The 58,420-nt window shown below is 38.3% G+C and overlaps 3 protein-coding genes across 3 annotated transcripts; all 3 read right to left on the bottom strand.

Annotated features, from left to right (window-relative positions):
* Nucleotides 1-15,853: 15,853 nt before the first annotated feature.
* Nucleotides 15,854-16,423, bottom strand: LOC140016174 (uncharacterized). Its single transcript, XM_072069610.1, has one exon. It carries the CDS (start codon nt 16,421-16,423, stop codon nt 15,854-15,856), a length of 570 nt encoding a protein of 189 aa, XP_071925711.1.
* A 3,981-nt stretch (nt 16,424-20,404) lies between these two features.
* LOC140016173 (uncharacterized) lies at nt 20,405-32,995 on the bottom strand. Its single transcript, XM_072069607.1, has 7 exons — nt 32,818-32,995; nt 32,559-32,643; nt 30,385-32,515; nt 29,487-30,299; nt 27,948-29,436; nt 21,138-21,357; nt 20,405-20,576 (listed from the first exon to the last, which is right to left on the bottom strand). Exons 1-7 carry the CDS (start codon nt 32,993-32,995, stop codon nt 20,405-20,407), a joined length of 5,088 nt encoding a protein of 1,695 aa, XP_071925708.1.
* A 5,683-nt stretch (nt 32,996-38,678) lies between these two features.
* Nucleotides 38,679-41,679, bottom strand: LOC140015692 (wall-associated receptor kinase 2-like). The gene is made up of 3 exons (XM_072068457.1): nt 40,761-41,679; nt 40,482-40,649; nt 38,679-40,162 (listed from the first exon to the last, which is right to left on the bottom strand). Exons 1-3 carry the CDS (start codon nt 41,647-41,649, stop codon nt 38,946-38,948), a joined length of 2,274 nt encoding a protein of 757 aa, XP_071924558.1. The 5' UTR covers nt 41,650-41,679; the 3' UTR covers nt 38,679-38,945.
* Nucleotides 41,680-58,420: the final 16,741 nt, after the last annotated feature.

The raw sequence follows: 58,420 nt of genomic DNA, 5'->3' as shown, positions 1-58,420 counted from the left end.
CACACCGAAGACAACTGCTGGAGGAAACAGGGGAAATGCCTGCGGTGTGGAAGTGCGGACCATCAGCTGGCTACATGTCCGGTCCTGAAACAAGACGGAAAGGGGAGCCAACTACCGTCGAGGACCAATACTGGATCGGCCAAGGGAGACGGATCCAAACCAAAAGTTCCGGCTAGGGTATATTCCTTAGAGCCCCACCAGATCCCAGAGTCTTCCGAGGTGGTGGAAGGTACGATCCCTATTTTCCACCGCTTTGCCAAAGTTTTAATTGATCCTGGTGCCACTCATTCGTTTGTTAACCCTGATTTCATGTGTGGCATCGATATAAAACCTGCTAGCTTACCATATGACTTAGAGATTAGTACACCTACGGGGAATCAACGTTTGGTGACTAGTATGGTTTATAGAGATTGCGATGTATGGGTAGGTGAAAGGAGATTTCTAGGAGACCTGATTAGCTTGTCCATTAAGGGGTACGACGTGATTCTGGGCATGGACTGGTTAGCCAAATATAACGCCCAACTGGACTGTAAAACGAAAATAGTTGAATTTCGCATTCCTGGCGAGGCAACCTTAAGGTTAGATATAAGGGGTAGGTTAGCCTCATCTGCTCTCATTTCGGGCATTCGAGCTAGGAAACTGATAAGTAAAGGGGCGCAAGGATTTTTGGCCTTCTTAACTAACACCCCTACGGATAAGTTAAAAGTAGAAGACGTGGCCATAGTGAGGGAATTTCCGGATGTATTTCCTGATGAATTAGTGGCCTTACCTCCGGAAAGGGAGATAGAATTTCGAATAGATCTTTTACCTGGAACCGCACCTATCTCGAAAAACCCTTACCGAATGGCGCCTGCAGAACTTAAAGAGCTTAAGTTGCAATTGCAAGACCTTTTGGAGCGGGGATTCATTCACGAGAGTGAGTCTCCTTGGGGAGCTCCGGTCCTATTTGTGAAGAAAAAGGACGGAACGTTGAGGATGTGTATTGATTATAGGGGGCTGAACAACGTTACGATCAAGAATAAGTATCCACTGCCCCACATTGACGAGTTGTTTGACCAACTGCAAGGAGCAGTGGTCTTCTCGAAGTTGGATCTCCGACAGGGATACTACCAGTTGTTGATTAGAAAGGAGGACATTCCGAAAACTACTTTCAATTCAAGATACGGGCATTACGAGTTCGCCGTTATGCCCTTTGGACTGACCAATGCTCCCGCCGCCTTCATGGACCTAATGCATAGGGTTTTCAAACCCTACCTAGACCGATTTGTCGTTGTGTTCATTGACGACATTTTGGTCTACTCTAAGACACGCGAGGAGCATGAGGAGCATTTGAGAGTGGTGTTGCAGACATTGAGGGAACATCAACTGTACGCCAAGTTTAGCAAATGCGAGTTCTGGTTGGAGAAAATAGCGTTTCTAGGGCACTTGATCTCCCACGAAGGTATTTCGGTGGACCCGGCGAAGGTTGAGGCCGTGATAAATTGGAAGAGACCAGAAACCACCACGGAAATTCGTAGCTTTCTAGGGCTAGTTGGGTACTAACGAAGGTTCATTAAGGATTTTTCCAAACTGGCAGGACCTCTAACTGACTTGACAAATAAGCATGGCCAGTTTATCTGGAACAGCCGATGCGAAACGAATTTTCAGGAATTAAAGAAAAGATTGACCATGGCTCCGGTACTGGTCTTGCCAAATGGAGTGGACGGGTTTGCAGTATATGCAGACGCGTCGCGAGAAGGATTGGGATGCGTTTTGATGCAGAACCGGAATGTGATTGCTTTTGCCTCTAGGAAATTGAAGCTTCACGAGCAGAACTACCCGACTCACGATCTAGAATTAGCTGCAGTTGTGTTTGCACTGAAAAAGTGGAGGCATTACCTATATGGGGTGACCTTCGAAGTGTTTTCGGATCACAAGAGTCTTAGGTACCTCTTCTCCCAGAAGGAACTGAATATGAGACAACGGCGATGGATGGAATTCTTGGAAGATTACGACTGTACGATCAATTACCATCCGGGAAAGGCAAATGTGGTAGCAGATGCCTTGAGTCGTAAAGTGCAAGTGGCAGGGCTAATGATTAAGGAGTGGGATTTACTAGAATCCGTGTGCGAGTGGAAACCCTGTCTTGGGAGTCATAAGGTAATATTTAGCAATGTAAGGGTGACCTCCACTCTACTGGAACGTATAAAAGAGGCGCAAGGCGAGGATTTGATGGTACGGAAGTGGAGAGAGAAAGTGGAAAAGGGAGAAACAACGGACTTCAATTTGAGTCCTGAGGGTATGTTGAAATATCGAGATCGAATAGTGGTACCAAAGGAGGAATCGTTGAAAGCAGAAATTTTGGAGGAAGCTCATAGGTCCAAGTATACAATCCATCCGGGTAGCAGCAAGATGTATCAAGACCTGAAAGGAACCTATTGGTGGGACAATATGAAGAGGGAAATCGCGCAGTACGTGCAGAAATGTCTCATTTGCCAGCAAGTGAAGGCGGAGCATCAAAAGCCATCGGGTTTGTTACAACCCTTGGAGATACCCGAGTGGAAGTGGGAAAACATCACCATGGACTTCGTTTCAGGTTTACCAAGGACGCAAAGAGGACACGATGCCGTTTGGGTGATCGTTGATCGATTAACCAAGTCGGCCCATTTCTTGCCAGTGAACATGAAATATTCAATGGACAAATTGACCCGACTGTACATGGATGAAATTGTAAGGTTACACGGCGTGCCGGTGAGCATTGTCTCTGATCGGGATCCACGGTTCGTATCTCGGTTTTGGCAGAAGTTCCAAGAAACCTTAGGGACGAAACTCAATTTAAGCACTACCTATCACCCTCGGACGGATGGCCAGTCAGAACGGACGATTCAGACTCTTGAGGACATGCTACGAACCTGTATTCTGGACTTTGGAGGCAATTGGGGTCAGCACATGACCTTGGTAGAATTTGCGTACAACAATAGCTTCCATTCGTCAATTCAAATGGCTCCGTATGAAGCTCTCTACGGACGCAAGTGCCGCTCACCGATTTATTGGGATGAGGTTGGCGAAAAGAAAGCACTGGACCCGACAACTATTCCATGGATGGAAGAGGCACACGAGAAGGTCAAGTTGATACGGCAACGAATCCAAACTGCCCAAAGTCGCCAAAAGAGCTACGCGGATAACCGAAGAAAAGACTTGGAGTTTGAAGTTGGAGACTACGTATTTCTTAAGATCACACCCTTACGAAGTCTTACAACTGGTAAAGGAAAGAAGCTTCAACCGCGGTACGTCGGACCCTACAAGATCCTTCAGAGGGTTGGAGTGGTCGCGTATCGATTGGAGCTACCGTCCAGTCTTTCTCGAATCTACGACGTATTTCACGTCTCGATGCTAAAGAAGTACCATTCTGACCCATCTCATGTTTTACAACCGGAGGATATCGAAGTAGATGAATCACTGGCCTATGAAGAGAAACCGGTTCAAGTACTCGATCGAAAAGTCAAAGAGCTCAGAAACAAGAAAATTCCGCTAGTGAAAGTGCTATGGAGAAACCACGGAGTGGAGGAAGCTACCTGGGAGATGGAAGAGGAAATGCGAAAGAAATACCCAAACCTTTTCGGGAATTAAGGTGAGAAATTTCGAGAACGAAATTCTTTTAAGGGGAGGAGAGTGTGAGAACCCGTAAAACCCTAATTATTTTCCTAGGGTTTATTTCCCCTTAATTGCATGTTTTCTGCATTTTCTGGCTTAGAAATATTTTCTTAGTGGATTTTATGAGCAATTATAGTTTTAAAATGATTTTTCTAGCATTGGTGAATTTTTAGAAAATTAAGAATATATATTGGATGTGGGACCCACTAGTGCGAAAAGTTCGGAAAAATTCGGCCAATAAGGTTAAGTTTCGGATACTGTGTAAAATTTATCGGGTGTTAAGAGATAAATAGTGTGTGTGAAATGATTGATGTGAGAGAGGAAAGAAAGATAAGAATGCATTTATGAAGGTGACAAGTGTCACCTTCTTATTGGATGCCTTTTAAGAATTACTATTCACAATTTTGACTTTTTTGACCAAAGGTTAAATATCCAAAAATTGCACAAAATTCACCATTTTTCTCCTCCTTATGGCCGGCCCTCTCTAAGCAAGAAGAAAGACAAAACTCTTCAACATTCTAGCAAACTTCTAGCTCAAATCAACTAAACCACTTGCTTAACTTAGTTTTCACTCCATAAAATTCTTCCTTCTAGTGCTAGTAAGTTGTTTGGTGAACTTTGTTTGAAGGACTAAGGTGCACAACATCTTCCTCTCTCTTGGTTTTTGGTAAGTGAAGCTTGAAACATCCTACTACACCTAATGATGCTTATGTTGTGCTTATTAGTGATGAGAGTGCTGAAATTTCTGATTTTTATCTTGGTTTGAATTGATTTGGTGAAGTTTTCCATTTTATGATGATTTTTCTGGTTTAATTGGATTATGATGGTGTGGTTGTTTGTGATGATTGGCAATGGACTATAATGGCTCTAGTGGATGTGAAATGTGGATAAATGCAATCAATTTTGGATTTGGTTGGAAATTTGAAAAGTTAGGGTTCTTAAAATCCCAATTCTGTCCGGTTTTAGATCACTGGGTTAGAGGCCGAATTAGACTTTTCTCAAAACATGAAAGTTTTAGGTATTGATGTGTTTGAGGTGCCTGTAAAATTTCAGGTCATTTGCATTAATGTAGAATGAGTTATGATGAAATTACTGTAGCTGTTCTGCTTTGGACAGAATGCGAAAACTGCGATAGTAATTGGCTATTTTGACTGGAATTGGTTTGGATTTTGGAGTTGGTGTCTTCTGATGAAATGTAGCTGGATGACTTAGCTAACTTATGCCTTTGGAATTTCGGTATTTGGACTTGTATAGACTAAGTTATAGTAATTATAGTTTTGTGTGATTTGCAAACCTGTTTTGGTAATTCTGGTAGGGTATTTGGCATTTTCGACCTAGTTAAGCTAGGAACTGGATTGAGTGACCTTCTACATTGTTGTAGCCCTGTTTCATAGCTTCGAAACGGTGGGTCTTACACCCCCATCCGATAACCGTAGAGAATTTGACGCCATTACCGCATAATAAGTGTAAAACAGTTTTCTATTTGGGGGCCAAGACTAAGGCCATTTTCTAATTTCTGGTTTGCTATTATGCACATTTATGCATATGAAACCCTATTGGGGTTGTGTTTAGCATTGCTATATGACTCGTTATCGAGTCTCATTGCATTTGTTGTGTGATTCTAGGGAGTGACGGTAGCTCACGACGTCTTGGTGACCACGGTGTATGAAACACCACTTTCTCACTTGGTGAGTATACCACTCACTAAATTGTTACTATGTGGCTTTGTTAAATGTTATGTGATGCCTTGATGGCTTACTTGGATATTGAAATTGATTAAGGTGAGGGTGTACTTGACCGCCCTCACCTCTTTTGATATTGTCACTGAATGGCTACCGTTTTATTGCATTACTGAACTTGATATATTGGTTGGTGAATTCCATTTCATGGAAACTGAATTGATGTCATTTGGACGATGTTCAACGGCCTTACTGCATTATTGAGCTCAACCCCGTTTGGTAGTCAATTGGATCGAGCCGGCGAGGGCTTGGTCGTGAAGATTGAATTGCCACGGGGACTGTACTGGGGAACCTTGTGGTAATGAGACCCTTGGTTTCGGTAAACTCGAGTATTACCAAAACTACTGAAATGGAGTGCGGGCCCGGTTGGGGTATGTTGGGTGGAAGGAAGTGGAAGTAAAGGGTGGTCTACGGTTTGGTTCTTTTAATATTGACGGAGGGTCAATGAGGTTGGATCAAGATTGCAAGCGTGGAAATGGGCTCTTGAGAGCCGACTGTATCCTTTTACCGTTGTACTTCATTGCTTATCATGAACTTTAAGTGATTGGCCATGTTTATGTGACTTTGGTTGCTTATGTAGTGGTATACCACTGGGCTTTAGCTCATTCCGTTTTATTTGTTTTCCTTACAGGAAAATGAACACTTTTGGAAAGGTTATGATAGTTGGATGCAAGTTGAGCTCATGTATATGTATTTTGTATAAGCTCCTTGAGGGTGAAAACCCTAAGTGCTTTGTTTCCACCAATGTTTGGTGTGTAAATGGCTACTTGTATATGTATGAACTAAATGGATACTTTGGTAGGCCGTTTGGCTTGTAAATGTTGGTTTTCAATGTATATATATGTTTGGTTGGTGTTTGGACGGATTTCGGATCACCACGGCTTTCAAACAGAAAAGGAAAAAAATTGGCGAAGATGAACAGTGCCGAATCCGGCCAGGAATCCGGCCAGAAACTGGCCGGATTGCAGGGCGGATTGCTTGGGGAAAAAATGAAATTTTGGAGTTTGCTCTCGGCCTTGTATCCGGCCGAGAATCCGGCCGGAAATCCGGCCAGATTCCGGCCGGATTCTGACGTGTATTTTAATGTTCATTTTGGTTTCGAATTTTCGTTTTTTTTTATTTTGAGATTTTGACTTGTTTGCGCGCATTGTTATGTTCCGGAACGTAATAGACCGACGTAAACAGTACCGTTAGTCCTGGCGAGAGCTGGGCAGGCAGTCCGCTAACCCCTTTGGTTCGCCTTAGGGGAAGGTGGGGCTGTCACAGCTCACGGTACGAGTCTATGACATAATGAAGCTGTTAGGGAAAGACTTCCAAGTCCGCCCTAGTCTTCCCATTTATTCATTTTTTTTTAAAAAATGATTAATCATACTTCATACATAATTTTCACTTGATATGTGTAAAAATTCACAAATGTGTTTTTGGATACAACGTATGTCTTGAAAGTCATTAAGATATATGTTTGTAATGCACATCTTCGAATATTTAATCTGTGGAATCCAATATTTTAGTAATTGTGTGTTAGTGTATTTCTCTCTAAAATTCATTCTCTCTTTCTTCTCTTTAAGGCTCCTCTAACGAAAATGGCCTTCAGATCTAATCTTTCTCCATAGGAGGGAACCGTTTTTTATACCTTTTATTTGCTTTTTTAAAATAAATTCCCTCTAGCGAGGAATTTTCTTTGCTAGCATTTCTTGGTAAGTATTTCTTCTCTCCTAGTTTTTTCTAGTGAAAATTTTATTCTATCCTAGGATTTCCCTTGTAAGAAATTTTTTCCTTTTTTTCTCTTTTTTCTATGAGATTTGAGATTTCATATGGTTTGCTAGATTTGAAAATTTTAACATCTACCATGTTAGCTGAATTTCTCCTTGGGCTTCAATCATTTTTTAACAAATGTTATTTTTAAAAACATGCACAAATCTTTTGAGTTATAGTGATTCACCTGGATGCAGGGAAGATGTTTTGGAGATTTAATGTTTTTCATATTCATTAATATCTATTTGCTCAATAGATAGATTGAGATTTCATATTATTTACTCCCTCCGTCCCATTAGAAGTGTCATGCTTTCCTTTTTAGTCCGTCCCAAAATTAGTGTCACTTACCAATAATGGTAATAAAAACTTTCACCGATTTCCACTGATACCCTTAAATCTTACGACAAGATTCTTATTTTTAGTGGGCCCCAAAGTTCACCTGTGAAATAGAGAATTTTCATGTGATGGTGTGTGAGTGTCACGTTAGAACCAGCAGGATTCGTGCATTGCACTTTCTCCAAAAGGGCTTGAAAATATATCATATGTATGGGTCCCACAATCATATCACTACTCTATCCTACCATCAATGGAGCAACACGTCAGGCTGCATAGCTAATTCAACCGGGGCATTCTTGGAACATAACCCATTACCTTTTGAAATCGGAGCACTGTTGAAAAAATGTGGGATTCCCAAAGCACGACAGATTCATTGGGACAGAGGGAGTACTAGTTTTGGAATTTCTCCCATCTCCTATGAAAGCTAAATTTCTCTTTGAGTTTTAAGCATTTTTATCAGATGATTGTTAGAAAATATGCACAAATCTATTGGACTGCAATGATTTATCCAGATGGAGGATGTTTTGGAGCTTCTACTTTAAAAAGGATGCTAAGGACTAATGGCATTTGCCATTTTGTTACCAAGCTTTTTAGGTATATGACAAAAACCTTCTTGAATTACCAAACTATCTTTAGAAAGAAAAAAAAATACAAAATTAATGATATACTTCATTGGAACTCAATCATTTCATGAAATCCTAATCACCACTTTTTTTCGATTCCACAGTATTCATCTTTTCAGTCATAACCAAACCCTAGATCCTGAGCACTTCTATGGCAAAGAAAAAATGAAGGAAGACAAGTGCACAATTTGATAGGTTGACTAAAGATCAGAAGTGTTCAAAATATTCACCAAAACAAAACGCATATGACATTGTCTCTACGTTCATTATTCTATTTAGAATTTCAAGCAGCAAATTTCCCAATAGTAGTTTAATTTTTTTGAACGACAACTTCATCATTTTGTTGCATCTAGTATCGATAGTAAAAGAGTGGGATTAGCAATAATGGAAATCAGCCAAAGGCTTTGAGATGATAGCTTCTTAATTCTCTTCTAGTACATAAATATTATGATATGATTTTATTGTTTGTTCAATAAATCAATAGGATTTATATCAGGAAAATTAACTTTTATTAGTAGTGATAAAAGTCAAAAAATATGAATTTTTCATGCAATAATTGAAAATGTCAGCACAAAATTCCATCTACAGCTGTTAACTCCATTAAGAACTGTTACATGCTATGTACATGATAATTTTCTGGAACAATTACAGTGAAGATACAACATAGAATTGTATGTGCCTGTCAACCACAGCTGCTGGAGAGTTTTTGTGTGTGACTCTGGCCAATAGCAAGCAAAGAGGGTGAAGAATACTTGTCTACATCTTCTATGAGTACTTCACCCACAAAAACATAGAGTCACCAAAAACTTAAACCATTGAACCTATAAAAAGAGCCAGCACAAATGAGAAAATAGAATACATTAGAGATTTTAGCCCATGGAACACTTTCAAAAGTCTATATACAGTAAATATACATTTTACTGTATATCTTATCAAATATCTTCCCTTCAATGGATGATTAACTTCCACAAATATAGAGTAGCCTCTTACTTGAAAGGTTCTATTTAACGAGTGCTCAATGGGCATTCATTAAAATATATTTCATGTGTTAGATTTTCAAAAAATTAAGATTAATTAGAGAAAGTGTATATATGCAAGAAAAGGTGGTAATTGTTAGAGCGTGTCTATACATGGTAAATTAGGTGAAATGTAAGCATGTTGATGAGTGTCAATTGAGCACCCTTTAGAAAAACTCTACTTGAACAAGTTAAGCAAAAAAGGAAAAAATCATATAAGGCCATTTCTCAATGCACAAGAGAATAAGACTTTATCTCGAAAACATTATTAGGGCCTGCAAAAAATTGTAACTGTAAATTCAAACACAACTAGACTGTGAATTAAAAATAAAAAAATAGGACAACATGATTAGAAGAAAATCTAAAAGCTCATGATAAAGCTTGATTCTACTGTATCCTCTAATGAAGCTTGATTCTTTTTGCTAACACAACAAATGAAAAACTGTTTGTTGGTCTATGATTTCGAGTTTGATTTGCTTATGGTGTTTACTGTAGAAGTTGTCACAGTAGCCTCGGACGTCTTCGAGTGGTTCGTTGGGATTTGGGGCAAGGACAGTCATCAGAAAGACCGTCCCTGAACGGTCCCCTCACAAAACTTAAGAAGTGGTTATTATGCATCCACGTCGACAGGTAGAAAGAAGGCATCAAAACGACACCATCTAATTAGTAAGTTTCAAAAAAAATATTAATTTCAAAAACACCAATATAAACGGCGTTATATTGGAACAGGATTGTTAAAATATGAAATTTGAATTAAAAATTTGAATTCAAAACTAATTTTGAAGACGAACCCGCGAAAACCTTGACAAAAAAGAAGGCTTTCATTTTAGTTCTTTGAAGGTATAGTGGAAAGAGAAGAATGGTGAGAAATAACAATCTATCTCCAGAGAAGAGAGAGCAAAAATAGCAAATGCAGATTTGTGTACCAAATTAGGGTTAGAAAGTCTTGTTGTGGTGGGTTTTAAATGTTGATAATTTGGACCTCCACCCATATCTGGGACGGCAAGGGTACAAGCAAATATAAACACCGAAGCAATCATAGTATTTGCATTGACATCGCTTCCAAGAAGTGATTTAAACTAGAAAAGGGTATTACAGTTGTAGCATACAATAATGGCCAAGACAATAGACATTATAACAGGGTGAGCAAATAGTTACAACAATGCGGCGGAGATTGATGAAGGTAATGATGCTGATTATCATATGAATTGGATAGAAATTGTAGTGGTAGCAATGTTAGCAGAAACTAATATTTAAATGAAAAAGAAGTTATGCTCTGTTTTTTCAGCGTGTCTGTCTGATTGTACACATTGTTACCCAGGAAGAACAGTGCGCTCATTTGTATGTACAAGTGAAAAAATCATTGCTATCATAATAGTTAATATATAAGTGTTGTTAATGGGATTAAATCCTGGATATGTAGATGTAAGATAACAAATAGCAAATATATACATGTGGTGTCTATACGCAACGTTAGAAAATATTCACAATGTGTTTCATGAGTATTACATTGAGTTTTGGTATATGTACAAGTATGTCTTGTTAGAGCACTATTTAGTCATCATGTTGCTATATGATAATTTTAAGAGTAACACACATGGTTAGAATTATTATAATAATGGTTATGTTGTACATACTAGGGTATTCTGTTGTATAATCGGATTGAGAGACACCATAATTTGTACATTATAGTTGCCTCTTCTCTTACTTGTGTTTTCTATGAAAAATTTTTATTTTATTATACAACAGTTCTTTTGTGATTCTATTATCTCGTTGTTCCTATATATGCCACATGTTTGGATATTCTTTGCCAGCTAGTTTATTTTGTAATGCATAACAATCATTTTTAGTTGCCTCTATGCAAGTTTGCTTGTCCTTTGGTAAGATTCTTCCAATTATATATATTTAATATTGTGGGTACAAAATTAAACTCTAATTGTTAGAATTTTCCCCTGCATGATTTGGCATATTAATTAGGCATGAGAAGAGTAGATCTGATCAGAGAGCAATAGTATTTTTTTGCTTATTCTTCTTGATGGCTGAAAGAGGTAGCATACACTAGTAGCTCTAGAGTAAAGCAATTTTTGAGGAATGAATTATAGTCCTCATTTCTTCTGCATCCTATTTTGGTTTATTTGGGCTTATCTCTTTTGATTCTGGTCGGATTTAGATTCTTTGGATGTCCAATTTCTTAATTGATAGTTTTGATTCAGTTGTCATGAGTCCTTAACTGCAATGTACTATAACTTATTTTAGAGTTTTGATTCTACATGGTCTAAGATAGCATGTACAAGATATGCATGCAATTATACACTCTGTTATGGAATGTTTACATAATGTTGATGAATTTATACACTCTAAACAAATGAAATTCATGTAGTGGAATGCTTGAAATGGACAGAAGACGAGCCTTGGCAAATTGGAATGGAGTTTCATATAGAAGACAAAGCGTATAATTTCTACAATAAATATGGATTTACCACGAAATTTAGTGTTCCATAGGGCTACTTAAACAAAGACAAGGATGTAGTTACCACATATTGGAGCTAAAGTTGGAGCGTAACTATGTTTTGCTAAGATGACTCTCAATTGCCGGTACCATCTTGGGAGAAAGAGAACAAAACAAGTTGTATGGAGTTCGGGCGTTAAGTTCAAAATTTTAAAGGCAATGCTCTAGGCATTTGTAATTCTTCGGACAAATGTACTATTTGATTCCAAAATTGAGACCATTTCCTGCATTCTTAGAATTTAGTTGATTTTAGCAACTTTTATATCTGTATTCAAAAATTTCACAAATTATTATAATATATAAAAAAAATTGGATAGTTCCCAATTGGCAGAGGTCAATTATTATTCAGCATGTTTGCTGTAACCATACAAATTACAGAGTAAACTATGTGAATGTTGGGCAATATTGCTATTATTCACTTTCTTGCCCACTGTTTACTTTTCGAATTTTGATTAAATTAGTGAATCGTGTCATGGATAGTATAATGCTATTTCAATAAGTTGTTAGACACAGTGCATGACATGTACAACTAAACAATAACTATGTGATGTTCTATCCAGTGTTGATATGGGTCACAAACATAGTAATTGCATCACTATTATGAGAAATTACAAATAGTTACCTATGTCTTATAACTTATTGGTAAGCCATTACACCTTTGAGGAATGATTGTACTCAATGGCATACAACCTTTGCCAGTAATGATTTTCATAAGATATGTAAGGATAAGAAAGTGCCATGAGACTATGAGTCAATAATAATTGAGATGTACAAGTAATAATTGTATATAACATCTATGTCACTTAAACATACAAGCAGTTGAAATTGAGTTAATACCTATTACAAAACTAGAACACCCTCTAAAGAGATTTGGGGTAGGGATAGTTGTCAAATCAACCGTCCCTGAACGGCATAACTCTCTCTGCACAAATTGTAACTCCTCCTTAACTACTTGTACATCTTTATAACAGAGATGTGATATTTTGTTACTATTCATATGAGTCTCATATGTAATAATTGTGTCTCTGTTGTTAAGTTTTACAAGTAGTTTACATTAAGTTATACCTTGTTCAAAAAATATTATATCGTTTAGAATGGTTGTTACTGACAACTGTTGGTGTCCAAGATCCCCATCAAAGATGGCTACCAGTCCTCATCTTCCAACAAAATTTAAGAAATGCTGAGTCTAACCATATTTACAGTAGTAGAAAATATGCATAATATACAACCATGAGTCAGCATGATGAACTAGAAATTGACTCATCAATAACAATCTGATGAGAATGGAGTTCGGCCACTATGTACATGTTGGCCAAAGTTGTTGTTTGAGGCATCGGTAAATCAACTGTATAGAATTTAGAGAGAATTATAAAATTGTTACAAATTATTAAATATTATTCATATTCATATTGATTGAATTTGCAAATTGTAGAAAGTGGACAAGGAATGAATGTAACATTGTCTGAACTGATTGTAAGATAATGTCAACTATTTGTATCAGTAGATATAGCTACTAAATTTATCACACTTATATTGTGAATTTGGACAAGTAATTAATAAGGAGTTACAACTTGTTTAGGTAATGTTACAATGATTAGAAACAATTTATTTCATTTTAACAAAAAAAATTTTCCACTCAGTTTATGTTCAGTAATTTTTGATGTTGTAGGAATAACATCAAAAATTACTGTTTTCATCTCTTTACTACTACCTTTCATATCTACCATTATAATTTACACAAGAAAGAACTAAAAGTGACTTAATAGGGTCACGTCAAAAGACAAACTGATTAACATAGTCTAAAGCTCTGATACCATGAAAACTAAAAAAAGTGAGAGAAAATACTCTTATTCATATTTTTGGACTACACAATGTACAAATATATATATACACAAGTGTAACTTAATTTAGATCCTAAAATCATGCTAGTCTAAATCAATCTATTATCTAATTAATATTTGATACTATAATAAAACAAATCAAATCTAATCTTTCCTAATATTTACAATATCAAATCTTTCTATAATTACATATCTTCAACACTGTCAAATAATATCCCAAACTCCCATGCAATGAAATCGAAACATTTTTTTAACTCAAGGTACAAAGAGAAAGTCTAAAAAGAAGGTTTTTCGGCTAACAATTAGGGTATCAAACGAAGAAAGAGGGTTAAAGGCTCACCTTGACTCACTAAAGGTAGATAAAATAAAGGTAGGTTTTTAAGCAAGTCAAAAAATGCTTCAATCCTAGGTGTCCTCATCATTTTAATGCATCAAATTCATTAAAATGTGGTCTTGACATGCATAACCAAACAAGTTCTAGAATGACAAACCATGTGCAATAACTACTAAACAAACGAAAAAAATAAGCCCACAAATCTCACAAGTGGTCAAAATTATATCAAGTTCAGCATATTCATCAATTAATTCATCATCAAGAAAAGTAGAAAACCCCATGGCATGAACTTACTAATCATACTCGTATCTCAATTGCATTCATCATTGTTTAAGACAAAGAACTACTAAAGAAAAGAAAATGTAAAATGAACAACTAAAAACATAGCTAACCCTTCCCTACATCGAAACCTTACATTGTCTCCAATGTAAGCAATAAAGAATAAGAATAGAAGTAATGGGGCAACGACACTTCCCTGAACACGGAAGAAGGTAAAAATGGACTAAAGCTCGGGAGGAAAGAGTGGCGAAGAAATAGCAGCGGCAGCGGCAAAGGTGGCGTCGGCGTGTGGATGTGTGGCAATGTTGGGCGGTGCAGCAGGATGGACGTGAGCGGTGGTCGACGTGCGACAACGGCGCACTCGGGATTGCGATGAGGGGCTCGATCGGCATGCGTGTGAAGGCTGACGGCGTACGACGCAGGTGAAGGCAGCAGCAGGGAAAAGGGAGAAAAGAAAGAAGAAGAAAGAAAAAAGAAGGAAGAAGAAAAAGTATGGCAACTTTTTTTTTAAAATAAGAGAGGGCAATTTTGTCCTTTCACCCTTTTTCTTTTTTTTTGAACCCCCGTGTTAGGCATGAGCACGCCTAACTGCTTTCGAATTTTCTGACCAACCGTTCGAAATTAAGATCCTTAAGTGCGACCACCTGGCGTGGGCACACCTAACTACTAGAGAGTCTTCTGACCAATATTTAAAAATTGAGTTCCTTAAGCGTAACCACCCGGCGTGGATACGCCTAACTAATGTAGAGTTTTTGCCCGCAGACGTGAATTGCCCTTCCTTAAATGTGACCACTTAGTGTGGGCACGCCTAACTACTGGGTAGTCTTTTGTCCGTCAAATTAAAACTTTCTTTCTTAGGCGTAACCACTTGGTGTGGGCACGTCTAACTGTCAGCTCCCTACCACAACAATAACAAACCACTAAATGCAACTAACACTTAACAAAAACTCCAGAAATATAAGAAAACTAAAACAAAGAGTCTTGGATTGCCTTCCAAACAGTGCCTTTCTTTAATGTCTTTGGCTAGACGTTAAATACCACTCCTTAATCTGGATATAATTCAAATTTTCTTGCAATTGGTGGTATTCCTCCGGGGTCTAGATAGCCATTGAGTGCAACCATCTTTCTTAATTTTCTACTCATTTTCATCTCATAAGTTGTTTTCATTCCATGATACTTGTTCGCAACAATTTTGAATTTGCTCCTACAATCAAACTCAGAAAATTCTTGCATAGAGAAATTAGTAGCATGAATAGCAAACACAAAATGAGAGTTAACAGAATGTTTCATTGTATCAAAAATATTAAAATGGACTATTTCTCCGTCAATTCCATTGTGAGAGCACCCTTACTAACATCAATCTTAGTTTGGGCAGTACTCAAGAATGGCCTTCCTAATATAATGGGTGATGGATTTGGAGCACTTCTATCATCCATGCAAAGCACATAAAAATCAACAGGAAAAATTAATCCATTTGCTTACACTAAACATCCTCAACTACTCCATTTGGATAACCAAATGTACGATCAGCCAATTGAATTATTGTCCCTGTTTCTTTCTTTTTTTGTCAAATGTCAACTGTATATATATGTAATAAGTTACGGTTATATCTGCACAACAGATTTACAAAAGACTAACAACTGCCAGGAAGTCATTATGGGCCTCTCTATTAAGCCACACAAGGAAGGATTGCTTCCACCTAGTTTCTTGAATCAAGTTAATAGCTAACTTAGCTAAACCATGGCTACACATGTTCATTTCTCTCCTAATGTGAAAGAAAGTGCATTTCTAACAGGACTGACTTAGCTGTCTGATGTCTTTAATTAGCATGTCCATTGAGGTTAGGCCTTGACATCCTGTATTGAGTCTATTCACAACAGCTTTGCAGTCAGAAAGAATCAATAAGGATGCCATGTTTTCCTCTATAGCCTTGCCCAAGGCTGTTCGAATGGCTATAGCCTCCATTTCTGCAGTATCTTTAGCTCCAGGATGTGGGATGGACAATGTTACAAGAATCCTGCCATTGTTAGCTTTAGTAATAATCCCAACTCCTGCTTTAGCTTTGCCTTGGTTCATTCCAGCATCCGTGTACATTATATTGCTATGTTGTTCCATCAGTCCAACTAGCATTCGATGTTTGTTTTCTGGCTGAGAATTCTCTTCATTGGCCATCTTAACATCTCTTATAGCCTCATCATATTCCATCCATTCCTCCACAGCTTTTTTGGATACTTGGTGCCCCTCCTTCAATTCCTGGTTAAAACACCACTCATTCCTTGCCTTCCAGATTTGCCAGAGGAAGTTAGTTGTGATTTCAATGTGTTTAATCCCATCATTCCTTGATCTAGCTTCCTGCATCTGTTCCCACCATTTCCAAAAGTTCCAATTATGATCTCTGATGTCGTCCCATGAAATAGGAAAAGCTGTCCATGCCCGCTCTCTAGCCTTGCACTTAAGCAAGGCTTGTTTAATTGTTTCTTGTTCTTCCCCACAGCACTTGCATAGTAGATCCCCCTTGCCAGTCCTTCTAAAAATTTCCTCGTTAGTTGGGAGGATGCAATGGAGACATTTCCACAAGAAGTGTTTGATTTTATGTTTGATGTTCAGTCCCCACAATTGATTCCATACCTTGGACCTTTCTTTGTTTATGCTGGAGTTTACTTGTGGTCTATTCATCTCTGTCAACTCCTTGATTTTGTCTTTAGCCCTCGCATACCCAGATTTAGTGGAGTAGAACCCATTTGCAGTTTATCTCCATTTGTATCTGTCTTTTTTTTTTTTTAAATAAGTTTTGAGGGAATAACATAATTGCCTCTGCTTCCTCCTTTGAGAACAAAGCTGTGATGAGGTCCTTGTTCCATTGATTCCCCTTGATCAAATTGCAGACCTTGGTCATATGACCTCCAACTGGTTTTGGAAAAGTGACTTTTCCAATCTTTAAGCATTCTACCCATCTATTGTCCTAGATATCCACTGTTGCACCATCCCCCACTTGCTTCCAAACCCCACTTTCTAGCAACTCTAATGAGCTATGCAAGCTTTGCCATATCCAAGAAGCTCCCGCCTTTACTTTGGACTCAAAAATGTTAGATTTAGGAAAATATTTGCTTTTCATTACTTTGCTCACCAACAAGTTGGGACAAATGAGAAGCCTCCATGCTTGTTTGGCTAACAATGCTTCATTAAAGCAGAGTAAATCCCTAAACCCAAGTCCCCCATTCTTTTTCCTTTCCGCTATATCAGTCCATTTCTTCCAGTGCATTCTTTTTTCCCCCTGGTCATTTCCCTACCAGAATCTAGCCATCATCCCCTTAACTCTTTGCAGAGGCTCTTTGATAGTCTAAATATTGACATAGCATAAGAGGGGAGTGCAAGAGCAACCGATTTGAGTAGCACATCTTTCCTTGTATTACTCAGTAGTTTACCTTTCCAGTTCTGAATCCTTGACATCATATTTTCTTTAATGAACCTAAACACACTATTTTTGGACCTTCCAACAACTAATGGTATGCCCAAGTATTTCCCTTGCGAAACCTGTTGGATTTCTCCTAGTTTCTGCAGCACCTCAGTCTTTTCTCTCTCACTTGAATTTTTGCTGAAGAAGACAGCTGATTTGTTGATGTTAACTTGTTGTCCAGAAGCTTTTCCATAACTTGTTTTCTTTGTGTCCTGCTTCATTACTATTAGCTTTACAGAAGATTAGAGAACCATCAACAAAGAATAAATGAGAAACATAGGGGCCCTGCCATGAAATTTTAACTCCTGTAATTTGATTGTTTCTGATAGCATTATTTAGGAGGTTAGAAAGGCCTTCAGCACAGAACAGAAGGTAAGGGGAAAGGGGATCCTCTTGTCTAATCCTTCTAGATGGTCTTACATATCCACGTTTAACACCATTAACATTGAAGGAATAAGACACAGAGGAAAGATAGCCATGAATCCATCTAATCCATAGAGGGGGCAAATCCCATTTTACAGAGGATAGCATAAAGAAATTTTCATTCGACTCTATCATAGACTTTAGACAAATCAAGTTTTATAGCCATGTACCCATCCCTCCCCTCTCTTTTTGATTTCAGCCAATGCATGTACTCATGAGCAACCATAACATTGTCTAGAATTTGCCTATTATGAACAAAAGCTGTTTGGGAATAACTAATGCAGGAGCTAAGGAGGGGTTTGAGCCTATTCACAAGAATCTTGGAAATGATTTTGTATAAAATATTACATAACCTGATGGGCCTAAAATGAGCAAGGTTCAGGGGGTTGTCTATTTTAGGAATGAGGGTAACCAGGGTCTCATTAATAGCTTTTGAAAGAAATCCAGTATAAAAGAAGCTTTGAATAGTGTCCATTACATCTATTTTAATGATATTCTAGAACCTTTGGAAGAAAATAGGGGACATACCGTCTAGGTTGGGAGATTTGTTTGGATGCATGGAGAAAACTATAATTTTGACTTCCTTCTCGGTTACAGGTCTGGTAAGCTGTAAATTCATCTGCTCGGTGATAGTCCTAGGAATACCATTTAGAATCTCCTCAAAATTTGAAGGCTGTGAAAATGTGAAGAGTTGGTCGTAGAATTGAGTAATTTTCACCCCTATTTCATCATTGGTTGTACAACACCCTCCCTGATCCTTCTCAAGTCTGGATATTCTGTTCCTTTTCCTTCTGTTACCCACACAAGCATGGAAATATGCCCTATTCTTGCCACCACTTTGAAGCCATTTGTTTCTTGCTCTTTGGCTCTAAAAAAGTTCCTCTTGCTTATAGGCATCAAACAGTTGCTTCCTGAGTTAATTGAGGGATTCTTTCCTATTAGCCCCATCCCTAGTCCTTGCTGCTTGCATCTCCTCTTTGATCCTTTTAATTTCATTCTAGCTGTTCAGATTCAACGTTTTGCCCCAAGCCGAAAGGGCCATTCTACATTGATTAATCTTCCTACTGATTCTAAAGCCTCTAGACCCCACTTGATATTTACCCCATGCCTTTGGGATGACATTGTGATCAGACGCTTCATTCTCAATATGTATCACCCTAGCGTCTTTGAACTTTTCACACCATTCTACACTTGCAGAAACTCTGTCCAATCTCTGTTTTATCTCGCCCTCCTCTTCACATAGGTTACTCCAAGTCCACGGGAGGCCTTCAAAACCAATATCCAGCAGCTTATTTTTGTTGATGAAATTTTTGAAATCAGTGAAAGTCCAGTTGGGCGGAGTTCTACATCCCCATTTCACTTTGTTAGAAGTAATGTCATTAAAGTTCCCAATTACAACTTTATTATTACCCCAGATTTTGTTCCTACTACATAAAATATCCCACTAATTTTTCCTGATTTTATCGCTAGTACTAGCATAAATAAAGATGCCCACCAATTTCCAGTTTCATTATCCCTGTTTCTTTCAAATGTCCTAAATTTAGAAAATCATAAATTGATTTAGACATCACATTAATAGAAACCCCTAAATCTAGCATGGCATTTTTAATCTTAGAATATCCAATCTTATAGGGGATAGTAAACATACCTAGATCCCCACATTTTGGCAGTAGCTACCTTTGCAGTACGGCCGACATGTTCTCCCCTACCACAACTCATTTATCTGCCCTCAGCTTCCTTTTGTTAACACACAAGTCCTTCAAGAACTTTGCATACTTGGACACCTGTTTAATCGCGTCCAATAGAGGGATGTTTACTTGCACTTTACGGAACACGTCCAGGATTTCTTTTTCCTTCTCTGCCTTCTTTGTTTTTTCCAACTTGCAAGGAAAATGAGCTAGATTAGGTTTAATAGGAATTAGAGGAGTAAATGTTAACTTAGGGCCTTTACGAATGCGCCCTTCTTCTTTAATCTCCTTTTCTATCTCCTCCTCGTTTTTGCTTTTTGGATTCGTTAACTTAAGCCTCTCCACTTCCTTGCCATTTCTCAATGTCATGGCACTTATATTCTTGGGATTTGCCTCGGGTTGCGATGGCAATTTTTAAAAAATATGAGATTCCAGGCGATTAATTGCAGTTGCCCTGTGACTTATTTGAATCTCCAAATTTTTCATGCCCGATCTAGTTTTCAACATGCCCGCTTTAGTTTTCATTTGAAATTGAGCAGTACTTGTGGCCAGATTCTTGACAATGTCTTCCAAAGAGTCTCCTGAATCTGCAAATGAAAGTTGAGACTTTGCTTGTCATGGTTGCTGAAATTCTGGAGGATGATTCACAAATGAATTCTGCGGCTTGTTCCCGTAACTGAAGTTGGGATGGGCTCTTCAATCAAGATTGTACATGTTTGAATACAGGTCATATTGCCTACGAGGCGCGGGCATGCCTCTAGCCATATTTACTTATTCAGCTCCATCTTCTTGCAAAATGGGACATGCATCTGTGGAGTGGCCCACGTTTGTACAAATTCCACAGGCTTTCGCTCGCTGCGCATTCCCCACAGCTAGTTGCCTGACAAAAGACATCAACTCTGACAGTTGCTGCTGAATAGATGACGTCTCTACCTTGTTGACCCTGCGGGTACGGTTACTTTCACAGAAGCCAAATTGCTAAGAATTCTCTGCCATTACTTCAATAAGTTCCCATGCTTCTCTTGGTGTTTTATTCACTAGTGCTTCTCCACTCGCAGTATTAATAATACTTCTGTCAGATGATTGCATCCCCTCATAGAAGTACAGGATCAATAGTTATTCACTAATTTAATGTTGAGAACATCTAGTGCACAACTTATTGAATCTTTCCCAATAGTCATATAAAGACTCCCCGGGGTACTGTTTGATGCTGCATATCTCTTTCCTCAGACTTGCTGCCCGAGATACAGAGAAGAATTTTTCTGAAAATTTCTCTTTCAACTATGCCCATGTTGTGATACTATCTACGGGTAGGTAATATAGCCAATCTTTCGCTGCATCCTTCAAAGAGAAAGGGAATGCTTTAAGTTTAATTTGCTCTTCAATAATCCCAAGAGAGTTCATGCTAGAATATACCATTTCGAACTCTTGGATGTGTTTATGGGGTTCGTCACTAGAGAGACCATGGAACGAGGGTAAGAGGTGAATTAATCCTGATTTTAACTCAAAGGAAGTATTCTCAGCCAGAGTTGGGAATGTAATGCACAAAGGCTGGTGGGTCAACTCCGAGGCAACCAGCTCCCTTAGTGTTTGGTTGTTGGCCATGCTAATTTCGTCTTCTTCAGAATCGTATACAGTAAATGACTGTCCCTCTTTGCGTCTCTTGGTCTCTTGTTTTCGCCCACATGCTGTCTTCTCAACCTCAAGGTCGTATATCAATTCACCTGTGCGAAAAGAACGAGACATAAACTAGCAAAAATATCATAAATAAAATGAACTCAAAAAGAGACAAATAATTCAAGCACCAGTCCTCGACAACGGCGCCAAAGATTGACAAGTGTCGAGTCTGTGCAATAATAATAAAAAAACCTAACTACCACAAAAAACAGTCAATAATCAATTCCAGGTACTGGAACGGGGATTCTGGATATGCAATGGGTTACTTGATTCATCATGACTCTGAAGTATTTGCTTAATCCGATATACCAGAATTGATGAACTGACAAATTACTAACTAGTAGACAGTGGCAAGTAGGGTCGTCTCCTCAAGGACTGGAAAAAAGTTCATCTTTTTTTAAGTCAAGACCAACGGGGGGGTTTGAGGATTAAATGCTAACGAATTGCTAACTAAATAAATTAACTGTGAAAAATAATTAATTGAGAGAAATAATTGGAAAAACTCTAGCCAATGGTACACTTTAGAAATGGTTCTTGCAACTGATCATTGATTCAATATAATCCTAACATTCATTAAAGTAGATTTTTAACTACCGATACGATCTGACAGTCAATCTCTCCTTATTGTTTCGATAGTCAAGGAATGACAATTGACTATTTTCCTAATTTAGGAATAACCCTAAGTACGACCATAGGATATAATTCCTCAATTGCATTAGAAACTAGAGAAACTCTAGTTTAATCAATAAACATGCTACGAGAGTTTACTTAAACTAGATTGTATGTTTCCCTGACATAAATCCAATTATGTCAGTTGCTACTGGGACAAAGGTAATCGAACAATTCCGGATTCAACTACCCCCAATTATCAAATAGACTATGTGAATAATTAAATATTGCACATCTATTCAATCATACACAATAGCCACAACCATTAAAAACAAAAAACATACAAATACCAATAAATAAGGGAAACAATTAAAATAATTTCCCATTGACTAGAATTATGAATTAATTCTCCATAATTGGAGAATTGGCCATGCGAAAAAGTGTCTTCAGAAGCTTACAATTGTTGTCTTACAAATTCGGTCCAAGAAAGAAAAGTAAAAGACAAAAATAAAGACTAAAGCAATTGTCCTCTCGTGTCCTCCCCAAAAGTCGGCCAAAGGAGAGAAAAAATAAAGACCAAGTACCATCCCTCACATTTCTAGCCACCCAAAAAATGGAAGCAGATTGTCTGACGATTTCTTTCCTATTTTGACTCCTAATTGATTGGTATTCTAATATCAATCAACTTCTTAGAATAAAACCCCATTACAAGTCAACTTTCTCAACTTTCCTTTTTCTTGGGAGTGGACCACTAGCTTCCTAATTTGAAGCCAACTACTTGATATATTTTTGGAAGCCTCGCACGTGCAATAAATCCCGAGAATCCAGACTTGAAAGCTGGAATTAGGTGTGCCAGCGCCTAACTGTCAGAAAGTTTTGTGGAATTGATTTTCAGCACCTTTTCTTCACCAATTTCTGCAATTAACACTAAGCACAAAATCTAAGTAGAATCTACCAAATAGTGCAATATTTAGTCCAAACAACTATGGAATATTAGTGAAATAACCCACTAAAACGCACCCCATCAGCAACTCAAGGTGTTGGCCCAACGCTTCCCTCACTAGCGGAGCTGTGACCATCACCATTGTCTCCAGGAGGAGAACGGGGCGGAGGAACGGTGCTTAAATGATCCTCTATTCGTCGCATCCTAACATTTTAAGAATCTAGGCGAGCATTGATGCTATCATGTCGCTCAATGACTTGGGTCTGATGGCAGTCTAGAATATTGAAGAGGCACTGCCAGTTGGAGAGCTGTGGAGGTGGAAGAGGTGGCGGCAGCGGTGGGGTAAAAGTAGATGGCCCGGCAGAAGTAAAGGGACCTGCAGAAGTAGAAGGACTGGCCCCTCCTTGCTCGGTGTAGCCAGGTTATCTTGATCGATCTCCCCTTGGGCGAGGTAAAGTAAGGACCCGAATTTTAATTTTACTTACTTTTATTTCATTTTATTGGCTTATTTAATTATTTATTCACCCGTTTACTCCGAATAATTTATTTCATCCATTTTAAATCCATTTACATGGAACAATGTCTCATTTATATTTTTAAAACGTTTCGTTAGCGAATTTAATTTTTTTACAGCTCGTTTAGCGAGAAATAGTGAATGCACTTTTTTCGAGGCAAATTCGATCCGAGAACACATTAATCTTGGAGAACTAAGAATAATTAATGGTAGACTAAAAAAAGTTAATTAAGGAATTGGATGTGAGTGAGTTAAGCTCAATTAGGAGTACTAATTGCTCACTAATTAGTTGTTGACTTTTGGGCACTAAGAACACCTTTATGTCAATCCTTCTTACACCCATCAAATCACCCAATTACTGTGACAACCCCACCGTACTCAGAGGCATATCAAAGGGTTTAGCGGATCGCCTGCCTAACTCGCGTCAGGATTTGATTCCAAAAATGATAAAATAAATTTCAAGCTAAAAGAAAGTTCTATATACACCATTACATCTTCAAAAGTTAAGTAAACTATAACATCAAGATACACATACTGCTAGTACCAAAAAGTAAACCCTAAAAAAGTTACTAACTATAACCATCACAACAAATATATATATCTTACTAGTTAACTTATAACAAGTACTAGGGCAAAATCACTTATTCTATAAACCAAAAGTCTATACACCTTTCCGAACTTTCCCCGCGTTGGCCCCTACTAAGGAAAACAAATGGAATGGAGTAAGTTATATGCTTAGTGAATAATCGGGGATAAAACCGTAAAATCACATCCAAATAAACATGTAACCAAGATATTTCACATCAATAGATAGAAATGTAATACCATAATAGTAGGATACGGGTGGTTTCAAAACCAGTTCAATTCCCCGAACTTGATCATCTGTTGACACTCCGTCAACCAAAATACCCATAGACCATAGACTCCACTTAAATTTTCCCGTTCACCTTATCCACCCCCCGCTGGCCAGTCAACAGCACATAGCAGCTCGAACGAAACAAAATAACTTAGTTTTAATCAAAATTTTAACAAAGAACGAAATCCCAAGATTAGCGTGGAACTAATTTCGACCAAACCCCGACTGACTCGAATAGTTCGTCTATCCTTGGAACCGGGTTGGAACCAAATCTTGAGATATCCAATCTCTCAATAGATGATATCCCTCAACAAAGTACTCACCCCAACAGTACACAGCACAAGGGGTTCAACTCAAGTCATGTAATCACCCCAACAGCACACAGCAAAAGGGTGACACTCAACACAAGGCATGTATTCTCACATATTAAATCAAGAACAAAGGATGAGTTTAGATCAGTGAGATAAAGTACACTCTCGCCTAAATACCCATTTAACATATACAAGGCACTTCGACAATTAGGCCTGTCAATCGGGCCTAATGAGTCGAGATTTGATGAGTTCAAGTTCAGCTCATTTAATTTGAAACATTTTCGAGTTTCGGGTTATGAGTTTCGGGTTCGTAAATGTGAAACTCATACTCAACTCACATAATATTTGGGTTGTGAGCCTTAATCGGACTTAGCTCAATCTCACTTATTACTCCTTAATTTTCTTAATATAATTACTATAACTATTAAGTTGTAAAACTAATTTAACATTTACAAGACTATAATATTAAAACTAAACATGAACAAATAATAGTTCTTAAAAAGTATATAAATCAAAAATTTTTTCAACAATATTTATATTTAATCCATTTAAAATGCATGAAAAATAGTAATAAAACATGCGATCATAAGCCAATACATCTTTAAAAGTTGAAACTTTTTTTTTATAATCTTGTGATTTAAATCCAAATATGCTTGATGATTTTTGTGTTTGTAGACCAAAAAAAAATCAACCAATAATATGCTAATACAAAAATTTACTCAACCAATAAGAAAAATTAGAGATTTAGTTATGCATTACTAATATTGGCTCTCAAGAAAGCTCATGAAAAAGTCTTTAGATGTATTTTTGTGTTTTTTAATTTATATATATATTTAGTATTTAGTAAAAATATATTTGGATATATAATTATACATAATATCAAAATATAAATATTATATATATATGTAATTAAAGGGTCGGGCCTATATCGGATTTGAGCCTAATAAGGCCCAAGCTCGGCTCACATTTAATTCGGGCCTAATTTTTAGGTTCAAACTCAGACCGGCTCACTAAATGATCGGGCTCATCGGATTTTCTGTCGGGCCGAACGAGCTGAGCTTGGACTGGCCCAACCCCATTGACAGTCCTATCGACAATTTATCATATAAACCAATCTAATTACTCACTCAAAATAGTTAGCGCGCAAATTAAGGTACTTTATACGGGTCCACCGACTCCGTCCGGTTCGTCACTACATGTGATAGAAGATTATACTCAACTATTAGTCAACCGACTATCACAAATCGAAGTAAGGACTAAAATGGCCAAGACGGCAAAAACGGCAAAGAAATGTATGCGCGCGTGCACGGAAATGAAAACGGTATAAAAATGAGTTACACGGTTTTGACCATAACCAGAGATCTGGTTATCCGATCAAGGTGTACTAGGTAGCGTCTCGAAACTAAGACAAAGAATTACAACTTTCATGAGTACAATTCAACCCAATTTTTAGTGGATCTAGGCCAAATTTACAGATTACAGAACTCGAACTCCAAATGCTAGTTTATATCTCTAGTGAAAATTTGGGCGGCATGTCCCTTGTGTTTACCTATTTTTCAACCATTTATGGCTTCATTATTTTCCTCAAATCAGTCCCAAGGTTTCATATAGGCAATGTTACGACAATAGCCCTTCAACTAGGCTTAAAATAATCCAATTATAACACAAATCTAAACAAGGCATTCGAAAATCAAGTTTAAAGGCAAATAGCTAAATGGTAGATTTGACGTCTTTTGGTGTTTCGGTTACAACTGAAGTCACGTTTCTTGGATTGGTGTAAAATTTATATTGTTTCGAAGCTAAGACAGAGAACTACAAATCATATGAAAACATCAACAGCCAATTTGTCCATTTTCAAGGTCAAAATGTGACATCTCAGAGGAAAACAAAAACTGTCCGCAACACTGTACATCTTCCCAAAATTTCTGCACACAAGCCTTCCAAGCACCAAAAGGTAAATTTAATCGGTTTGGTTCAGTTGATTTCAGTTCAACAAGGAAGAATCAAGGTTGGAGTTGAAGTTGTTTTACTCTCTTTTCCCTCTCTTATTTTCGGCCAAAATGGAAGAAAAATGGAAGAGAATGGAGCCAAGAAGAAAGATAAGAAGGAAGGAAACTCATTTGATCAAAGTTCCATGGATTGCCAACAAGTGTCAACTCAACATGGCTACTTATTTTTTTCTTTAGTACAAAATTTTGAACAACTTGAGAATATGAAACTTTTCTTAACAAAATTCACTCTCTTGGCTCAAATTCAACCATTAAAGCAACCTTGAATGGCAGGTAAGTGAGTTTACATAAGGATTATAAAGACAAGTAAATTTTTGGGGTCTCACACTCTCTCCCCCTTAAAAGAATTTCGTCCTCGAAATTCTAACATTTGCTCGCACAAAACTTGATGCTATAGAATTTTCATCAAACTCTCAAGTGATTTTCTCTTACTCATAGTACTACCACAAGCTTAACTAGAGAGAAAATCTTACCACGTAAAGGCTACGCTAATATGCTAATAATCGAACTACCTTTATTCATTATTAACCACAAATAGAGCGAGAATTCTTGTTCAAATCCTTTTTCTCAAAATCTCCATACCTAATTCCAAAACTCTCAATCTCGGCACAATAATAATCAAAATCAAGTTCCTATGCGGTATCGTAGAAGGGTAGAAAATAGAAAATAAATAGTCAAACAAGAGTTAAAATGAATTCAAAAGAAATACATGTGTAACCATAATCAACACGGGTATGAGAGAAACGAAACAAGCTACAATACTAGTGTCGTAACGTTCACGACGTCCACAACTAGCCATCATCCATAGAAACCCTATCCAGACATGCATGAAATCAGTCCATGACAAAACTCATTGATCCACTCTCCTTGATCAATTCAATCTCAAGTCCAATATTAGAATCTTTCATGCCTTGACGTTTATCATCCAAATATATTTTAAATTCAATCGAGATATATACCTTATTCTAGTGCTCTCCACTATTGGTACTCGGGTACAAAAATTTGAAACTAGGAAAATTCACATCTCAGGCCATACGCTCTCAAGTGAAAAGCATCCAAGTTTAAGATTCCTACCTGACATATATATCTAGCTTTCTCAAGTATCATGATAAAGATTTTACTCCTATAACCTTCATGATTCACAACTTACGCTCATGAAAAGCACTAAATCTTTTATACTTATTCATATAATTGGGATCAGATCACCACTTGGGTTAAGCTCACCTCGCGCAGAGACCACGCGAAATAATTTTGATACCACCTGTGACGACCCCACCGTACCCAGAGGTGTACCAAAGGGCTTAGCGGATCGCCTGCCTAGCTCGCGCCAGGACTCGATTCCAAAAACGATAAAATAAATTTCACGCTAAAAGAAAGTTCTATATACACTATTACATCTTAGCTGATGACGCAGCGAGGCGTGTACCTGGCAAGCTCGGCATTTCTGGACCAGATCTGCTGCGTCTCGGAAGACAGAGGGCCAGTAGTAGCCCAGAAGGAGGCACTTTTTGGCCAATACCCGAGATCCCACGTGTGCCGCACATATTCCTTCATGGACTTCGCGCAGGACGTAATCACCTTCTTCGGGAGTCACGCACTTTAACCAGGGGGACAGATACGATCTCCTATAGAGGGTACCCCCGGTGTAGGCGTACTTGGCAGCCCGGAGCTGGATTCGGCGTGCCTCGGCTTTGTTTTCGGGGAGGGCACCCGAGCTGAGGAAATCTATGAGGGGCGTCATCCAGGTGGCCGAGCTGTCTATAGCCAGGACCTGAGCCTGATCGATACTTTTTTGTTTTACCACCTCTACTAAGACCTCCTTGCTCAGGTGGGCAAATGAGGAAGACGCCAACTTCGAGAGGGCGTCTGCCCGCTTGTTCTGGGACCTCGGCACCCGCTCTATTTCAAATGTTCTGAACAGGGCCATCGCCTCCCGTACCTTAGCCAGGTATTTCTTCATGACCTCATCCTTGGCCTCGTACTCCCCGCGGACCTGGAGGACGACGAGCTGAGAGTCGCTCCGAACTCTGACTGTGGTGACGCCCATCTGGTGGGCTATCCGCAGCCCCGTCAGGAGGGCCTCATATTCTGCCTCGTTGTTGGATGCCGGAAAATCGAACCTAAGCGCGTAGGTCAGTTCTTTTCCGGTTGGCGAGGTGAGCAGTAGGCCAGCTCCGCTCCCTTCCCTGCTCGAGGCACCGTCCACGAACAGCACCCAAGGCTGCTCCGCCGGGGTGTCCGTGGGTGTCGGGGTCAAATCGGTTTGGTTTAAGTTAGCCCCCTCCGCAAGGAAGTCTGCTAAGGCCTGGGCCTTGATCGCGGTGCGGGGCCGATAGCTAAGGTCGTGCTCGGCCAGCTCGACGACCCACTTGGTCATCCTGCCCGACACTTCGGGCTTGGTGAGTATCTGCCGTAGGGGCTGGTCGGTCAGTACTACAACGCGGTGAGCCTGGAAGTAAGGGCGGAGCTTGCGAGCAGCATGTACCAAGACAAGGACCAGCTTCTCGGCGGGCGAGTATCGCGTCTCTGGTCCCTGCAGAGCTCGGCTGACGTAATACACCGGCCTCTGAGCCCCCTTGTCCTCCCGTACCAAGACCGCACTAACGGCCTCGTTGCAGGTGGACAGATATAGGAATAGGGTCTCCCCTAACTCTGGGGCGGTCAGAGTTGGCAGCTCGGCCAGATACGCTTTCAGGTCGGCGAACGCTTTTTGACACTCCTCGGTCCAACGAAAGTCCTTGGACGCCAGAAGGGTAGTCCCCGAACCGCGGAACGCGAGAGGAACCTGCTCAGGGCTGCCATTCTCCCCGTGAGCCGCTGGACTTCCTTCACGTTCCTTGGGGGGGCCATGTCCACGATGGCCTGGAGCTTGTCCGGGTTGGCCCTGATTCCGTCTCGTGACACCAAGAAACCAAGGAACCTTCCCGACCTGACCCCAAAGGTGCACTTCTTTGGATTTAGGCGCATCCGGCTTTGCAGCAGGATGTTCAAGATCTCCCTCAGGTCGGGTATGAGCCGCTGGTCAGTCCGACTTTTGACGATCATGTCGTCCACATAGACCTCCATGTTCCTGCCGATCTGGCCTCGGAATAGCTTGTTGACCAGGCGCTGGTAAGTGGCCCCCGCGTTCTTAAGTCCGAACGGCATGGTTCTGTAGCAGTAGGTCCCTTCTTCAGTGATGAAGGAGGTCTTATCCCGATCCTCCTCATCCATCTCTATCTGGTGGTATCCCTTAAAAGCATCCAAGAAGCATAAAACATCAAAACCCACAGTAGAGTCTACTAACCTGTCGATTCTAGGCAGGGGAAAGCAATCCTTCGGGTAGGCTTTGTTAAGATCCGTGAAGTCTACGCACATCCTCCAGGTCTGGTCCTCCTTCTTGACTAGGACCGGATTGGCCAACCAGGTCGGGTAGTAGACCTCCAGGATGATCTTGGACTCCAACAGCTTGCCGACCTTCGCCTTGATCACCTCGTTCCTCTCAGGGGCAAAACTCCTTTTCTTCTGCTTCACCGGCTTGAAGTGAGGGTCGACGTCAAGGTGGTGGACTGCCAGGTCCGTTGGGATCCCAGGCATGTCATCAACCGACCAAGCGAAGACCTGGGAGTACTCTCTTAGCAGAGCTTTCAAGTCCTCCTTCTCTCTGGCGGGCAACAAGGCTCCGATGCGGAGGACCTGGTTGGGCCGATCCTCCCTTAAGGGGAATTCCTCAGTCTCATCCTGTGCCCAGCTGTTGGGCCTCGTCCCCTGGGATGTAGGGCTCCAGACAGGTTGTCTGGGCGACCACCTTTTCCTGCCCCCGGAGTGTGGCTAGGTAACAAGCCCTGGCTACCTCCGGGTCGCCGTGCACCTCGGCTATCCCTCCCGGGGTAGAGAACTTGACGCTGAGGTGGTAAGTGGAGGAGACAGCCCGGAGGGCGTTCAAAGCAGGCCTCCCCAGGAACACATTGTACGGGGACGGCTGCCTGACCACCACGAAGTTGACGGGAACAGTCCGGCATTTGGGAGCCTGTCCTACTGTGACCATCAGGATGATCATCCCTTCCGACCTGATGGGTGGTCCGGTAAATCCCACCAGAGATGTCCGAACCGGGGTGAGCTGGTCATCCCTTAATCCGAGCACCTTGAACACCCTGTAGAACATGATGTCGACCGCACTACCCTGGTCGACATATACCTTTTTCACCCGATAGTTGTTGGTGACAATGTCTATCACGATGGCCTCATGGTTCCCAGAAGCCAGGGGGACCGCATCCCTTGGCCCGAAGGTGATCTTCTCGTCCATGCGCAAGCGCTTCAAGGAATCGTCCCCTTCGGGGGGTGGTCGCTTGTTCTTCCGAGCTGCATGGCTGTTCCCCCCTGTGGGACCTCCGGCAATGGTGTTTATCACCCCCGCCAGGTTCTGGGTGTCCTGGTCGGGAGAGTGGCCCTGAGGAGCGTCGCGCCGCTCTGGGCGGTCCCGACGCCGTCCCTCGTGCCTGTCTCCGTAGTGGCTGCGCCCGGGCTCCTGGCCTGGTCGGCGCACGAACCGCCCTAAAAAGCCGCGCTGGATCAGGTCTTCTATCTCCTTACGCAGGGCCCAGCATCCCTCCGTGTCGTGTCCCACGTCGCGGTGAAAGGCGCAGTACCTGTCCTGGTTCCTTTTGTTTCGGGGCGTCCCCATTTTTGGCGGCCGATCTCCTAGTCCTTCCGCCTCCATAACGGCCAAGATCTGAGCTTTGGGCCGTGTTAGAGGGGTGTAGGTCTTCTCTGGGAGTGGCGGCAGAGCAGGGGCCTTCTCCTTCGAGAGCCGGTCGAAGACGTTTTTCTTGGACGGGACGTCCTTGCCCTCCGGGGGGTTCGTCCGACCTTTCCGATTTCCGAGCTCCCGATCTGATTCTTTCTTCAGACGACCTGCCTCCTCCGCATTAGCGGCCTCGTGCGCCCTGCGTAAGAGTTCCTCCAGGTTTACGGGAGGCTTCTTGGCCAGGTCATAGAAGAGCTCCTCCACCCTGAGCCCATTTGTGAAGGCGACCATGACCACTTTTTCATTTTTGTCCCTGACCTGCAAGCTCTCCGCATTGAAGCGGGTCATGAAATTCCTCAGCGACTCCTCAGGCCTCTGTCTGATGGACATCAGGTGGGTTGCGTTCCTCGCGTAGACTTTCGAGGAGACAAACTGGGCTGCAAACTGCCGAGCCAACTCGGGAAAGCTCCGTATAGACCCCGGTTTCAACCCCTGGAACCAGAGCCGCGCCTTCCCCTTTAGGAACATGGGGAAGGTCTTGCAGCGGACCTCATCCACGGCGGTTTGCAGGCGCATATGCGTCAAGAAGACCGAGAGGTGGTCCTCTGGGTCCGTAGAGGCATCGTACATCTCGATGCTCGGGATCTTAAACCTCCGGGGTAGGGGGTAGTCCTCTATCTCCCGGGTAAAAGGCGAGGTTGCATAGTTGTCCTCGTATGGCCGGGGCCTCAAGATCTGCTCGAGCTCATCCCGAGCAGGGTCCAGATAAATGGGGTCGCGGGGCCGGCTCTTGACAGACCGAGCCGTGGAACGCTCGAACCCATTCCGTGTGGGCTTCCTCGGAGAGGGGTCTCTGGGATGGCTCCTCGCGGACCTGTCGCGGGAATACCTCTCGCTGTCCCCGACCACCGAGGCTCGGGGGCGGGGAGGAGTCCGGGGGCGCTTCCTCCTAGGAGGTTGGTCTCGCGACTCATCCTCCGAAGGATCAGGGGGTAACTCCTTCTCCTTCCCCTTGGCCTTGGAGGTCTGCGCACCCCCAGCCCCCTCTCCCTTTTTCGCCTGCCGGATTATATCCTCCAGCATGGGGAGGTTCTCCGTCACAAACTGGAAGATCTGCTGCCTCCGCTCCCCTGAAAGGGCTGAGCCCCCGGCGCCCTGGGACGCCCCAGCCTCTTTCTGCTGGAACCCCTCACCGCCCCCAGGGCCGGTGCTCTCTGCCGTGCGCTTGGATCGCGTCCTGGCCATCAACACAATCTTACTTACCTTACGTTCACACAGACGGCGCCAACTGAAGAAGCACGGGACTTCCCCTAGGAGAGCTGACCTGATCAGCTCGGGTCGCTGATGGCAGAGCTGACTCCAAGCCTGCAAAACAGAAAGGATGAGCTAACAAAGGGGGCCCGAGGGTTGTCCCCGAGGGCACTCCGACGGCCAAGTTAGTTTTCCGGTGAGTGAGGTTCACGGGAAGTAGTAACTGTCCAGAGTAAATTGTCAATAGTGAGCGTATCTTGTACAGTGGATGTGTGTTATTATTTATACCTGCAAGGGAGCCCGACCTCCGCACGACGCGGGACTTGCCCAGTATAGATAGTATCCCGCACTCAGGGGGATTACCCCCGACCTCTTCGGGGAGGACCTTCGCCTCCCCTGGGAGCCCTAGTCGGTACGGCCCGGGGCCGCTCCCAGGGGTCTGAGGGCCAAGACCCAGCTCGGCCATTCCTGGGCTGCCACGTGTCTGGGTCCAGAATGGGGCCTCTGCATTGGGGGTGTCAAAGTTGAAGCGGAAGAGAGCATGAAGGCAATTACCAAATGCAAGAGCATCGGTAAAATGAACCGATTGAACCCCATTGGAATTGTTTTTCAAAGAAGCAAGTTTCCTTTCCAGCAGAGAGTTGCAATTGTTAATTGTGCACTTCTAAGGACTTTAAACTTACGATAGGGAAGACTTAGTTAGTAAACGCACAGAAGGCCACTGCAGTCAAGGTATAAAGGAGTATTTGTTGGGCAATAATTTTGAGCTTGATTTGTGTATTTGTTGGGCAATAATCTTCTGGGAAGCTGTCACACTAGTCTGTGACGACCATGAGGTCCACGGCTTTGCGGGGTTGCTTATGCTAAGGACATAAAGACTCTGTAAGGGAAGACTTTCAAGTCCACCCTGCTGTTTCCATTTATTTACGTGAAAAACAATAAGGGAACCCATAAATTTTTTCCACTTGATATGAGAAAAAATTCATAAATGTGTTTTTGGATGCAATGTATGTCATGCAAGTAATTAAGACATACGCTTCGGCCGATGAAGTTTTAGTCTAGTGGCTAAGAGTGCATTTGATAAAACTGAAATATCAGATTTATAATTTGAAGACTGAATTCGTTAAATTATTGAATTGTTAAATACTATATTTGATATATTTGAATGCATATCATATTAAGTAATATGTAGATAGTTTATCACTTATTTTCAAATTTTGTCTAAAAATTTTAATATTACTTAATTAATTCAGATGTTCTATTTTTTTTTCAAACGCATTTAAACATATTAAAGACCTGAACTCATTTAGTTTAACTGCTAAATTGGGTTATCAAACGTAAGCATAGGATTGAAGACCCAAGATTTAGAGGGCTTGGGTTCAAATATCTCCTCCCTCCCCCAGTACAAAAAAAAATATTTTTTTTTTTAAAAAAAAAGATATATGCTTAGAATGCTATCTTCCTGATATTCAGTTGGAAATGTGAGATATGTTAAGAAAATCAATGGGCTTCTATATTGAAGATCCGGCCTAGGCCTCATAAGGATCCTGGATCAGATCCATATTCGAATTCAAGTCAGAATGCTCAAGAAATTCGGTGCCAGATTCTTTGTTGCTGGGGATTCGTAAATGGATCTCATTCAGCATTCGAATGGTTCTGGGGTCGGATCCACGAATTTTCATAATTATATTGTGGCAACATTTTATACGCAAGGGTAGTTACTTTGCTGTGAAATGGTGTCTTAACATCTGAGAAATAATAAAATCTCTAATAATCGAACTAAGTATGCATTTAGTCGAATCCTGATTTTGCTGTCAAATTTTCTAATCCTTTTATCGCTACATTATTTTAACGAAGCAAAAATAAACTTAAGTGTATGAAACACAATAAGAAATCGCATATTCATTACTAAATCAACATATGCATTAGTTATTTATTAAAACGACTGTTCATTCGTATGTCTTCCCATTCTTACAATCTCAGGTGCAAAACTTAATAGTTTGATTATTCTCTCTAATCTCAAACTTTGAAAAGCAATCATACCTCGAAATATAAGTGCGAAATACTCATTTAATATTGCTAATTATATGTATACACTCATTTTATATGTTTAAGAAGAGAACTTTTCAAAATGTACAAACTTGATTATTAGTTTCAAAGTCACATGCAAAAGATCAAATGCAAGCAAGAAGAGGTACTTAAATTTAAAATTTGGCTAATTAAAACATGAAATAATTAATTAAAGTTGTACGCTCTTTAGTTTTGAACAATTTTTTCTTGGCACAATAGACATGGTTTTAACAAGTCAGCATGTAATATTAATTAATAACAAGTTGAACTTCATACAGTAATTAACGTAATAGCCAAGTAAAAAAAAAATTAAAGAGTCAAGAAGCAAAAGTTAAAGGGAGAGGGCAATGAAATTTTATTCAAATTTAAGGGAGGGGTGGGGGGCACAAGAAAAAGATTTTCAATGAAATTTTCCAAAATTTCTTTGGGGCCAAAAGAAAATTCTAAAATTTTAGGGGAGGGAATGGTGGCTGCTCCTCTTGTCCCCATATTGGCTATGCTTTTTCGTTACTTTTGCGTATAATGTTAACGGCAGGGCTCAAATTTAACAAATACAAGAGTTAGAAGCGCCATATATCTAAAATTAAAATTTATGATGCAAAGGGAAAATCAACTACAAGTTAGCGGCTGCAAAGTGTAATTGGTCCTATGAGAAATTGCCAATGGAAAAGTTGGTCTTTTCCTACCTTTAAAGTTCCCGGGATAAATTCACTTTGTCTCCTCAAATTACACACAAAATTCCACTTCAATTCCTGAACTTCAAAATAGAAGATTTAAATCCCTAAACTAAAAATTTTGTCCTACTTAAATAAAATCCATGACATAATCCAAAAAATTGATGGTGTCTTAAGGACGTGGAGACACGCTTCATTAGTATGTATGTGGAATTGTTATAAACCAGAAAAGTAGGGATATAAATGAAAATTTACCCCATTTTCTCCCTTCCTTTTTTTTTATTTTTTAGTTTTCCTATTCTTCTTCTTCCGTCATCTGCCACCACTGATATCTCCAATCCTATTGCCACCATTATCGGGAATTCTCCAAAGGACAGAGTTTGCCTTTTCACAAGAGGAAATAAAGGAATAAATCTTGACTCATCGTAGTAATTTCGTCAGCTTGGAAATATCTGATTATCCAATTTCTGAGGTTCTCTTTTCCTCTATTTCTTCCCTGTGGTTTTAATGCTAATTTTCAATAGAGAAAACCTGAAACTAACAATAACCCAGATGCAAAACAAATCTAGAAAAGCCAAAAAATCCTAATGTCAATTGACCATCTAAATATCAAAATTTGTAATAAACCCAAATTCTTAGATCTAGAAAGCAGTCAAAAAGACAACAGTGCCAGGAAAAACTATTTGCATAGGCAGCAGTAGTGTACAGTGTACTCTTTCCCGACAACAACCACACAACTAAGAAGACCTCTATGAAACTGAAGGCATCTTGGATGATACATGAGGTGCTAAACATTTCACTCTCTACCCATCTAGAGCAAGAGCAAACGAGCTCTTGTTCATCTTTAAGGACCATAAAATAGAAGAAAAAATAGTGGAATACATTAAGTGCTTAGTCAGACACACATCTCTCAAATAACTTCCTTTTTTTCCCCCCTTTTTGTCATCAACTTCTTCATCCCAAGAATCTCTAACAAAATCTGGGGCATTTTCCTGATTAATCAAAGTGGTTGAGTTCCATGCATGATGCTATCGCTGTAGCTTCTGACCTTGACGTCAACGTCTTCGAGGGGTTGCCCTTGCTCCAAGAGAATATTAGACTGCCAAGGGAAGACTTCCAGGTCTATCCCTCAGTCTTGACAGTCGAATGCTACATCCTGTTTGTACGATGATGGCTTTTTTAGATGTATAACGGAAAGCTTGATGAATTATAAGACTATCTACTTTATTTTTAAGTAAAAAGGCAACCTTTTACTAATCAAGTATACACTTGATAATAGCAACATTATTTGACAAAATCCTAATTACAGGAAAGGCCTGTTTTTTTTATATATTTTTTTTGCCCATTCCATAATTTTTGTCTGATTTCCCTTCATAAGTAAACCCTAGATGCTTTGTACTCATTTGACAAAATAAAATAACATTAAAAGGAAAAAAGAAACAAATGCAAGGCAAAAACGTGAAACCCTTTGATATGTTGTTGATTCTCAAGTTTCCAAGTACTTCTATCTTATGCACTGCAGTAGTACTTTTTTTTCTTTAACTTTTGGTTTTTTTTTATTTTCCAAGAACTTACATTAGCCTGGCATGTGAACTCCTAATTCAAGAGCCATATAGAAGAACAATTCCCTATTCTTATCCTGGATGTGAAGCTAGTTCCTCTTGGTATTATTGTGCCAAATTCGTCCCATGACACAAACAAAAACCTCAAGGGATTTCCACGCACGTGATTAGTTACCTAACTATTATACAAAGGTTTCTATTTTTTCATTTTTGTAAGTCCATGTGTCATTGATCAAGATAAGAAAAGAATGGTTATAACTTGGTTGCAGCGTTAACTTCCAGCCAGTTGGAGCCTATCACAAAATGTACGAAAGGTTTCTATTTTCTCATTTTTGTAAGTCCATGTATCATTAATTGATCAAGATAAGAAAAGAATGGTTACAACTTGGTTGCAACGTTAACTTCCAGCCAATAGGAGCCTATCACAAAATTTACGAAACAGAATATGTAGCTATACAATTATAAAAACAAACTAGGGTTAAGTAGGGTATCACTAATGATTCTCTTGAAAAATAGGGTTGGTTAAAAAATATTCCTCTTAAGGCCTAACTAGTTTTGCACTTTATCCCTTAATGTTATTTTTTTTTTCACTTTACCTCCTAAATTGTTAGTCAATTCCTATATTGCATAATGGAAATATCAAAAAGATATTGATACTCCTAAGGGTTAATTACAATAAATCCCTTTAAGATATGGCCATTTTTGCACATTACCTTCTAATATCATTTTTCTCTTAATTTGTCTATTTGTCTCTAAAACGATTAGTTAATCTAAAAGTATATTTGATCCTTGGATAGTAGCTGTGTGTAAATGATTTAAACTATAAAGCGTATCTTTATTGAAAGATGCAAAGTGAAAAAATGATACCCTATATTAAGAAATTATAGAAATTTTCTACTCCCTACATATGTCTAAATTATAATGACTTTTCATGTTAGTGACGCCATAAAACAAATTTACGATTCTGAGATTTACAAAAAAAATGTTTGATGGAGTTGTTGACACAACTGCAATTTTTTTTGAGTAATGTTATTTGCACTTCCATTATCTCATTTTTATTTTGATGAGATCATATTATCCCTTTCCTAAATTCTTCTTCCTACCTGTGAGTTAACTTTACTAGATTTTTTCTTACATTTTAAAACCATAAATCGCCGCCTACATCCCGCCTACATCTTAAAACCGTAGCACAAGTTTTGCTACGGTGCTCCTGAGAATATGATATTATGAAACGTCTCAATTCATTGCCACAAATCGCCACCTTCCCTACATCCGCTGCCCATCTTCCTCGTACCAGTAGTTCTATTTTTTGTCCCCTGCCCGTCCTTTGCCTCCCGTAACTAGCCCCAGCACCTAACCCCTTATTTTTCTTCTACTTCAAAAGTTCGCAATTTCCTCATCTTTTCCCTCCAGACGTCCTTCACTGGGTTGGGCACTACCTCTTGCAATTGGGTTTTTTTTTTTTGTTCTCAATTTCCACTACTCATTCAATATAAATCAGTTTTAATTTAGTTAAGAGCTTTCTGGATATTTTTAAGAGCTTTCAATAAATAAACTTCAAGGAGAAAGCTGTCATATCAGTACAGCGGGAATGGAGGTTTAGGCTAATAGTGAGAAGGTGCAGCATCCAACAGGTTGCTGGTGCTTTTTATTCTCCTTATCTCAATAGTACCACTTTTTATTTGTTTAATCAGTCATGTAAAAATAATTATCATTATCTGCTGAAGTGGTGCCCTCAAGTTGAGGTCTCTGTAGTTAGGTTCAGTTGATTAATTCTTATAACTTCCAGTGTAAACTCATATGGTTTTGATTTAATCGTGATTTTTACACCAACTCAGCCGTATGAGTGACAAAATTTATGCTTAGACCAAATTTATACCATTTTACACTAAATATTGTAAGAGTTACATTACCCAGCAGAACTGAACTACAATTCAACTTGAGAGGCCTTGGATCAAATAATCTACTCGCACACAATCAAAATTAATTGCAAGAAAACTGCTGAAAATTCAACTCCATTTGACATTTCTAGGAGGAACTCGTAATAATAAATGAAGAAGTGCACCAGAACTCGAAAGTCGAAACTTGCAGCTCCAGAACACCCTATCATTCATCTCCCACCAGCAATTGGTACCATCATATGCTCCATTATGCTATGACTCTCAGTATGTATGCAGCTAGAATCACCACTGTCGATATATGCTTTTGTTGATTGCATACCAAGCAAGGAGGCCTCAGTGTCGGTGAAATCAATCTTAGAAACTTGAATTGGAGATTGCTTTGCTCTTATTTCCAATACCTCAAGTTCTCTTGCTATATTCTTCATAGATGGTCTATCATCACCTTTTATACTCAAGCAAGATTTCGCAATCATTGCAACTTCTTTCAAAAGCTCAATACTTACATCGAACATAATGTTGCGATCAAGAACCTGGACCAAGTGACCACTTTTCAGTGAAGAAATGAAGTAATTCGCAAGAAACTTCTCTTCCTCCACTCTATCCAATGATAATGCCTTCTCACTTGTCAGTAGCTCTATAAGAACTACCCCAAAGCTGTAAACATCACTTTTCTCTGTCAACAATCCTGTTAGCATGTACTCGGGGTCCAAGTAGCCAAATGTTCCTTGCACCATTGTAGATACTTGATTTTCATCTAAAGGAGCCAATTTTGATATTCCAAAGTCTGTGACTTTTGCAGTGTAGTTTTGATCTAGAAGTATGTTTGCCGATTTGATATCTCTATGGATAATCGGTGGTGAAGCTACTGAGTGCAAATATGAGAGAACTCCAGCAATTTCTGATGCTATTCTTAATCGGATATTCCAAGAAAGATGCTGTGATTTTGTTGTGCTGCTTAAATGCTCGGAGAGAGTACCATTGTCGATGAACTCATAAACAAGTAATGGCACTTCCGTCTCTAAGCAACATCCTAGAAGTTTAACGACATTTCTACTATTAACTTGGGAAAGCATAATCACCTCATTAATAAATTGATCAACTTGATTTTCGTTAACTTCTCTGGACCTCTTAATGGCAACAGTACAAGAATTATGGTCTACTAAGATTCCTTTGAAAACTGTGCCGTATCCTCCACGACCAATAATTCGAGTTTCCTCGAAATTATTGGTTGCCTTTCGTAGTTCTTCAAGAGTGAAAATTCTAGCAACATTTGTGTTTCTTCCTTCTTGAGCCAGTCGTTGCTGTAGCATTAATCCACCATTTTTCCGGAAAAACTCCTCCTTCAATCTGTTTTCCCTTCTTTTCCTCAATTCCAAACACAAATAAAAGCAGCAGAAAAGTAGAATTGCTGTGCCTATGCCAACACCTGTTGACAAATTTGACTGAAAAATTAGCAAATGATGAGATCTATCGGATGCTTTGCAGCTAAAGACTCTAATTTTGCAAGTGATTATCAAGTTTCATGTTCTTTCACTACCTGGTAAAGAAAAGAATTAGGTTTCTTTCTCTCTTATACTATGATTAGTTGCCATCTTAAACCAAATGGAACGGGTTTCAAGAAATCTTCATTTTGTTTTAATACTCTCATGATACAGCACATATTTATCACACCACTTAAGAGATGGTTCAATCCATAGTGATAAATTCTCCTTTGCTTCTCCAATCATTTCAAAGTGTAGACTAACCTGAAACAATCATAGACCAATTTATTTGGTCAGGACTGCAGCCATCTCCACCTCTCCCATCACCATGATACCCTTTGAGACAAGGACATGTGTAGTTGCCCAATGTGTTGTGACAAACACTATTCTTCGTACAATTGTGTAGAGTTGGATCTTGGCATTCATTAATATCTGTCGAATTCAATAAAAAATAGAAAGCAGAAGCATAATTTGAAATGTGAATTGAAACACACATATACATACTGGTTAATTAGACGAGTTTAACAAAATTTTCGCACATACCTTGGCAACCATCAGGGAGATATGGGTTGCCTTCGTATCCTTGATCGCAAGAACAACGGTATCCCAACCCCTTAAAAGGTTCGTAACAGTGACTGTTTTTACCAGAGCATGCATAAGAGGTCGTGTTTCTTTGGGCAACTTCACATGACCCCTCCTCAATGGTCCAATCCACCACGACGGGAAGACTTAAATCATTGCTTAAGTTGGTGAGGTTACTTGCAGAAAAATTGAAAGCCTTCTCTTCGACCACAAAAGCGTAGCTGCAAGGATTGAAATCCCACACCTTGGTGTGGTTATTAAGACTGGTCAAGCTCACATTAATATTCCATGCCCCTGGTGGGATATCAGTCTGGCAGCAACCGATGCCAGAACAAGAGCCATCAATTACATCTTCCTTATAATCACAGGAAGGGATACATCCAGTTGCGTAGCTCCGGTTTTGACCAAAGCCTTTAACTAAGGCCAAGGCATCACAGCCAACGACAATGAATTTATTAGCTGTACTACTGAAGGTAAAGCGTTTAGATAATCTCGTCCATGGTGAAATGTTGTCCAATAAACTTCCGTTTTTATCATAGCAATCAGATGCTATATCCTGCATAAGGTGTACCTGACCTTCCAGAGATATTTCTGTGACATCGACTGCGTTCTGCAGAACTGTTTGAGGGACAGAGGTTGAAGAGTTGGTGCAGTTGATAAAAAAATATTTGTTAAGGTAACAATCTTCCGTAATACCGAATGGAAATGGAATGCTTACATTTCCACAATGATCTTTGCAGCCGGGCATCGCTATAGGAAATGTTGGGGGTGTCAAAGTTGAAGCGGAAGAAAGCATTAAGGCAATTACCAAATGCAAGAGCATCGGTAAAATGAACCGATTGAAGCCCATTGGAATTGTTTTTCAAAGAGAGTTGCAAGTTTCCTTATACGGAAGAGAGTTGCAATTGTTAATTGTGCACTTCTAAGGACTTTATACTTACGATAGGGAAGACTTGGTTAGTAAACCCAAAGAAGGCCTACGCATTTTAAGATTGAAGCTTCTTCTGTAGACCCCAAATAGGGACGTTTTATAGGCATTCCAAGTAAAGGGAAGACTTAGCCAGTAAACGCACAAAAGGCCTACGCATTTTACCATTGAAACTTCTTCTGTAGACCCCAAATAGGACGGTTAACTTCAAATGAATGCAGTCAAGATATAAAGGAGCATTTGTTCACACTAGTCTCTGACGACCATGGGGTCCACGTCTTTACGGGGTTGCTTATGCTAACGACATAAAGACTCTGTAAGGGAAGACTTTCAAGTCCACCCTACTGTTTCCATTTATTTACGTGAAAAACAATAAGGGAACCGATAAATTTTTTCCACTTGATATGAGAAAAAAAATCATAAATGTGTTTTTGGATGTAATGTATGTCATGAAAGTAATTACGATGTGTGCTTCGGCCGATGAGGTTTTAGTCTGCTTAGAGTGTATTTGATAAAATTGAAATTTGAAATCTGAAGGCGAAATTCATTAAATTATTAAATTGTTAAATACCATATTTGATGCATTTGAGTGTATATCATATTAACTGATATGTGGTTAGTTTATTAATTATTTTTTAGAGTAAATTTTGTCTAGAATAGTTGGTGCCACTCAATTAATTCAAAAGTTCTAATTTTTGTTATCAAATGCGTTTGAATATATTAAAATTTGAACTTATTTAATTTAAATGTTGAATCTAGTTATCAAACGGAGGCCTAGGATTGAGATTCCAAGATTTAGAGGGCTTGGGTTGAAATCTCTCCTCTCTTCCCCCGCTTTTTAAATTTCATTCCTCTTCTACTATAAAAAAATTTAAAAAAAAATAAAAAATATATATGCTTAGAATGGGAGGATTAAAGAGGAGTTAGGATTGACTGAAAATCTCGACTCAAAGATAACAATCTTGTGTCATGCCAAATGGGTATGGGATCTTTACTTTTCCAGAGGTATCAATGCAGCCATCCTTGGCTACAGGAGGGTATGTTGCTGCTGGTGTGATAGCTGGCTTCAAGGACACCGTCAACACGAAAAGTATCATTTGAACAAGCTTCATCACTGGGGAAACTTTGGACTGTGATGACTATTTAATTTTGGGATGATGAGTTTTTTTTGGTGTTCTTGGAGGAGGCCATATTTCAATATATAGATCCTTCCCTGAGCAAAGCCACCCCAACATTAGAAAGTCACTCATCCTCAAATTGACTTGGCAAGTTCACTTGACTTATTCTGATACCGTGTGGTATGGGTTCCTGACCGTTACTAATTGCATTTCAGCGCTATTTCCTTTTTTAACACTACGCCATCTTCTGTGTGTGGACTCTTTACTTTTTTTTCATCATTTGTGCTACAATTGCAACATCAATTCATATGAGCACGAAACTCCAGTCATCGTGGTCGAGGGAACGGAATTTTATCAACTTTTCTGTGTTGAAAATTGTGGAATCAAGAAGAGATCAGATGATTGACTTTTCCCTCTATCACCTCTCTAGATAATAGAAAAATCGCCAGTAGAAAACTTGGTTTTTTTGTCCCATTAGTTTCCCAGCATGTACTCTACTACCACCACTACCAAACAAATGAACGAAGAATTGCAATTATAGTAGATGAACAAAATAACCTTAAGATTAACCACAAATTTCTTTATTTTATTTCCATTTTTGTGGTTAATTAATTAGTCATGTGTCATCACATAAGTTAATATTCTTATTGTCTAAAGTCAGGTGCTTTTTTATTCTCTTTTTTTAATTCAATCTAGTGAACATGTGACTGCAAATAACATTATTTCGTTAGTAATTAGGGAAAATCCGTCAATTACACTAAATTTGCTTCAATTGGAAATATTGGGAACCATATTTATTTTTGCTGAAAGTTAGGAACCAAAATTACACTGGTGCCAAACATTGGAGAGGACTAAATTCACACAAGTGCGAAACACTAGGGACTAAAACTTTATTTTTTTTCCTTTTCCTATCAGTATGAAATAACCCTAAGTTGGTTCACCACATCTTAATTAGTTGATGCAATCGTGAATAAACTAGTGTTCTTGGACATTCTAGTCTCATAAAGACTGCTAACCTTGTGCATAAATGTAGCCTGCACATGCATTAGCTGAGGGCATGTGAAGCACTCTAAATACTTAGGATGGTTGACATGCAATTGAACACAGTTTTCAAGATTTCAATTGGATTTTAGTTATCTCTATGGGCATTATTGAGAATAATTAGATAGACTGTTGAAAGAATGAAAGGAAGAGATAGAAGCAAGAAGCAAGAAGCAAGAAGCAAAAAGCAAGAATAATAGGGAATGAAGAAAGGAAGAAGAAGATGAAAGAAAGAAACAGAGATGGAAGAATATTCAATGCAAAAGGATTGGGGCTTTCATTCACTCCGTTGCTGATTACAACTTCCTCATACAATGGCTATTTATAGGCTAGTATACTCTCTTCCATTAGTAGGATCTAACTGTTGGGATATCAAGTGTGAATCAATATCCCACATCGGAAAGAGATGAGTAAAATGAGGAACATATAAGTGGGAATGATCCATAGGCCCAATGCCTTAAGGTTTTGGGTTGGATGTGGTGTCAAACCCATGGTTGTGGTTCCCATTCTAGCTCATGGTTAAATTCTCCCCTAGTTTGGCTCTCGCAGAGCCCAACAAGTGGTATCAGAGCCGATGGTTATAAGAGCAGGGAAAAAAAAAGAATCATGCAGACCTGCAGTAAGGCAAGGGCATGTGGGCTCTTGAGCAAGAATCGTACACTCCAAATTGAAGTGGGTTTGATGGAGTGGATGGGCTAGGGAGAAAGATCCGATGTGGAAGAGATTCACAATTGAGGGGGAGATTGTTGGGATATCAAGTGTGAATCAATATCCCACATCGGAAAGAGATGAGTAAAATGAGAAACATATAAGTGGGAATGATCCATAGGCCCAATGCCTTAAGATTTTGGGTTGGATGTGGTGTCAAGTCCATGGTTGTGGTTCCCATTCTAGCTCATGGTTAAATTCTCCCCTAGTTTGGCTCTCGCAGAGCCTAACACTAACTAACTGCTATAACAAGAAACCTAACCAATTGATACAACTGAAATTGAACTATTGGCTAATACATGATTGCTACTGTATCCTCTGATGAAAATTGATTCTTTTTGCTAACACAAGAAATGAAGAACTGTTTGTTGGTCTATGATTTCGAGCATGATTTGCGTATGGTGTTTACTGTAGAAGTTGTCACAGTAGCCTCGGACGTCTTCAAGGGGTTGCTCATGCTACAAGTCTATGACATAATGAAGCTGTCAAGGAAAGACTTCCAAGTCCGTCCTAGTCTTCCCATTTATTCATGTTTTTAAAAAAAAAAAATTCACTTGATATGCATAATTTTATTAATCGTACTTCATGCATAATTTTCACTTGATATGCGTAAAAATTCACAAATGTGTTTTTGGATACAACATATGTCATGAAAGTCATTAAGATATATGTTTGTAATGCACATCTTCTAATATTTAATCTGTGGAATCCAATATTTCAGTAATTGTGTGTTAGTGTATTTCTCTCTAAAATTCATTCTCTCTTTCTTCTCTTTAAGGCTCCTCTAACGAAAATGGCCTTCAGATCTAATCTTTCTCCATAGGAGGGAACCGTTTTTTATACCTTTTATTTGCTTTTTTAAAATAAATTCCCTCTAGCGAGGAATTTTCTTTGCTAGCATTTCTTGGTAAGTATTTCTTCTCTCCTAATTTTTTCTAGTGAAAATTTTATTCTATCCTAGGATTTCCCTTGTAAGAAATTTTTTCCTTTTTTTCTCTTTTTCTATGAGATTTGAGATTTCATATGGTTTGCTAGATTTGAAAATTTTAACATCTACCATGTTAGCTGAATTTCTCCTTGGGCTTCAATCATTTTTTAGCAAATGTCATTTTTAAAAACATGCACAAATCTTTTGAGTTATAGTGATTCACCTGGATGCAGGGAAGATGTTTTCGAGATTTAATGTTTTTCATATTCATTAATATCTATTTGCTCAATAGATAGATTGAGATTTCATATTATTTACTAGTTTTGGAATTTCTCACATCTCCTATGACAACTAAATTTCTCTTTGAGTTTTAAGCATTTTTATCAGATGATTGTTAGAAAATATGCACAAATCTATTGGACTGCAATGATTTATTGTTTTGGAGCTTCTACGTATGTTATATTTATATATATATATATATGTATATATATATATATATATGTATATATATAAATTAAAAAAGACAAAAGATGCTAAGGACTAATGGCATTTGCCATTCTGTCATTGGCAATCCATGCTATATCCTAAGTTACCAAGCATTTTAGGTATATGACAAAAATCTTCTTGAATTACCAAACTATCTTTAGAAAGAAAAAGAAAATACAAAATTAATGATATACTTCATTCGAACTCAATCATTTCATGAAATCCTAATTACCAGTAAGGCCATATTACTTTTTTTCGATTCCACAGTATTCATCTTTTCAGTCATAACCAAACCCTAGATCCTGAGCACTTCTATGGCAAAGAAAAAATGAAGGAAGACAAGTGCACAATTTGATAGGTTGACTAAAGATCAGAAGTGTTCAAAATATTCACCAAAACAAAATGCATATGACATTGTCTCTACGTTCATTATTCTACTTAGAATTTCAAGCAACAAATTTCCCAATAGTAGTTTAATTTTTTTGAACGACAACTTCATCATTTTGTTGCGTATAGTATCGATAGAAAAAGAGTGGGATTAGCAATAATGGAAATCAGCCAAAAGCTTTGAGATGATAGCTTCTTAATTCTCTTCTAGTACATAAATATTATGATATGATTTTATTGTTTGCTCAATAAATCAATAGGATTTATATCAGGGAAATTAACTTTTATTAGTAGTGATAAAAGTCAAAAAATATGAATTTTTCATGCAATAATTGAAAATGTCAACACAAAATTCCATCTACAGCTGTCAACTCCATTAAGAACTATTACATGCTATGTACATGATAATTTTCTGGAACGATTATAGTGAAGATACAACATAGAATTGTATGTGCTTGTCAACTACAGCTGCTGGAGAGTTTTTGTGTGTGACTCTGACCAATAGCAAGCAAAGAGGATGAAGAATACTTGTCTACATCTTCTATGAGTACTTCACCCACAGAAACATAGAGTCACTAAAAACATAAACCATTGAACCTATAAAAAAAGCCGGCACAAATGAGAAAATAGAAGTACATTAGAGATTTTAGCCAATGGAACACTTTCAAAAGTCTATTTACATTTTATTGTATATCTTATCAAATATCTTCCTTTCAATGGATGATTAACTTCCACAAATATAGAGTAGCCTCTTACTTGAAAGGTTCTATTTAACGAGTGCTAAATGGGCACTCGTTAAAATATATTTCAGGTGTTAGATTTTCAAAAAAATTAAGATTAATTAGAGAAAGTGTATAAATACAAGGAAAGGTGGTAATTGTTAGAGTGCATCTATACATGGTAAATTAGGTGAAATGTAGGTGGGTTGATGAGTGTCAATTGAGCACCCTTAAGAAAAACTCTACTTGAAAAAGTTAAACAAAAAAGGAAAAAATCATATAAGGCCATTTCTCAATGCACAAGAGAATAAGACTTTATCTCGAAAACATTGTTAGGGCCTGCAAAAAATTGTAACTGCAAATTCAAACACAACTAGACTGTGAATTAAAAATAAAAAAATAGGACAACATGATTAGAAGCAAATCTAAAAGCTCTTGATAAACGCACAGTCAATGATGCAGAGAATGATGAAAAGACAAGCGATGACCATTGTTAGATTGTATTAGGATGGAGAAAAATCTAGCTAAAATCAAGGGATTGGGTGAGAAGGAAGGCTGTAAATATGGGGCCAAATTATCCGTTTGACCTTTGAACTTTTAGTTTAAGTAAAATTAAGCCCTCAAACTATTTGTAGTAGTCAATTTTCTGCCCTTGAGCTTATAAAATTGGGAATTGGGAACCCGTAGCCCTTTTGGATAGTTTATCCAGTTTTGCAACTCGAAATCAAATCACGCGAATTTCAGTATCATCCCAGTACATTTACCTCCATTTTCAGCATCCCAGCATAGACTCCACCTCTTTTTTTCTCTATAAGTATCATTATTACAGTGACTAACCATCTCACCACAAGTACGCTTACAAAAAACTTATTCAACCATTTCTGTCACTATAGATGCTCCTCTATTTCTCTTAATTTTGCTTTCAACTTAACAGCTTTTGCCTCAGATCTTGATGCTACAATTTCAAATTTCTCTTTTTGCTTTTCTATTGCATTAATCCTCCTTAGAAGGCCCCGTATCAACTCAATAGAATGACAGCACATCTCCTTGTCAATTCAATCCCAATACCCACAGCTACCAACTTCTTGTGAGCAAACGGCATACCTTCTCTCTAGGTTTCTATCAATCCACGAAATAATCATCTTTGTAACTTTACCACAAGGACAAATAGGAAGCGGAGGGCTGCGATATTTGGACATTTTTGCTTGTTTTGTGGCACAATTCTCTGCCTTCCCTCTGCAACTCATTTGTTGAGATCTATTAGCGATTCGGGTTAGGAAAAGGGAAAAAGATGAAATTGTTCACTTTTTGCTTGTTTCTATGCAGACAACAGACCTTTCTTTAAAGCATATTGTCATTCGTGCGATTTGACTTTTCGATTGCAAAACGAGATAAACTAGCCAAAAGGGCCACATGTTCCCAATTTTACAAGTTCGAGGGCTAAAAGTTGACTGCAAATAGTTAGAGGGTTTAATTTTACTGAAACTAAAAGTTCAAGGGCCAAATGGATAATTTACCCATAAATATGGAGAAAATTCTTGAGACCGCTTCTCAAGAATTTTAAGATTTAGTGGGCTGCTGAGTTACTTAGATAATTAAATTAAAGTATTGCGGAAACAAAATTCGTTCAAGGCTAAAAAACAGATCAAGGCTGTCTTTCCAGGTATCCCAAAACAATTTTTCTGCATTAAGGTCTGATAAATAAATTTAAAAATGTGTATACTTATTTGAGCAGTACATTATGCTACAAAAGGCTAAAATGATGGTCTCAAATTGCTGGCATTAAAAAAACTATATAGTCGTAACAATAGGAAATAATTCACTTCACTAAAGGACATTAAAAACTTATTAACAACTACTAAATGATTAGTTACCATAAACTTCCTGAAAACCAAGTTTTTAAGATAAATAGGAAACTTCACAAGCAAATTTAAGGGAAAGAAAGTAAATTGGCACAATGACAACAGTTAATAACTCTTTCCATCGTGAACACACTCTACCAACACATAAAGATTCAAATGGCCGTTTTAGACAAACCTCTGCATCAGACTCTTGTACAACGAGTTTAACCAAATTAACAGAATTGTTCCAAGCGACAAAATTAACCCTTAGTGGTTCAAATGAAATTGATAAACATCAACCTAGCTTTGAAATTTGAAGATGGGAGGACAGACCTAACGAAAGAAAAAGAAAAGCCAGCCGTTGAACATTCGTTAGGACCTATTTGGAATTGCTGTACTTTTGCTAAAAAAGTGTTTTTCGAGGATAAAAATACTATTTAAAAGTCGATCTTTTGGTCATTAAAGCATATTTAGCATAAATTCAAAATTGGCGCTTTTAGGGCAACTTTTACATTGCAAAAAATAAAAACTAACTTTAGCTATTTTATTATAAATTTTGAACTACAATTATCAAATTGAAAAAGTACTTATGTAAGTATGCACCTAAATGATATGATTAAACACTTAATAAATAGTTTGACCAAAAGCTCTACCAATTGAAAGGCTTTTAGACAAGTTACTGCAATCCCAAATGAGATCTTAATAAAAAAATTACTAAAAGCGCAACCAGTCTTTAAAGCTAAAAGATAAGAAGGGTGAACATGTTCAGAATGCAATATGTATATTCACATACAACCCAATCCCAAATAATTTGCTTTCAACGAGGTAGTTAAAAGCACAAGCAGTAGGTGAAACCAAACTACCTTTTTTATATAGTATAAGGATATCTCTCATGCTGTATCTCCATCCCAATTTGGTTGACTTGATTAGTTGAGATATCTTCCAATACTTAACTCCAAAAAAGACGATAACAAAGTACAGTCTAGTTAATAAGACACTTCACCTGTAATCGAATAATTAAGAAAGTAAGTGGAGAACTATTATTAATTCTCTAAAAATTAAAAAAAAATTAAAAACTCCAAAAAGACAAAAAGTAAAAGCTTTGTACCCTGTCCTGGTTTTCCTTGCGGCATCTCTGACTCATTCAGTCAATTGTAATTGCTTGCTCTTCCCTGCCACATAAAAACGGTTAATTGCAATATACACCATTGAACTACTATAATGTTTCGGTCTGCTCCTCTCATTAAATCTGTCAATTGCAGCAAGTTAGCATATTAAAATATCAATCAATAGCACGTACATTTTTTTTCTCTTTTGGACAAACGTCAATTTTGTATTTTAAAGAACCAACTTGAAAATACAAGAGTTAGTTACAAAACAGAGCAACTGCTCTTCTGTCATTTTGTGCTGCTTCTCTAAGCGCCACAGGGAAATCAGATTCCCATTGAACATCTTCAGTGAGCCTAACTGCAAATTTTGCATTTCCATGACTACAATCATTTCCAACTCTACGGGTAAAGGAAAACCGCAGAGTCGAAACAACATCCTCAGCTTTGCTATATCTTCCACGATAGTGCCTATGATGCTATTATTCAGCCCTTTACCTTGTAATCTGTCAATGATATATTTGCAATCAGATTCAATATCAATTTTGCTCCATCTTTCTTCCTTAGCCAGAGTCATAGAACCTGATTGAATCCACTTAAAATCTGTTAATTTATTGCTATCTTTTTGAATATAAAGACTGGACAGGAACTGCCTTTGTAGTAGGAACCTCCGGCTCTAATGCTCTTTTGTGTCATGGCAGCGCTTGTCAGTCAAGGACCAAGTGCTTTTTTTCCCCTTTTTTGAAAAAAAGCAGGAAAATGACAAATCAGGCTTTACGTGAATTCGAGCATTAAAATTTTGAATTGTTTGGTCTATGAGGTCACCAAAGTCCATCAAACATGTTGAAAAATGTTGCAAGTCAGTAGCTTTCACGAAATTACCAGCCTCCTGTACAAAATCTATAGGCATAGCTATTCATAATTAGTTCCCCACGAAGAAAGAGGACAACAGGAAACTGTAAAAGACAAAAGATAAATAAATAAAAATCAACTTAAGTTTCCTGTGGACGATAAATATCTTGATACTGGCAAGAAATTCTCATCTGCCATCATTTATCGGCAAAAGAACATGTTTTTTTGGGCTAACAATGATTGTAACATCACTAAGAAGGGATTCCATCTCCTCTAAATCTATTGCAGGATGTTGAGCCTGTTGGGGAAATCGGGTAATTTTCCACTCAAAAATACAACTAGTGATTAAATCCATTCAGTAATTCCCAAAAAAGATCGTCGAAACAATCTCCTTAGACAGAATTACCATTCCAAGTAAATTCCCAGGGAAGGCTGGAGAGGTCACAAGTGGTCCCACTTAAAATCCAGTCTCCTAGACAGAATTTACGTACACGGTGTATTATCACAACTAGATCCGTGTATACATAAATATTACGTACACACGAATAAGAAAATATACCCAAATGAATCGTATAAAACACTACAAATATACCCGACAAATATAGACAAATATATTGAATACTATACTTTAATAGAAAAGAAACTACTAAATAAGTGCGGAATAAATAAAAGAGATAAGAAAAGAACGCACCCGAAAAATTGATAACGGAGTTCGGCAAATTTTGCCTAATCTCCGAGCACCACTCAAGCGACCCGCTTTTATAAATTTAGGAGAAGAAAGAATTACAAAATCCTTTTTGGTGTAATTCTTTTGTTGGTGGTTGGTGTAATTGAATTGATTTGCTTGAGAGTTATAAATAACTCTCAAGCCCTTACCCAAGTTGAGATAACTCTCAAGCCCTTACCCAAGCTCTCAACTCTACCGATGTGGGATAGAAATTGAGGGATAGAAATTGATGCCACAAATTCAACAATTGTGACTTGAAAAAGTCTACAATTTAGGTTTTGAATTCAACAAATCTCCACCTTGGCATAATTTCTAGTCCCACCCAAAAAATACAAATCTTCTCACAAACAAAAATAACAAATGGTCCTTGCGGTATCTTCAAATTTGCGCCCTCAGGCACCAACTCAAATGTGCAGGATATTGACCAAATCTAAACAATGTTCAAACTTGGACCTTGTAACCACCTTGGTCACCATATCTGCAGGATTCTCCGTAGTCCGAATCTTCTGGAGAAAAATCTCCTCTTCTTCAAGAATTTCCCGCACAAAGTGATAGGGAACATCAATATACTTCGTTCTTGCCTGCAAAATCTGGTTCTTTGCTAAGTGAATAGCACTCTGACTGTCACAAAACACGTTAATGTGTTTTTGACCAACTCCCAAGTCTTCAAGCAATCCTTGAAACCAAATTGCCTCCTTCACAGTTTCTGTATTCGCCATATACTCTGTCTCCGTTGTAGACAAAGCCACCGTTGACTGCAAAGTAGACTTCCAACTAACTGGCGCCTTAGCAAACGTGAACAAGTAGCCAGTTGTAGAATGTCGCTTATCCAAATCACCTGCATAGTCAGAATCACAATAACCAACTACACATTGACTAAGAGATTTATCCTGTTCAAATAGTAATCCAACATCTACAGTATTTTGGATATACCGTAGAATCTATTTCACAGCTTGCCAATGACCATTGCCAGGATCATGCATAAACCTGCTTATCATACCAACTGCCTGTGAAATGTCGGGTGTCGTACACACTATTGCATACATCAAACTACCAACTGCATTAGCATACAGGACTTTCGCCATGTACGCTCGCTCTTCATCCGTTTTTGGAGATAATAGGCTGTTAAGTTTCAAATGAGGAGCAAGCGGAATACTTACAGGTTTTGAATTTTCATTCATACCAAAACGTTGTAGTACTTTGTTCAAATACTGCTTTTGTGTCAGACAAAACTTGCCTCTCGTTCTATCCCTGCTTATCTCCATGCCGAAAATCTTCTTGGTTTCTCCCAAATCCTTCATCTCGAACTCTTTACTCAACTAAGCCTTTATTTTGTCAATTTCAACTTGGCTCTTTGACGCTATCAGCATATCATCAACGTATAAGAGTAAGTAGATGTAGGACTCATCTCGTAACTTGCACAAATACACACAGTGATCGTATTTGCTTCTTGTGTACTTCTGGCCCATCATGAACTGATCAAATCGTTTGTACCATTGTCTCGGTGATTGTTTCAATCTGTATAACGATTTGCTCAGCTTACAAACCTAATTTTCTTTACCAGCAACTTTAAATCCATCTAATTGAGACGTATAGATTTCCTCCTTCAAGTCACCGTGAAGGAACGCGGTCTTTACATCAAGTTAAACTAACTCCAAATTTAACTGCCCTACCAAGGCCAACAAAATTCTAATAGAGAAATGTTTAACAATTGGAGAAAATACCTCATTATAATCAACTCCCTCCTTCTGAGCGTAGCCTTTAGCCACCAATCTTGCCTTGTAGCGAACATTAATCTTGTCAGAAAATTATTCTTTCTTTGCAAATATCTATTTGCATCCAATTGCCTTCTTGTCCTTCGGTAGTTGTGTCAACTTCCACGTCTTGTTCTTTTGAAGAGATTGCATCTCTTCTTCCATAGCATCTTTCCATCTATCATTTTCTGTACTTCGAACTGCTTCAGAAAATGTGGATGGAACATCATCAATAACTGGAAGTGCATAGGCCACCATGTCAACAAAACGAGCAGGTTTAAGTTCACCTGTGAAATAGAGAATTTTCATGTGATGGTGTGTGAGTGTCACGTTAGAACCAGCAGGATTCGTGCATTGCACTTTCTCCAAAAGGGCTTGAAAATATATCATATGTATGGGTCCCACAATCATATCACTACTCTATCCTACCATCAATGGAGCAACACGTCAGGCTGCATAGCTAATTCAACCGGGGCATTCTTGGAACATAACCCATTACCTTTTGAAATCGGAGCACTGTTGAAAAAATGTGGGATTCCCAAAGCACGACAGATTCATTGGGACAGAGGGAGTACTAGTTTTGGAATTTCTCCCATCTCCTATGAAAGCTAAATTTCTCTTTGAGTTTTAAGCATTTTTATCAGATGATTGTTAGAAAATATGCACAAATCTATTGGACTGCAATGATTTATCCAGATGGAGGATGTTTTGGAGCTTCTACTTTAAAAAGGATGCTAAGGACTAATGGCATTTGCCATTTTGTTACCAAGCTTTTTAGGTATATGACAAAAACCTTCTTGAATTACCAAACTATCTTTAGAAAGAAAAAAAAATACAAAATTAATGATATACTTCATTGGAACTCAATCATTTCATGAAATCCTAATCACCACTTTTTTTCGATTCCACAGTATTCATCTTTTCAGTCATAACCAAACCCTAGATCCTGAGCACTTCTATGGCAAAGAAAAAATGAAGGAAGACAAGTGCACAATTTGATAGGTTGACTAAAGATCAGAAGTGTTCAAAATATTCACCAAAACAAAACGCATATGACATTGTCTCTACGTTCATTATTCTATTTAGAATTTCAAGCAGCAAATTTCCCAATAGTAGTTTAATTTTTTTGAACGACAACTTCATCATTTTGTTGCATCTAGTATCGATAGTAAAAGAGTGGGATTAGCAATAATGGAAATCAGCCAAAGGCTTTGAGATGATAGCTTCTTAATTCTCTTCTAGTACATAAATATTATGATATGATTTTATTGTTTGTTCAATAAATCAATATACAGTAAATATACATTTTACTGTATATCTTATCAAATATCTTCCCTTCAATGGATGATTAACTTCCACAAATATAGAGTAGCCTCTTACTTGAAAGGTTCTATTTAACGAGTGCTCAATGGGCATTCATTAAAATATATTTCATGTGTTAGATTTTCAAAAAATTAAGATTAATTAGAGAAAGTGTATATATGCAAGAAAAGGTGGTAATTGTTAGAGCGTGTCTATACATGGTAAATTAGGTGAAATGTAAGCATGTTGATGAGTGTCAATTGAGCACCCTTTAGAAAAACTCTACTTGAACAAGTTAAGCAAAAAAGGAAAAAATCATATAAGGCCATTTCTCAATGCACAAGAGAATAAGACTTTATCTCGAAAACATTATTAGGGCCTGCAAAAAATTGTAACTGTAAATTCAAACACAACTAGACTGTGAATTAAAAATAAAAAAATAGGACAACATGATTAGAAGAAAATCTAAAAGCTCATGATAAAGCTTGATTCTACTGTATCCTCTAATGAAGCTTGATTCTTTTTGCTAACACAACAAATGAAAAACTGTTTGTTGGTCTATGATTTCGAGTTTGATTTGCTTATGGTGTTTACTGTAGAAGTTGTCACAGTAGCCTCGGACGTCTTCGAGTGGTTCGTTGGGATTTGGGGCAAGGACAGTCATCAGAAAGACCGTCCCTGAACGGTCCCCTCACAAAACTTAAGAAGTGGTTATTATGCATCCACGTCGACAGGTAGAAAGAAGGCATCAAAACGACACCATCTAATTAGTAAGTTTCAAAAAAAATATTAATTTCAAAAACACCAATATAAACGGCGTTATATTGGAACAGGATTGTTAAAATATGAAATTTGAATTAAAAATTTGAATTCAAAACTAATTTTGAAGACGAACCCGCGAAAACCTTGACAAAAAAGAAGGCTTTCATTTTAGTTCTTTGAAGGTATAGTGGAAAGAGAAGAATGGTGAGAAATAACAATCTATCTCCAGAGAAGAGAGAGCAAAAATAGCAAATGCAGATTTGTGTACCAAATTAGGGTTAGAAAGTCTTGTTGTGGTGGGTTTTAAATGTTGATAATTTGGACCTCCACCCATATCTGGGACGGCAAGGGTACAAGCAAATATAAACACCGAAGCAATCATAGTATTTGCATTGACATCGCTTCCAAGAAGTGATTTAAACTAGAAAAGGGTATTACAGTTGTAGCATACAATAATGGCCAAGACAATAGACATTATAACAGGGTGAGCAAATAGTTACAACAATGCGGCGGAGATTGATGAAGGTAATGATGCTGATTATCATATGAATTGGATAGAAATTGTAGTGGTAGCAATGTTAGCAGAAACTAATATTTAAATGAAAAAGAAGTTATGCTCTGTTTTTTCAGCGTGTCTGTCTGATTGTACACATTGTTACCCAGGAAGAACAGTGCGCTCATTTGTATGTACAAGTGAAAAAATCATTGCTATCATAATAGTTAATATATAAGTGTTGTTAATGGGATTAAATCCTGGATATGTAGATGTAAGATAACAAATAGCAAATATATACATGTGGTGTCTATACGCAACGTTAGAAAATATTCACAATGTGTTTCATGAGTATTACATTGAGTTTTGGTATATGTACAAGTATGTCTTGTTAGAGCACTATTTAGTCATCATGTTGCTATATGATAATTTTAAGAGTAACACACATGGTTAGAATTATTATAATAATGGTTATGTTGTACATACTAGGGTATTCTGTTGTATAATCGGATTGAGAGACACCATAATTTGTACATTATAGTTGCCTCTTCTCTTACTTGTGTTTTCTATGAAAAATTTTTATTTTATTATACAACAGTTCTTTTGTGATTCTATTATCTCGTTGTTCCTATATATGCCACATGTTTGGATATTCTTTGCCAGCTAGTTTATTTTGTAATGCATAACAATCATTTTTAGTTGCCTCTATGCAAGTTTGCTTGTCCTTTGGTAAGATTCTTCCAATTATATATATTTAATATTGTGGGTACAAAATTAAACTCTAATTGTTAGAATTTTCCCCTGCATGATTTGGCATATTAATTAGGCATGAGAAGAGTAGATCTGATCAGAGAGCAATAGTATTTTTTTGCTTATTCTTCTTGATGGCTGAAAGAGGTAGCATACACTAGTAGCTCTAGAGTAAAGCAATTTTTGAGGAATGAATTATAGTCCTCATTTCTTCTGCATCCTATTTTGGTTTATTTGGGCTTATCTCTTTTGATTCTGGTCGGATTTAGATTCTTTGGATGTCCAATTTCTTAATTGATAGTTTTGATTCAGTTGTCATGAGTCCTTAACTGCAATGTACTATAACTTATTTTAGAGTTTTGATTCTACATGGTCTAAGATAGCATGTACAAGATATGCATGCAATTATACACTCTGTTATGGAATGTTTACATAATGTTGATGAATTTATACACTCTAAACAAATGAAATTCATGTAGTGGAATGCTTGAAATGGACAGAAGACGAGCCTTGGCAAATTGGAATGGAGTTTCATATAGAAGACAAAGCGTATAATTTCTACAATAAATATGGATTTACCACGAAATTTAGTGTTCCATAGGGCTACTTAAACAAAGACAAGGATGTAGTTACCACATATTGGAGCTAAAGTTGGAGCGTAACTATGTTTTGCTAAGATGACTCTCAATTGCCGGTACCATCTTGGGAGAAAGAGAACAAAACAAGTTGTATGGAGTTCGGGCGTTAAGTTCAAAATTTTAAAGGCAATGCTCTAGGCATTTGTAATTCTTCGGACAAATGTACTATTTGATTCCAAAATTGAGACCATTTCCTGCATTCTTAGAATTTAGTTGATTTTAGCAACTTTTATATCTGTATTCAAAAATTTCACAAATTATTATAATATATAAAAAAAATTGGATAGTTCCCAATTGGCAGAGGTCAATTATTATTCAGCATGTTTGCTGTAACCATACAAATTACAGAGTAAACTATGTGAATGTTGGGCAATATTGCTATTATTCACTTTCTTGCCCACTGTTTACTTTTCGAATTTTGATTAAATTAGTGAATCGTGTCATGGATAGTATAATGCTATTTCAATAAGTTGTTAGACACAGTGCATGACATGTACAACTAAACAATAACTATGTGATGTTCTATCCAGTGTTGATATGGGTCACAAACATAGTAATTGCATCACTATTATGAGAAATTACAAATAGTTACCTATGTCTTATAACTTATTGGTAAGCCATTACACCTTTGAGGAATGATTGTACTCAATGGCATACAACCTTTGCCAGTAATGATTTTCATAAGATATGTAAGGATAAGAAAGTGCCATGAGACTATGAGTCAATAATAATTGAGATGTACAAGTAATAATTGTATATAACATCTATGTCACTTAAACATACAAGCAGTTGAAATTGAGTTAATACCTATTACAAAACTAGAACACCCTCTAAAGAGATTTGGGGTAGGGATAGTTGTCAAATCAACCGTCCCTGAACGGCATAACTCTCTCTGCACAAATTGTAACTCCTCCTTAACTACTTGTACATCTTTATAACAGAGATGTGATATTTTGTTACTATTCATATGAGTCTCATATGTAATAATTGTGTCTCTGTTGTTAAGTTTTACAAGTAGTTTACATTAAGTTATACCTTGTTCAAAAAATATTATATCGTTTAGAATGGTTGTTACTGACAA

Source organism: Coffea arabica, chromosome 10c, assembly GCF_036785885.1.
Source record: "Coffea arabica cultivar ET-39 chromosome 10c, Coffea Arabica ET-39 HiFi, whole genome shotgun sequence".
In the NCBI taxonomy this organism is placed as follows: domain Eukaryota; kingdom Viridiplantae; phylum Streptophyta; class Magnoliopsida; order Gentianales; family Rubiaceae; genus Coffea; species Coffea arabica.
The sequence above is the reverse complement of the archived record's forward strand: the minus strand, read 5'-3'. Positions and strand labels throughout refer to the sequence as shown.

Coding starts and splice junctions, on each gene's coding strand:
- LOC140016174 (XM_072069610.1), bottom strand. CDS start 16,423: ATGCAGGAAGCTAGATCAAGGAATGATGGGATTAAACACATTGAAATC.
- LOC140016173 (XM_072069607.1), bottom strand. CDS start 32,995: ATGGCCGAGCTGGGTCTTGGCCCTCAGACCCCTGGGAGCGGCCCCGGG. Junction 32,516..32,558: donor GTGCTTCTTCAGTTGGCGCC/GTCTGTGTGAAC, acceptor GTTGATGGCCAG/GACGCGATCCAAGCGCACGG. Junction 29,437..29,486: donor CAAAGAAGTGCACCTTTGGG/GTCAGGTCGGGA, acceptor AGACGGAATCAG/GGCCAACCCGGACAAGCTCC.
- LOC140015692 (XM_072068457.1), bottom strand. CDS start 41,649: ATGGGCTTCAATCGGTTCATTTTACCGATGCTCTTGCATTTGGTAATT. Junction 40,650..40,760: donor TCTCCCTGATGGTTGCCAAG/GTATGTGCGAAA, acceptor TGAATTCGACAG/ATATTAATGAATGCCAAGAT. Junction 40,163..40,481: donor TTGGTCTATGATTGTTTCAG/GTTAGTCTACAC, acceptor ATTTGTCAACAG/GTGTTGGCATAGGCACAGCA.